General features: G+C 52.3%; 15 protein-coding genes across 15 annotated transcripts; 6 read left to right on the forward strand and 9 right to left on the reverse strand.

The window, feature by feature from the left end:
- Positions 1-5,682: 5,682 nt before the first annotated feature.
- LOC142183365 (histone H2B type 1-O-like) lies at positions 5,683-6,151 on the reverse strand. The gene has a single exon (XM_075258430.1). It carries the CDS (start codon positions 6,119-6,121, stop codon positions 5,741-5,743), a length of 381 nt encoding a protein of 126 aa, XP_075114531.1. The 5' UTR covers positions 6,122-6,151; the 3' UTR covers positions 5,683-5,740.
- A 247-nt stretch (positions 6,152-6,398) lies between these two features.
- On the forward strand, positions 6,399-6,976 carry LOC142183364 (histone H2A type 2-B). The gene has a single exon (XM_075258429.1). The coding sequence runs from the start codon at positions 6,450-6,452 to the stop codon at positions 6,840-6,842; it is 393 nt and encodes a 130-aa protein (XP_075114530.1). The 5' UTR covers positions 6,399-6,449; the 3' UTR covers positions 6,843-6,976.
- A 1,200-nt stretch (positions 6,977-8,176) lies between these two features.
- Positions 8,177-8,819, reverse strand: LOC142183512 (histone H3). Its single transcript, XM_075258620.1, has one exon. The coding sequence runs from the start codon at positions 8,807-8,809 to the stop codon at positions 8,399-8,401; it is 411 nt and encodes a 136-aa protein (XP_075114721.1). The 5' UTR covers positions 8,810-8,819; the 3' UTR covers positions 8,177-8,398.
- A 479-nt stretch (positions 8,820-9,298) lies between these two features.
- On the forward strand, positions 9,299-9,722 carry LOC142219075 (histone H2B type 1-O-like). Its single transcript, XM_075288035.1, has one exon. The coding sequence runs from the start codon at positions 9,314-9,316 to the stop codon at positions 9,692-9,694; it is 381 nt and encodes a 126-aa protein (XP_075144136.1). The 5' UTR covers positions 9,299-9,313; the 3' UTR covers positions 9,695-9,722.
- A 1,960-nt stretch (positions 9,723-11,682) lies between these two features.
- Positions 11,683-12,408, reverse strand: LOC142182987 (histone H1.03-like). The gene has a single exon (XM_075257830.1). It carries the CDS (start codon positions 12,389-12,391, stop codon positions 11,705-11,707), a length of 687 nt encoding a protein of 228 aa, XP_075113931.1. The 5' UTR covers positions 12,392-12,408; the 3' UTR covers positions 11,683-11,704.
- A 16,192-nt stretch (positions 12,409-28,600) lies between these two features.
- Positions 28,601-29,069, reverse strand: LOC142183449 (histone H2B type 1-O-like). The gene has a single exon (XM_075258538.1). The coding sequence runs from the start codon at positions 29,037-29,039 to the stop codon at positions 28,659-28,661; it is 381 nt and encodes a 126-aa protein (XP_075114639.1). The 5' UTR covers positions 29,040-29,069; the 3' UTR covers positions 28,601-28,658.
- A 247-nt stretch (positions 29,070-29,316) lies between these two features.
- On the forward strand, positions 29,317-29,894 carry LOC142183448 (histone H2A type 2-B). The gene has a single exon (XM_075258537.1). The coding sequence runs from the start codon at positions 29,368-29,370 to the stop codon at positions 29,758-29,760; it is 393 nt and encodes a 130-aa protein (XP_075114638.1). The 5' UTR covers positions 29,317-29,367; the 3' UTR covers positions 29,761-29,894.
- A 1,197-nt stretch (positions 29,895-31,091) lies between these two features.
- Positions 31,092-31,734, reverse strand: LOC142183516 (histone H3). Its single transcript, XM_075258624.1, has one exon. It carries the CDS (start codon positions 31,722-31,724, stop codon positions 31,314-31,316), a length of 411 nt encoding a protein of 136 aa, XP_075114725.1. The 5' UTR covers positions 31,725-31,734; the 3' UTR covers positions 31,092-31,313.
- A 479-nt stretch (positions 31,735-32,213) lies between these two features.
- LOC142219074 (histone H2B type 1-O-like) lies at positions 32,214-32,637 on the forward strand. The gene has a single exon (XM_075288034.1). It carries the CDS (start codon positions 32,229-32,231, stop codon positions 32,607-32,609), a length of 381 nt encoding a protein of 126 aa, XP_075144135.1. The 5' UTR covers positions 32,214-32,228; the 3' UTR covers positions 32,610-32,637.
- Positions 32,638-34,597: 1,960 nt separating this feature from the next.
- LOC142182984 (histone H1.03-like) lies at positions 34,598-35,325 on the reverse strand. The gene has a single exon (XM_075257825.1). The coding sequence runs from the start codon at positions 35,304-35,306 to the stop codon at positions 34,620-34,622; it is 687 nt and encodes a 228-aa protein (XP_075113926.1). The 5' UTR covers positions 35,307-35,325; the 3' UTR covers positions 34,598-34,619.
- Positions 35,326-59,182: 23,857 nt separating this feature from the next.
- On the reverse strand, positions 59,183-59,651 carry LOC142183453 (histone H2B type 1-O-like). The gene has a single exon (XM_075258543.1). The coding sequence runs from the start codon at positions 59,619-59,621 to the stop codon at positions 59,241-59,243; it is 381 nt and encodes a 126-aa protein (XP_075114644.1). The 5' UTR covers positions 59,622-59,651; the 3' UTR covers positions 59,183-59,240.
- A 247-nt stretch (positions 59,652-59,898) lies between these two features.
- LOC142183452 (histone H2A type 2-B) lies at positions 59,899-60,476 on the forward strand. Its single transcript, XM_075258542.1, has one exon. The coding sequence runs from the start codon at positions 59,950-59,952 to the stop codon at positions 60,340-60,342; it is 393 nt and encodes a 130-aa protein (XP_075114643.1). The 5' UTR covers positions 59,899-59,949; the 3' UTR covers positions 60,343-60,476.
- Positions 60,477-61,676: 1,200 nt separating this feature from the next.
- On the reverse strand, positions 61,677-62,319 carry LOC142183295 (histone H3). The gene has a single exon (XM_075258326.1). The coding sequence runs from the start codon at positions 62,307-62,309 to the stop codon at positions 61,899-61,901; it is 411 nt and encodes a 136-aa protein (XP_075114427.1). The 5' UTR covers positions 62,310-62,319; the 3' UTR covers positions 61,677-61,898.
- Positions 62,320-62,798: 479 nt separating this feature from the next.
- Positions 62,799-63,222, forward strand: LOC142183296 (histone H2B type 1-O-like). Its single transcript, XM_075258327.1, has one exon. The coding sequence runs from the start codon at positions 62,814-62,816 to the stop codon at positions 63,192-63,194; it is 381 nt and encodes a 126-aa protein (XP_075114428.1). The 5' UTR covers positions 62,799-62,813; the 3' UTR covers positions 63,195-63,222.
- A 1,963-nt stretch (positions 63,223-65,185) lies between these two features.
- Positions 65,186-65,897, reverse strand: LOC142183297 (histone H1.03-like). The gene has a single exon (XM_075258328.1). It carries the CDS (start codon positions 65,892-65,894, stop codon positions 65,208-65,210), a length of 687 nt encoding a protein of 228 aa, XP_075114429.1. The 5' UTR covers positions 65,895-65,897; the 3' UTR covers positions 65,186-65,207.
- Between the last annotated feature and the right edge of the window lie 1,126 nt (positions 65,898-67,023).

Here is a 67,023-nt window from a genome sequence, read left to right on the forward strand (position 1 = left end):
GACCGTCTGCTTCACCCCAAGTGTGAGAAGAAGCTATCGCAGGTCCTTCCTTCCAACCGCGACCGGGCTGTATAATTTACATCAGACCAAGCGAAGACACTCCGCACAGACAACTAAATGACTATGACGATGACCATGAAGTCTTCCTTCTTTCTCTTCCGTTCCTTAGCTGCCATGGACTCCTAGTATATCTTCTCTTCTCAGCATATGTGTGTCTGCGTCTGTATTATATTACTGTGTATTATCCTGTATTACTAGGCTGCTGTAACATGCTGGAATTTCCCCAATGTAGGACTATTAAAGGATTATCTTATCTTATCATAGGTCCTCAAGTGCAGATTAATGTGGCCTGCTACTGTTTCCAACTCCAGGGGAAGGGAGAAATGCAGATTCGGCTCACCTCCATGTCAGGATACGAGTGGGTTAAACTGAAGGGCAGCTGCAGGCGTCTCAGTGTAGTTGGTCTGTAGCTGCTGCTTCATGCAGAGAGGCAGGCTGCGCTCCAAGATGGGTAGGTCTGGAGCTGGGCGCAAATCACAGCCGGATAGCTGTCCGGCAAGTCACACCCCTTCTTCCGGATCTGGGTTCTGCGTAGAAGTCACATCAGGGGCCGGCCCTTACACTTTAGGCTAGGGATCCTAGTGAGGCCTACTCAAAATGGCTGCCGGGTCTGGGAGAAGAGATCCAGAATCTGAGGTTCCGTACCTCGAAATACCTCCTCTCCAGGCTGCTCCAGAACCAGAAGCAGCTGTGATGTCGCGGGAGATGTCTCCTGCGCTCCGCAGGCCGTGGTGACTCCAGAAGAAGGCAGGCCGCAAAAAAAACAAAATGGCGGTCGTGACTCCTATGATCAGCTGCCCGGTAAAGTAAGAGAGCTGGATGAAGGCAGTAAGTGGCTGGAACGCGCCAGAGGTCCTCTCCTGGGTCGGATGAGCGGTCCAGAGCTGCGAGGGACTACGCCGGGAGCTGGAACAAGTCGGCAGCAGGTAAGTCCAAAAACAAGATGGCGGCCGGGTCCTGTGGGACAGAAGGCCGCAACAGTTTATATCCTCAGGAGCGCTGTAAAAGTGTGAAATAACACCCCAAAATAGCAGACAGAGGCTTGGAGGAGAGCCTCGGGGTTGTTATCTGTATGGATGGCTGAGATCACCGCCGGTAAGAAACGGATGAAAGTGTCCAAGTCAGGAGCTCACAGCAGATGCGACCGCTCTGGTTGCCGGCTAGCCATGCCCCCTCCCCCTCCCACAGTATATCTATCCCTGTCTCACAGTCACATAGTTCACAGTCTCATATGAACCGAATCTGAAATCCCCCATTCATATGAAGCGGAGGTCACCTGATTCAGCCAGCCAATTACTTTTTCTGACTTTTTTTTTTTTTTTCGATGCCGCGGTTGTCGTAGTTCCTGTCCCACCTCCCCTGCACAGTTATTGGTGCAAAAAAAAAAAAAAAAAAAAAAAAAAAAGAAAGAAAAAGCGCCAGGGAAGGTGGGAGGGGATACAAATTTTTAGTGCGTTTGCCGCGTGGTATTCAATTGGAATGGAATATCTTGAGCAGCCTGAATACCAATTCGATGGAACGCTGTTGGCTCATCTCTAATCCCTACTGATCCCTTAGACTGTTAGGACCCCACAGATCAACTGTTTCTCGGAGCAGGCAAATCCCATTATTGTTTAAATGTGGGGCGCTGCTTATTCGCTGTGTTCTTACAACCGCAGTTGTGGGTACTGTAGTTGTACCCTGTTCAAGTGTATGAGATGCCGCTGCAGCACCCATAACCATTTCAAACAAGAATATGTTGTAGGGAGGGGCCCCAGTCAGTAGAACATCCCGTCAGAGGGCCCCCGCATAATATAGTGCCATTCTTAAGTGATATGCAGGTTATTTGGGAGCCACCGCCAAAGGACTGCGAGACAGCACCTGGAATTTGGGACTGTTCTGCTGTATTCAGGAGGGCCGAGAGGGCTCCCTCGCTGCCATAGGGTACAGTTCGGGTTCACTAGTTGTCCTATATTTAAAGTAGTTCTGTGCACAATCCTTTTGGGTGATGTTATTCAGCTCCTGCATATGATGTACAGCATTACCTAGAATCGAACAGGAGGGCTGGTGGAGGATGGAGCAATTGGGGAATATATCATTGCCTGTCAGCCATTGCCTGTTGGAATAATCCAATCGGTATTGGCCTAATGGTCATCAGTCTTTGGGGACGGCATTATGTGGTGCGGAACAGGTCTGTGTAAAATGTAGAGGGGTGCAGCATAAGGCGCGGGGCGCCGTACCAGGCGAGACGACGTAGCAGCATACTGCACTATTTTGCCTTTTCTTTTTTTTTTTTTTTTTTCTCCCCTTATTCTGCAGATGACACCTTCTGTACGTAAACCTGAGCTGTAAAGCCGGAGGAGATATAGGCAGTGACGGTGACGGCTCCTACAGGTTTATGTTTGTGTAAAGACAGTCACCACTATTACAATATTGTCTGACCCCTGTATAAGCAATGCCGCCCCTGCTACCTCTTGTGCCACCCCCTTTACCTCACAGATTGTAAGCTCTTGCGAGCAGGGCCCTCAGTCCCATTGTGTGACGTGACTATTTCTTTGTAATGCATTTTTCTCTCTGTATTTGAACCCTACAAGTTGTACAGCGCTGCAGAATACGTTGGCACTATAAAAATAAAATGTATTATTCTATTATTATTCATCATCTGTTTTCCCTTAGTCCTAACAACAGCACAAGCTCCTTTTAGTTCATTCTGTTCATGCCCCTCTTCATGGGGCGTGTAGCACAGCGTCGGATGAGTACGCAAGGCAGAGTGTCAGGAGATGAATATGAAGAGGGGCGTGAAGAGAATTAAGAACTAAGGGGCGGCGAGAGGTTATGACGTGGGGGTGCTCGGAGCAAGAGGGGCAATCCCCCTGAGTTCCATGAGCGGGATTTGCATACTGCAATAAACAGATTTTGACAGAAACAGCAAAGAGGAGAAGAAGAGACTGGAAGGTGGGAGTAGAATGGCCTTTTTAACCCCTTCCCGACATGCGCCGTAATAGTACGGCGCATGTCGGGTCTGTAACTATGGCGACCGCTCGGGAGCCGGGCGGCCGCCATAGCCGCCGGGTGTCTACTGCTTTAAGGCATTAACCCCTGCGGCGCCACGGTCAAAGGCGCCGGAGGCGCCATTTTTCCGGCGACGCATGGGCGCCGCCATTTTGCCGGTGGTCGCCTGCTCCTGGAGCATGCTCCAGGGCCGACGTCACGTTGGCATGACAGCCGGGAGCCTTTACAAGGCTCCCAGGCTTGTCTGCAAATGCTCTCTTTTGCAGGCTGGTCTATGCAGCCTGCAAAAGAAAGGATGATTTTTTGCTTTAGCATTGCAATGCATTAGTGATCAGACCCCCTGGGGTTCAACGCCCGTAGGGGGTCTAATAAATGGGAAAAAAAATCAAATAAATAAAGTTAAAATAAAAATAAAATAATAATAATAAAACATAAAAAGAATTACAAATTCAAATCACTCCCCTTTCCCTAGAACACATATAAAAGTAGTTAAAAACTGTGAAACACATACATGTTAGGTATCCCCGCGTCCAAAATTGCCCGCTCTAAAAATCTATAAAAATATCTTTCCTGTTCGGTAAACGCTGTAGCGGGAAAAATAGTCAAAAGTGCCAAAGTGCCGTTTTTTTTTTTTTTTTTTTTCAGTGTTTTGATTCTGATATAAATTGGAATAAAAAGTGATCAAAGCAATAACATTTCCCGAAAATGGTAGAACTAAAGAGTACACCCGACCCCGCAAAAAAAGACGCCATACACATCTCTGTACACGGACGTATAAAAAAGTTACGGCTGTCGGAATATGGCGACTTTTAGAAAAAAACAAAACAAAACAGTTTTGGAATTTTTTTTAAGGGGTCGAAATTTAAATAAAACCATAGAAATGTGGTATCCCTGGAACCGTACCGAAACACAGAATACAGGGGACATGTCATTTTGGCTGCACAGTGAACGCCGTAAAACCAAAGCCTGTAAGAATGTCGCAGAAATGCAGTTTTTTCTTCAAATCCACCCCATTCTGATGGTTTTTCCTGCTTCCCAGTACATTATATAGAATAATTAATGGTGGCATCAGGAAGAAAAATTTGTCCCGCAAAAATTAAGACCTCATATGGCTCTGGGAGCGGAGAAATAAAAAAGTTATGGGGCTTAGAAGGAGGGGAGTAAAAAACGAAACAAAAAAAAAAAATGCCATTGCCGGGAAAGGGTTAAAGACGATCGTCTAACGACAGAATTAGAGCCCCGGTAACCGTCCTATGTAGTATCTGTGCGCCACCTGCTGGCTGGGATCCGTATATACAGGGTCTTTCGAGCTGTGCCGTTTGTTCCCCGCGCCCCCATCTGGATCAGCGTGGAACTGCACAGCCCGCACCCGGGGTTCACTATAACTGCAGCCTCGCGGCGATTACACAAGGATGCCCATAGGGGGCAGAGAGGAGATCCCGCAGCCGGGAGAAGAATTAGATCCGGGGAGGAGGGGGTGCGGCTCCGGAATGCAATAGTCCTATTGACAGAGAAGAAGGTCTGGAGCAGTGAGAACAGCGCCCTGCATGTTATCTAGTAGGCCGGCTAGAAGGAGCCGCTGACCGCTGACCCTCGGCAATGGGAGAATGAGCGGGAAATTCAAAGTGATCCATTGTCTTATGTCAGCCAATCAGCGCGAGACAGAGGAGGGGCTTGTAGGAGTCACGCCGAAGAATTACGTCATCAATGCAGGGTTCTCCTTCTGGTCCGACCACTCTCTATATAAAAAGGCGGCTGTGCGGAGGGACGCTTGTTCTAGTCTGTCAGCAGCAGCAGCACAGAAGATGTCTGGTCGCGGTAAAGGAGGGAAAGGTCTCGGCAAGGGCGGTGCCAAGCGGCACAGGAAGGTGCTCCGGGATAACATCCAGGGCATCACCAAGCCTGCCATCCGCCGTCTGGCTCGCAGAGGAGGCGTCAAGCGCATCTCCGGTCTCATCTATGAGGAAACTCGCGGTGTCCTGAAAGTCTTCCTGGAGAACGTCATCCGTGACGCCGTCACCTACACCGAGCACGCCAAGAGGAAGACCGTCACCGCCATGGACGTGGTGTACGCGCTCAAGCGTCAGGGCCGCACTCTCTACGGCTTCGGAGGCTAATTCCGCCGCTCCCCGACTCTCTACTTCATAACCCAAAGGCTCTTCTCAGAGCCGCCACATCCTCCTGAGAACAGAGCTGTCCCCGCCACCCACCTCTCCTCTGCCTTGTAGGTCTGGGGCTGCAGACGCCTCCTGTAGGCTGTAATGTCATCACTGCTGGAATACTGGAGAGAGTAGAAGAAGAAAACGGTCCAAACCTTCGGAATCTAAGCTTTGTGAACAGGTCCCTAGAAGTAGTCCTACTGCGGCTCTGCAGTGTAACCCCCGTGCCGGCAGCTCGGGCCGATAAGTAGCAGCTTAGTTTAACCCTCCAATCGCAGGTGCGTGCAGAGAGCACTGCACCTCGTAGAGATGTCAATGTAGCAAGCCGGAGATTAGAGCTTCTCTTTGGGTGTATAGTAAGTCTAGCAAGTACAAGAAAATAGCTGGAAAGAAAGGTTCTGGGTAGAAACACGTGCAGCAGCAGCAGCAAGAAGCCAGAAATGGAGGGCTCAGCAGCTCTAGTGTGGAAGGTGTGGGGGGCTCTTAGAAGAGCCTTTGGGGTGATAGTACAGAGCAGGTGATGGAGCCGATTACTTGGCGCTGGTGTACTTGGTGACGGCCTTGGTGCCCTCGGACACGGCGTGCTTGGCCAACTCTCCGGGCAGCAGCAGGCGCACGGCGGTCTGGATCTCCCGGGAGGTGATGGTGGAGCGCTTGTTGTAGTGAGCCAGGCGGGAGGCTTCTCCTGCGATGCGCTCGAAGATGTCGTTGACGAAGGAATTCATGACGACCATGGCCTTGGAGGAGATACCGGTGTCGGGGTGGACCTGCTTCAGCACCTTGTACACGTAGATGGCATAGCTCTCCTTCCTGGCCCTCTTACGCTTCTTGCCGTCCTTCTTCTGGGCCTTGGTCACGGCTTTCTTGGAGCCCTTCTTGGGCGCTGGGGCAGACTTGGCGGGATCAGGCATGGTATAACACGGAGATCTCTTTCACACGAGAATGAGAGAAAGTAATGTCTGTGCTCCTCCCAGCGCAGCCCTATTTATAGGCGGGCTATGCAAATGAGCGCCGCTGTCTGTGCGCTGTTCTACTGGACCAGCAAACCATGTGACTTTTGCAAGCCCCGCCTGCTGAAGCGGATTGGTGGTTCCACAAATCTGGCCTCTATTGGCGGCTTGAGATGTGTCCAATGAGAGTTGCAGGAGGGCGGGGCAGAACTATATATATAAGGCAGGAGGAGCCGGTACAGGGCAGGATATTCTGTGTTCCATTACAGTAACTGACGATCCACGAACCATGTCTGGACGCGGCAAGCAAGGAGGCAAAGCTCGTGCTAAGGCCAAGACCCGCTCATCCCGGGCGGGACTTCAGTTCCCCGTCGGTCGTGTGCACAGGCTTCTCCGCAAGGGCAACTACGCCGAGAGGGTTGGTGCTGGTGCTCCCGTCTACCTGGCGGCCGTACTGGAGTATCTGACCGCTGAGATCCTGGAGTTGGCTGGTAATGCTGCACGGGACAACAAGAAGACCCGCATCATCCCCCGTCACCTGCAGCTGGCCGTGCGCAATGACGAGGAGCTGAACAAACTGCTGGGTGGCGTGACCATCGCCCAGGGAGGCGTCCTGCCCAACATCCAGGCCGTGCTGCTGCCCAAGAAGACCGAGAGCAGCAAGCCCAGCAAGAGCAAGTGAGCGCCGCTCCCACCCCATCCGTCTATACAAGCAAAGGCTCTTCTAAGAGCCACCACCTTGTCTACAGCAGAGCTGCCTCCTGTCTACAATACGGGCTGTCCGTCTATTCTGAAGCCAACTCCTGGCCCGACCGGCGGCCCTTACAGGGAAGCACCGTGGGGTGACTGAGCGGGAGGAGGATTCACTCTGTAGGGAGATGTGGTGCGGGCGCGGGGTTTTGTGTCAGGTCGGGCTGGTGGTAATCTGCTAATGCTCTCTTCCCAGGCAGGTAGTATAAGCGGAGCTTAGATATAACGGGCGGGCGGGCGCGCGCTGATACAAAGCCGAGGTGAGCGCCGGCTCCTCCGGGTGACGCTTTGTCTTTTCTCCCCGCTCACACGGTTGGTGGTTTTGAAATTCCCGCTCAGTCGCAGTGACCGTTACAATCCGCGCGAGAGCCGGCAGCGTCACGTGGCGCAGAGAGAAGGGGCGCGAATTTCAAAACCTCCCCAGAGCTGAGCCCTCTCCCACTGAAGAAGATTCAGCAGCGGACTGGGGCGGCCCTCAGGTTATTGTAGAAGGATGTGCGGAGTAGGCATATACTAGGTACGGAGAGGAGGGAGGGAGATGTGGTTGCGGGCGCAGGGTCTTGTCAGTTAGGGATAGTAATGGCTGTGCTCATCCTAATCCTCTCTCCCCGCCAGGGCACAGCCCACGGTGGCAGGCTTACAAGTGCCGATGAAACGGGCGTTAAAGGGCTGATCCGGGTGAACCTTTGTCTATCTCCCCGCTCACACGGTTGGTGGTTTTGCAATTCCCATTCAGTGACCGTTACAACCCGCGCGAGAGCCGGCAGCGTCACGTGGTGCAGAGAGAATGGGCGCGAATTTCAAACCCTCCCCAACTGAAGAAGATTCAGCGGCGCTCAGGTCATTGTAGAAGGCGCTAGGGAGAGATGCGCGGAGTAGGCACATACTAGCGACGGAGAGGAGGGAGGGAGGGAGATGTGGTGCGGGCGCAGGGTCAGTTAGGGATAGTAATGGCTGTGCTCATCCTAATCCTCTCTCCCCGCCAGGGCACAGCCCACGGTGGCAGGTTTAGAAGTGCCGATGAAACGGGCGTTAAAGGGCTGATCCGGGCGAACCTTTGTCTATCTTCCCGCTCAATCGTAGATTCCCATTCATTCAGTGACCGTTACAACCCGCGCGAGAACCGGCAGCGTCAGGTGGTGCAAAGGGAGAAAGGACGCGAATTTCAAGCCTCCGCCTGTCTATTACATCCTCCGCTGCTGCTGCTGCTGCGAAGTAAGATTGAGTCAGCAGTCAGTGGGGGCGGCGCTCAGGTTACTGTAGAGGGCGCTGCAGTTACATATGTGCCTGTTATACATACAAAGGAGGGAGACGAGATATCGCTAACTCAGTGACTGTAAGGGAAAGGGTAACCTCTCTATTAGCAGCCAGTGAAGGCTTCTCTTCTCCCCTCCCGAGAGGAGAAAGACAACGGCTACAGCTCGTCTGAGGGAGGATTTGGTGGCTCTGAGAAGAGCCTTTGTGTTGTCAGACGGTGCCTGGGCAGATTTAAGCCCTCTCCCCACGAATCCTGCGGGCCAGCTGGATGTCTTTGGGCATGATGGTGACCCTCTTGGCGTGGATGGCGCACAGGTTGGTGTCCTCAAAGAGCCCGACCAGGTAAGCTTCGCTAGCTTCCTGCAGGGCCATGACGGCGGAGCTCTGGAAGCGGAGATCCGTCTTGAAGTCCTGGGCGATCTCTCGAACCAGGCGCTGGAAGGGAAGCTTACGGATCAGCAGCTCGGTGGACTTCTGGTAGCGGCGGATTTCACGCAGAGCGACTGTACCAGGGCGGTAGCGGTGAGGCTTCTTCACTCCGCCGGTGGCGGGAGCGCTCTTCCTGGCGGCCTTAGTGGCCAGCTGCTTGCGGGGAGCTTTCCCTCCGGTGGATTTGCGGGCGGTCTGCTTGGTTCTTGCCATCGCTTCAGTATAGACGTTACACAGCGGTGATATGAGCTGAGGAGCGGAAAGAGCGACATATTTATACAGCCGGGGCTCGTCCTCATTGGCTCATGGAAAGCCCGCCCCCTCCATCTCATTGGTTTATTTCTACAGTCCAGCATTAGCGCTCATGCCCCTCCCCCAGACCCCGTGCAGCACGGCGCTGTACAGCCCCCGCCGGCATGCATCAGGCTACACAGGGGACAATCTGTGGCGTTCCCCCCCGCAACATAACGAGGCGATTAGAACCTGTAAACCTGAGGAGAGAAACGGAGGGAAATTCAAACCTGGTGGAAGCGCCAATCAGCTGCGGAGGGCGGGGATTATGATGCTGGCACTGGTCACATGACTTGCTGGTCCAGTAGAACAGCGCGCAGACAGCGGCGCTCATTTGCATAGCCCGCCTATAAATAGGGCTGCGCTGGGAGGAGCACAGACATTATTTTCTCTCATTCTCGTGTGGGAAAAGATCGCCGTGCTACCATGCCTGATCCCGCCAAGTCTGCCCCAGCGCCCAAGAAGGGCTCCAAGAAAGCCGTGACCAAGGCCCAGAAGAAGGACGGCAAGAAGCGTAAGAGGGCCAGGAGGGAGAGCTATGCCATCTACGTGTACAAGGTGCTGAAGCAGGTCCACCCCGACACCGGCATTTCTTCCAAGGCCATGAGCATCATGAATTCCTTCGTCAACGACGTCTTTGAGCGCATCGCAGGAGAAGCCTCCCGCCTGGCTCACTATAACAAGCGCTCCACCATCACCTCCCGGGAGATCCAGACCTCCGTGCGCCTGCTGCTGCCCGGAGAGTTGGCCAAGCACGCCGTGTCCGAGGGCACCAAGGCCGTCACCAAGTACACCAGCGCCAAGTAATCGGCTCCATCACCTGCTCTGTACTATCACCCCAAAGGCTCTTCTAAGAGCCCCCCCACCCCTTCCAAACTAGAGCTGCTGAGCCCTTCATTTCTGGTGTTTATTCCCCGGACCAGAGGCTTTATTTATCCCGATCCGTTTTGTCATTGTATTTATGGACGTTACACCGCACTGTTTGTATTATCCTCAAGGCGAAGGAACTTATCCGCCTGATAACCTCGTATCTATCGCGTGTATCTACATCTGCGCACACTGGCAAAGTAAAGGAGAAACTTTAGGCAGTGCACACTGTACAGCGACAGGAACGCTCTTAAGATTTATGCATTTGTTCACACGTTCCCTGAAGCTTAAGAGCGTTTATCTCCACGCTCTCCGGTATTCCTACAGTAGCCGCAGCGACAGCTCCAGCCCTAGAGGGCAGAGGAGAGGTGGGTGGCGGGGACAGCTCTGTTCTCTGGAGGATGTGGCGGCTCTGAGAAGAGCCTTTGGGTTATGTAGTAGAGAGTCGGGGAGCGGCGGAATTAACCTCCGAAGCCGTAGAGAGTGCGGCCCTGGCGCTTGAGCGCGTACACCACGTCCATGGCGGTGACGGTCTTCCTCTTGGCGTGCTCGGTGTAGGTGACGGCGTCACGGATGACGTTCTCCAGGAAGACTTTCAGGACACCGCGAGTCTCCTCATAGATGAGACCGGAGATGCGCTTGACGCCTCCTCTGCGAGCTAGACGGCGGATGGCAGGCTTGGTGATGCCCTGGATGTTATCCCGGAGCACCTTCCTGTGCCGCTTGGCACCGCCCTTGCCGAGACCTTTCCCTCCTTTACCGCGACCGGACATCTTCTGTGCTGCTGCTGACAGACTAGAATAAGCGTCCCTCCGCACAGCCGCCTTTTTATATAGAGAGTGGTCGGACCAGAAGGAGAACCCTGCTATGATGACGCAATTATGGGGCGTGTCCTGAAGCCACTCCCCCCCTCCCCTGCTTTCCTCCTCTGATTGGCAGAACTTTCACCCGTTAGTGATTCGGAGCTTTCCCGCTCATATCCTACAGTTCTCGCCGCCTCTCCCTGTCCCTGCTGCCGCTCTCAGCTCGGCCCCGGAGACAATGGACGTCTGCCGGCTTTCTCCACCCGCCCCAGTGTCATCACAAACCTACTGCTGGGAGCCGGAGCTCCCCCAGACAAGTCATTCAGCTGCAGCACAGACAGTGCGTTATAAATACAAGAGAACACGCTGAACAGGAGGCAGCAAAGATCCGAGTTTCTGGGTCCAGAAGTGACCCCGAAATAACGGTGTGCGCTCTCAGGGGAGAACGAGCCTGGACGCCGGGAGGTTGTACTGGGGGAGAAGGGGATGAGGCTGGGTGACAAGAGCTCTCAGGGGAGCCCCCTCCTCAGCCTGTGTAGGAACGAGTAGTGTCAGGCGGGGGCTCCCCTGAGAGCGCTTGTCACCCAGCCTCATCCCCCTTCTCCCCCAGTACAACCTCCCGGGCGTCCAGGCTCGTTCCCCGCTGATCTGATACAGACCTGGGAGTATGTATCGTTTGTCCCCCTACCACAAGCACGCACACAGCCGCCCGCCGTACACCGCAGCGACCCCCGGCATCAGGCTGCATTCGGGACTGCAGGGATTGTGTAGCTCAGACATACTGACAATTCCTCCTCCTCCTCCTCCTCCCCCTTTATCCAGACAGAGGCCCCCGCCAGTAACGAGGAGGATGCGCGGCCAATCTACTGGATTACTGCCCCTATAAACCCTCAGCGGCCTCAGCTTTTAGTCCTCATTACTACCCCGCTGGACCGGTCACCTGGAGAAACCTGCGGGGATGTTACCCTGTAGTGACCGCTCATGTGTCGGTGCGGATACGGGAATGGAGCCCTGGTCATAGGATTGCCGTTAATATGACGCCCCCGCCCCCCCGCTGGCTGGGGAGATAGCGATCATACAGCTCTGCCGGGACAAGGTGGTGGCTCTGAGAAGAGCCTTTGTGGGACAAGTACAGGGCGGCTCGGGCTTATTTCTTAGCCGCGGGCTTCTTGGCTTTAGCAGCCTTCTTAGCCGGACTCTTGGCAGCTTTGGGCTTGGCAGCCTTCTTAGCTGGGCTCTTGGCAGCTTTGGGCTTAGCCGCCTTCTTAGCCGGGCTCTTCGTCACCTTCTTGGCTTTAGGAGCCGCCTTCGGCTTCTTGGGGCTCTTGGCCGCCTTCTTGGCGGCCGCGGCAGGCTTCTTGGCTTTCTTCGGGCTCTTGGCCGCGGTCGGCGCCTTCTTAGGAGACTTAGCCGCGGGCTTCTTGGCGGCAGCTTTCTTGGGCTTGGCCGCTGCAGGCTTCTTCTTGGCCGCCTTGTCCTTACTCTCCGCCTGCTTCTTGTTCAGCTTGAAGGAGCCGGAGGCGCCGCTGCCTTTCACCTGGATCAGGGTTCCCTTGGTCACCAGAGCCTTAAGGCCCAGCTTGACACGGCTGCGGTTCTTGTCTGTATCGTAGCCGCCAGCAGCCAGCACCTTCTTCAGGGCGGCCACAGACACCCCACTGCGCTCCTTGGAGGCGGACACGGCTTTGACGATCAGCTCGGACACGGTGGGACCGGAGGATTTCTTGCTCTTCTTGGCGCCCCCTGCGGCTGCTTTCTTCGGCTGCTTCTTGGATTTGGCGGCCGGTTCGGCGGGAGGGGGAGCAGCGGCAGCGGCGGGCGCGGTTTCTGCCATGATACGAATCGAGCTCTAATTCCTTTCCTAGACGGGAAAACACTGGGGCCGAAGCAGCCGCCGCCTCTTATATGCACAGCGGTGCGCACTGATTGGCTGCTGAGCGGCCTCGGCCTCACCTCCTATTGGCTGTCACTCAGCACAGGGCCAGAGTCAAGCTCCGCTCTCCCCGTGTGCTTCCCTGCCCGGGATCAGAGCCCATTACCGGCTAGAACCGGACAGGAAAGCTTCCATTCTTCGTGTCTCCCCACTCCCCGACATCCTCCCTAACAGTCCCTGGCCGTCACTGGCGGAGGTGCGGGGGTGGTGCGGAGAGGAGGCCCCGGGATTTCCGCCATAGCACCCCCACATCTGTCCATCACTATCTATGCAGGAAGATGAAACCGCTGCGGGAGCTGCCCCCTTCTATTCCCGGCGCTTGTCACCATCCCCGGGATCTTTACCACAAGCTCTATGCTACAGGAAGCTGATTGTACGATGCGGGGACAAGCTGGAGCTGCTGAGAGCCGGGGAGGGTAACACAGGCGGCGGCTCCGCTCACTGCCGGCTCCCTGTCCTCACATCAGATAGATACATATATATATATGTATATATACTGCAGACAGGGGGGCCGCTTCTCATGGGGCTCTGCCCTGCAGCAATGTCTATACACCGGGCAGAATAGAAAAGCGGGGACATTGTGTATATACAGCTGTCTGCACAGAGGCGTGTAGGATGGGATGATGGCTGGAGGTGATTTCAGTCTCCTGCAGTTACACGTATTATATAGGATGGGATGCATACAAGGTGATAGTGATCCAAACCTGACAATCACTACCATCATGAACTATTGAAAAGTTTGTCTTTGCTTCAATGTGTCAGTTTAGACCCTGTGCGATCTGTATGGCAATTACAATCCACAACCAACAGCACAGTAAGACACATTACAGATAGACACACGGCCATACAGCAAGTCGTTGTGTGGGGATTGCAGTCAGAAGTAGCAGCTCCAGGTGTCAGTGTGAAAGCGTGACTGCCCAAAAACTGGAAATAAAATATGATGACATCAATGACATTTCCGCCATATTTATGTTTTTATGACCATCCAGACGCCAGCAGATGATCCAGAAACCCTAACTATGTAGGAACCCTAAAATATGCTGGATATTGGCCAAGTGTCCCCAAGGGTTGCATCTGGGAATGGAGTATCATTGAAGCTGCAGGTCTGGCGTACCCCGACTTCTCAAAGCATTTGGGATCTCTTGTTAGGCACATTACACCGATATGTTTTATTCCCGGGAGTTATGGCGTATTCACAAAAGATGTATGATTAGATGGATCGGAGGGGCGGCTTATTAGCCTGTAGATCGATAGAACTACATCCTGCTGACAACCTCTGCCAGGCTAGAAAAAGGTCTGATTGATTTTATTTCCATATTCAGACAGATATGATCTTTGCTCCTGTCTATCTTATTGTGCCACATGTGGTCACAGCTCCCACCTCTGCCCCTACTCAGCCAGACATGCCCTGAAACTAGTGGACATAAAACAGTGACAGCAGGTCCGCCAATAGGCCAGTACTACTGCTACTGGTGTCAGGGGCCCGGCCAGAGGACGCAGATCTGAGTTGAGCACATACGCGGCTGAAGCGAGGAGCTGACACAGGTCAGCTCCTCGCTTCGCCGCTGCCGCCTGTCTCGCTGACACATATGCGGCTGAAGAGAGGAGCTGACCTGTGTCAGCTCCTGACTTCGCCGCTGCCGCCTCTCTCGCTGACACATATGCGGCTGAGCCGGTGTCAGCTCCTCACTTCGCCGCTGCCGCCTCTCTCGGTGACACATATGCGGCTGAGCCGGAACCCGGCTCAGCCGCATATGTGTCAGCGAGAGAGACACCCAGCGGCGAAGCGTGGAGCTGACCCGTGTCAGCTCCTTCCTTCAGCCGCATGTGTCAACGAGAGAGACGCGCAGAGAGCGGCGAGGGAGCGGAGGAGAAGGTAAGTTTAATGTGGAGGTGGAACGTGAATCTGGGGGCAGATGAAGAAGAGGACGGCATGACACTGTGGGGACATGAATCTGGGGACAGATGAAAGAGAGGACGGAATGACACTGGGGCAGATGAAGGAGGGGACGGCATGACACTGTGGGGACATGAATCTGGGGGCAGAGATGGGGACATGAATCTGGGGGCAGAGATGGAGAGGGGACATGAATCTGGGGGGCAGAGATGGAGGGGACATGAATCTGGGGGCAGAGATGGAGGGGACATGAATCTGGGGGCAGAGATGGAGGGGACATGAATCTGAGGGCAGATGAAGGGTGTATATGAAGCTAGGGGAGAGACGGAGGGGGACATATAATTTACGGGTGACTGTAGGAGGATTATACAGTGTGCGGGCAAATGGGAAATTAATGAGTAGGCGGAGTCAACATAACAGTGGGTGGGGCTAAATTTCTCGCGGCGCGCAAAGCAAAAATGGCAGGGGGGGGGGGGGGGGGCAGACACTTAGGCTTTATGGGGCCCCAAAATTCCTGATGGCGGCCCTGAGTGACAGGATGTATCATTCGCAGTGGCAGGGCTGTTGGGTACCATCACATGGTGCAGGAGGATTCAATGGTATGGGCTGTATTCTGTGATACTCCTTAGGATATGTGATATTCTCTACATAGTTCATACCATCACCAATAGACAGATAAGCCAATGTGGACAGCAAGAGCCCCGGGGCCAGGCACCAATTCCAACATGGCAGCAGACTAGTGGTTATAAGCCAAGTTGCTCATCTGAAGAGTCTGACTTTCCCTATGCCTATCCCGAAACACGCCATCAGGTATATTCTGTTACCCTAGACCATCCAGACTTCAGGGCTACTGGGTGTCAGATTAGCAGAACGCACTGTACTGTCATTTATGTGAGGCTTGTACTAGAACTAGAACAGTCATAGCGACTAGAGATGAGCGAACAGTGTTCTATCGAACACATGTTCGATCGGATATCAGGCTGTTCGATGTGTTCGATTCGAATCGAACATCACGTGGCAAACTCCAAAAAAAATTGATTCCCCTCCCACCTTCCCTGGCGCATTTTTTTGCACCAATAACAGCGCAGGGGAGGTGGGACAGGAACTACGACAACGGGGGCATTGAAAAAAATCGGAAAAAGTCATTGGCTGCCGAAATCAGGTGACCTCCATTTTAGACGAATAGTGGATTTCAAATCCGGGTCATATGAGAATGTGAACTGTGTGAGTAAGAGACAGGGATAGCTGTACAGGCAGGGATAGCTAGGGATAACCTTTATTTAGGTAGGAATGTTATTAAAAATAACTTTTTGGGGCTCTATCGGGTGTGTAATTGTGATTTTTGTGAGATAAACCTTTTCCCATAGGAATGCATTGGACAGCGCTGATTGGCCAGAGTACGGAATTTGACCAATCAGCGCTGGCTCTGCTGGAGGAGGAGGAGTCTAAGATCACTCCACACCAGTCTCCATTCTGGTCCGACCTTAGACTCCGCCTCCTCCAGCAGAGCCAGCGCTGATTGGTTGAATTCCGTACTCTGGCCAATCTGCGCTGGCCAATGCATTCTATTAGCCTGATGAAGTAGAGCTGAATGTGTGTGCTTAGCTCAACTACGCTGGTGGAGTAGTTGAGCTAAGCACACACATTCAGCTCTGCTTCATCAGGCTTATAGAATGCATTGGCCAATCAGCGCTGGCCAATGCATTCTATTAGCGTGAGCTGAGTGTGCACAAGGGTTCTAGTGCACCCTCGGCTCTGTTACATCTGATGGGCTGACCAGCACACGGTGTAGTTGAGCAGAACTGGCTCAACACAGCTGAGTCTCTGCATACCCATAGGAATGCATTGGCCAGCCTTCGGCCAATCAGTGCTGGCTCTGCCGAAGGAGGCGGAGTCTAAGGTCGGACCTGAATGGAATACGGAATTCGACCAATCAGCGCTGTCCAATGCATTCCTATGGGAAAAAGTTAGCTTGCGAAAACCGCAAGCTGACAGGGATTTCCATGAAATAAAGTGACTTTTATGCCCCTAGACATGCTGTCCCAGTGTCATTTCAAGGTGTTGGTATCATTTCCTGGGGTGTCATAGTGGACTTGGTGACCCTCCAGACACGGATTTGGGTTTCCCCCTTAACGAGTATATGTTCCCCATAGCCTATAATGGGGTTTGAAACCCGTTCGAACACTCGAACAGTGAGCGGCTGTTCGAATCGGATTTCGAACCTCGAACATTTTAGTGTTCGCTCATCTCTAATAGCGACCCCTCGCTCCACCTTACTTAAGTCTATGTAAAGGAAACGGATACCTCCTGGGAGCTAAAGAGGAAATGAAGGTGGAGAAGTCAGGACTGCAAAAGTGTTATAACCTGAGCTGTGCCTACCAGGCAATAAGGCAATCTTTAGAAATCATGACAGATAAAGATTTATGACCGGAGCAGCCATTGACACAGGCAAGCCAAATACATAGTCCTCTCTCCTCGTAGGATTTTATAACTAGCCCACGAAAAATGAAGAATAGTGGTCGCCTTAGGCAAGGGTGATGTCATCAGGATTCGGCGCAATCAGTTCTTCTTCATCCGTCTCGGGTTTCTAAAAGATAGCAATTGTATGTAAGGTTATCGTACCATGACAGAGATATCCAATACATGGAAGCCCAGGCACAGGGCGGACAAGTCACATTTCCAGGCATAAGTCACGGTTGGGCGGACAAGTCACATTTCCAGGCATAAGTCACGGTTGGGCGGACAAGTCACATTTGCCGGCATAAGTCACAGTTGGGCGGACAAGTCACATTTGCCAGCATAAGTCACGGTTGGGCGGACAAGTCACATTTGCCAGCATAAGTCACAGTTGGGCGGACAAGTCACATTTGCCAGCATAAGTCACGGTTGGGCGGACAAGTCACATTTGCCAGCATAAGTCACATTTGCCAGCATAAGTCACATTTGCCAGCATAAGTCACATTTGCCAGCATAAGTCACATTTGCCAGCATAAGTCACATTTGCCAGCATAAGTCACATTTGCCAGCATAAGTCACATTTCCCGGCATAAGTCACATTTCCCGGCATAAGTCACGGTTGGGCTTAATAGTCGGGCCCAGAGAGATTACCATGAGTGCTATCTCTGGCAGTGGGCTTAATAGTCGGCCCCGGAGGGTCGGCGGTGGGGCTTAATAGTCGGGCCCGGAGAGAGTTCCAGGGATGGCTGTTTGTCAGGGGGCTTAATGGTGGGGTCCGATCCGCCTCCCGTGGAAGCCTGCCTGGGGGAGCGGTGAGGACTCTCGAGGGCCAGCGGAAGGAAGAGGTAGTGCTGTTTTTGACTCCGGCGGAAAGTGCCGGGAGATGTGGAGTTGGAGGGTTGCCCCGAGGCGAGGTCTGCAGGGAGAACCGGGTTCCGGACCGGGCGGGCCTAGGGGAGGCAAGTCGGGCCGGGGCTCACCCTCCTGGGCAGGGTCCGAGGGGAGCTTCCCCCTGAGAGAACTTCCACTTCCGCAGACACTTTGAAAAAAAATCGGAGCCCCCGAGGAGGCCTTCCTGCAGCGAGCGCCAGACCGGGCTGGGGCTCACCCTCCTGGGCAGGGCCGAGGGGAGCTTCCCCCTGAGAGAATTTCCACTTCCGTAGACACTTTGTCAAAATTTCAACTTTCAAAATACTTCCGCGGGCCAGATTTCACTCCGGCGATCGGCGGCGTCATGCCTGCGGCGGTGCACCTCGGGCGGTACAAGTCTACCTTGTCTGCTTTAATCCTCTTGATTTCCCGGCACACCAGAGACTCCTTGAGGATCAGACATTCGGATTGCAATTTACTGCAAAGCCTCATTAGCACAAGATTCAGAAAGCCACTTAAGTCTTACGTTTTGCAGCAACTGTGGTTTTCTTTGATAATAATAATAACAACAACAACAACAACAACAACAACAACAACAACAACAACAACAACAACAACAACAACAACAACAACAATAATAATAATAATAATAATAATAATAATAATAATAAATTTATTTATATATCGCCAACATATTCCGCAGCACTGTACATTTTGTAGGGTTCAAATACAGACAGATACATAACAAAGAACGTCATTTCACACAATGGGACTGAGGGCCCTGCTCACAAGAGCTTACTATCTATGAGGTAGAGGGGGGGTGACACAAGAGGTAGGAGGGGCGGCATTGCTTATACAGGGGTCAGACACTTTTGTAATAGAGGTTACTGTCATTACACAAACAAAACTTTATGAGCCATCACTAGTGGTGTCCTGTAACATGTGGATGGAGCTTGGACAAATAAAGTTATCTGGAAAAGACATCATATCATGTGGGGTAATGTGGGAGCGGGGACAGAGGAGGGTTAAATTTTGGGGATTCTAATTATAGCATGGAAGGGTTTACGTTAGAAATTGTGATAGGCCTGTCTGAAAAGATGTGTCGTTAGTTTGCATTTGGAACTGTAGAAATTGGGAGTTAATCTTATTGTCCAGGGTAGAGCATTCCAGAGAAGTGATGCAGCTCGGGAGAAGTCTTGTATACGAGCGTGGGAGGTTCTGATAATAGGGGATGTAAGTGTTAGGCCATTGAGTGAACGGAGAGCACGGGTTGGGCAGTAGACGGAGATGAGGGAGGAAATGTAGGGAGGTGCGGCATTATGGAGAGCCTTGTGGAGGAGGATGATAACGTTATATTTTATTCTATAATGAATAGGCAGCCAGTGTAGCAACTGGCACAGACCCGAGGCATCGCTGTAGTGTCTAGCCTGATAGATGAGCCTGGCCGCTGCATTCAGAATAGATTGTAGAGGGGAGAGTTTAGTGAGGGGAAGACCGATTAGTAAGGCGTTACAGTAGTCAAGGCGAGAATGAATCAGAGAGACAATAAGTGTCTTTAGTGTTTCTCTGGTGAGGAAAGGGCGTATTCTGGAGATGTTTTTGAGGAGGAGGTGACATGAACGTGCGAGTGATTCAATATGCGGGGTGAAGGAAAGGTCTGCGTCAAACATGACCCCGAGGCAGCAGGCATGCTGCCTAGGAGTTATAGTAAGGCCTGACACTGCAATGGATATATCAGGGACAGATCTGTTAGATGGTGGAAACAGTAGTAGTTCAGTCTTAGAGAGATTTAGTTTCAGATAGAGCGAGGACATGATATTAGAGACAGCAGAAAGACAGTCACTAGTGTTCTGTATGAGTGCAGGGGTGATGTCACGGGAAGATGTGTATAATTGGGTGTCATCAGCATAAAGATGGTACCTGAAGCCAAATCTGGCGATGGTTTGTCCAATGGGGGCTGTGTAGAGAGAAAAGAGCAGGGGGCCTAGGACCGAGCCCTGAGGAACCCCAACAGCAAGGGAAAGAGGGGAAGAAACAGAGCCCGCAAATGATACACTGGAAGTGCGGTCTGAGAGATAAGAGGGGAACCAGGAGAGCGCAGTGGCGTTGAGGCCGACTGAGCGGAGCATAGTGAGGAGGAGAAGATGATGATCAATAGTGTCAAAAGCTGCAGAGAGGTCCAGAAGAATAAGAAGAGAGAAGTCACCATTGGATTTAGCCATTAGGAGATCATTGGAGACTTTTGCGAGAGCCATTTCAGTAGAGTGCAGAGATTGTAAGGGGTCAAGCAGAGAGTTAGCAGAGAGATAGCGGTTTAAACGAGAATAGACCAGGCGTTCCAAAAGTTTAGAGATGAAGGGCGGGTTAGAGATGGGTCGATAGTTAGCAGCACAGGGTGGGGTTTTTCCAATAGCGGAGTTATAACAGCATGCTTGAAGGAGGATGGAGAGAGAGAGAGAGAGAGAGAGAGAGAGAGAAAGAGAAAGAGAAAGAGAAAGAGAAAGAGAAAGAGAAGAGAGAGAGAGAGAGAGAGAGAGAGAGAGAGAGAGAGAGAGAGAGAGAGAGAGAGAGAGAGAGAGAGAGAGAGAGAGAGAGAGATTAAATATTTTAGTAAGGCAAGTCGTGACAGCAGGCGACAGAGGTTGGAGAAGGTGCGAGGGGAAGGGGTCACTACTGCAGGTTGTAGGGCGAGATGAAGAAAGTAGCTGAGAGACTTCCTCTTCTGTAACAGGTTGAAAAGATGAGAAAAGACAGTCTGAAGTGCGGTTGGTGAGGGGATCAGTACTATGGTAGGTGATGGGATCAATGCCACCTGGGGCTTTGGCAGTTATTTCCTGATGGATCTTATCAATTTTATCATGGAAATACGTGGCCAGGTCATCAGCACTAAGGACTGTGAATGGCGTCTGCACCTTGGCTGTGAGTAAGGAGTGAAAAGTTTCAAAAATCCTTTTAGGGTTGCTGGAGAGAGAAGAGATGAGGGCGGTGAAGTAGAGTAAGAGAACAATCGATGTAATCTTTGTGCAGGGCCAGCTGAGACGTAGTGAGGTCATTATGAGATTTAATTGAAGGATATGCGCTTTCTAGAGTAGAGACTCGACTGTCTATATGATGAAGTTCCGCTCTAATATCCTCAAGTTGCTGAAGAACTGGGTCTAGGGCGGCTGACAGAGCTTGTTGTAGAAATGTTCTTAAGAAGGTGCTATCCTCCAGGCGGTCCTGGTCAATATTACTCTCAGCATCCGAGTCATCACCTGTGTCAGGCTCCCTATTGTGGTCAGGCGCCATTTTCAGCGATCCGGCGGGAGATTGTCGATTTTTCTTTCTAAGATACTTTTGCAAGTCACTTTGGAGTTTAGTTTGATTGGGAGTACCAGCGAGGTCTGTGCCTTTGTCTTTATTTGGTTTAACCATCTTGATGGATGCAATATAAGTGAGGGAGAGGGACGAGGTCAAGACTATAACATCTAGCAAACAGAGAGCATCAGTCTAAATGACAACATAGACAAGAGTGTTCTTGGAGATTCACTTAGGTACAGGGAGGGGAGAGGTCCCCAAATATCAATAGGTAAGGTTGACAATCTCAGCGTCTAGGCAGACAGTCGTCCTCTGCAAGCGAGGTATCAGGTATAATTGGGTTCTACGTCTCTTAGTGCAGTAGTGGGGATGATATTCCTGTAGGTAAGACAGCCTTTCCCAATCTTAACTGCTACGACTAATCCACAGGGGAGGTTCGGATGAGACCCTGTTAGAGAAGGCGGCAGGGGGCTGCAGGGGAGGGCAAGAAAGCCCAGGTGTGGGAGTGCGGAAAGAATGTAGAATAACTCTAGCCGAGGACCGTAGATATCGAGGGTCAGGGACACCACTTATGGGATATGAATGTAAAACTTTCCGGAGAGGAGATATAGGGGAGGAGGGTAGCAGAAGGGTTTATTAAAGCAGACAAGGCCGGAGGACCTGATGGTATAAGCGCAAGAGTTCTTAAAATGTGCAGTGACCAGCTGTGTGGTATTATTACACACATGTACAATACGAGTCTAAAGCTGGGAGTGGTACCTCGACTGTGGAAAACATCTTGTGTGGTGCCAGTCCCAAAGATACCCAACCCGGTGGGCTACAATGACTACCGACCCGTAGCACTGACATCTCACCTGATGAAGGTCCCAGAGAGACTGGTCCTGACACACCTACACCCCCTAGTGAGCTCCGCTCTGGACCCCCTCCAGTTTGCCTATCGGCCGGGCATTGGGGTAGATGACGCCATCATCCACCTTCTTCATAGAGTTCTCTCTCACCTAGAGAAACCCGGGAACACTGTGAGAATATTGTTCTTTGACTTCTCCAGTGCGTTCAACACCATTCAGCAAGGGCTACTGAGGGAAAAGCTGAACCTTGGTGGAGTGGACCATCACCTGTCCAACTGGACCCTAGACTACCTGACAACCCGCCCTCAGTATGTGAGAGCCCGGGACTGTGTGTCTGACACTGTGATCTGTAGTACGGGGGCACCACAAGGTCCAGTTCTTGCCCCATTTCTCTTCACACTGTACACTGCTGACTTCAGGCACAACTCATCCAGCTGTTACTTACAGAAGTCCTCCGATGACTCTGCTATAGTCGGCCTTATCACTGATGGCGACGATAGGGAATACAGAGACTTAAACCTGGACTTTGTTGAATGGTGCCAGCGGAACCAGCTCAGTATTAATGCTGGGAAGACCAAGGAGATGGTGGTGGACTTTAGTAAACGGAGAGGTGCTCCGACCCCGGTGGAGATCCAGGGAATATGTATTGAGATAGTCAGGACCTGTAAGTACCTGGGCGTGCTCCTCACTAATAAACTAGACTGGGCTGATCACCTGGAGGCGCTGCACAGAAAGGGCCACAGCAGACTCTACCTGCTCAGGTGGCTGAGGGCCTTCGGAGTCCAGGGGACACTTCTTAGGGCCTTCTTCAACTCTGTGGTTGCCTCAGCCATCTTTTTCGGTGTGGCCTGCTGGGGGTGCAGTCCATCAACCAGGGACAGAAACAGACGTGACAGGCTGATCAGGAGGGCCAGCTCTGTCCTGGGGAGCCCCCTGGACCCAGTACAGGTGGTGGGTGACAGAAGGATACTGTCTGTGGTGACCTCCATGCGGGAGAAGAAATCCCACCCCATGTATGGGACCTTGATGGGACTTGGCAGCACTGTAAGTGACCGTCTGCTTCACCCCAAGTGTGAGAAGAAGCTATCGCAGGTCCTTCCTTCCAACCGCGACCGGGCTGTATAATTTACATCAGACCAAGCGAAGACACTCCGCACAGACAACTAAATGACTATGACGATGACCATGAAGTCTTCCTTCTTTCTCTTCCGTTCCTTAGCTGCCATGGACTCCTAGTATATCTTCTCTTCTCAGCATATGTGTGTCTGCGTCTGTATTATATTACTGTGTATTATCCTGTATTACTAGGCTGCTGTAACATGCTGGAATTTCCCCAATGTAGGACTATTAAAGGATTATCTTATCTTATCATAGGTCCTCAAGTGCAGATTAATGTGGCCTGCTACTGTTTCCAACTCCAGGGGAAGGGAGAAATGCAGATTCGGCTCACCTCCATGTCAGGATACGAGTGGGTTAAACTGAAGGGCAGCTGCAGGCGTCTCAGTGTAGTTGGTCTGTAGCTGCTGCTTCATGCAGAGAGGCAGGCTGCGCTCCAAGATGGGTAGGTCTGGAGCTGGGCGCAAATCACAGCCGGATAGCTGTCCGGCAAGTCACACCCCTTCTTCCGGATCTGGGTTCTGCGTAGAAGTCACATCAGGGGCCGGCCCTTACACTTTAGGCTAGGGATCCTAGTGAGGCCTACTCAAAATGGCTGCCGGGTCTGGGAGAAGAGATCCAGAATCTGAGGTTCCGTACCTCGAAATACCTCCTCTCCAGGCTGCTCCAGAACCAGAAGCAGCTGTGATGTCGCGGGAGATGTCTCCTGCGCTCCGCAGGCCGTGGTGACTCCAGAAGAAGGCAGGCCGCAAAAAAAACAAAATGGCGGTCGTGACTCCTATGATCAGCTGCCCGGTAAAGTAAGAGAGCTGGATGAAGGCAGTAAGTGGCTGGAACGCGCCAGAGGTCCTCTCCTGGGTCGGATGAGCGGTCCAGAGCTGCGAGGGACTACGCCGGGAGCTGGAACAAGTCGGCAGCAGGTAAGTCCAAAAACAAGATGGCGGCCGGGTCCTGTGGGACAGAAGGCCGCAACAGTTTATATCCTCAGGAGCGCTGTAAAAGTGTGAAATAACACCCCAAAATAGCAGACAGAGGCTTGGAGGAGAGCCTCGGGGTTGTTATCTGTATGGATGGCTGAGATCACCGCCGGTAAGAAACGGATGAAAGTGTCCAAGTCAGGAGCTCACAGCAGACGCGACCGCTCTGGTTGCCGGCTAGCCATGCCCCCTCCCCCTCCCACAGTATATCTATCCCTGTCTCACAGTCACATAGTTCACAGTCTCATATGAACCGAATCTGAAATCCCCCATTCATATGAAGCGGAGGTCACCTGATTCAGCCAGCCAATTACTTTTTCTGACTTTTTTTTTTTTTTTCGATGCCGCGGTTGTCGTAGTTCCTGTCCCACCTCCCCTGCACAGTTATTGGTGCAAAAAAAAAAAAAAAAAAAAAAAGAAAGAAAAAGCGCCAGGGAAGGTGGGAGGGGATACAAATTTTTAGTGCGTTTGCCGCGTGGTATTCAATTGGAATGGAATATCTTGAGCAGCCTGAATACCAATTCGATGGAACGCTGTTGGCTCATCTCTAATCCCTACTGATCCCTTAGACTGTTAGGACCCCACAGATCAACTGTTTCTCGGAGCAGGCAAATCCCATTATTGTTTAAATGTGGGGCGCTGCTTATTCGCTGTGTTCTTACAACCGCAGTTGTGGGTACTGTAGTTGTACCCTGTTCAAGTGTATGAGATGCCGCTGCAGCACCCATAACCATTTCAAACAAGAATATGTTGTAGGGAGGGGCCCCAGTCAGTAGAACATCCCGTCAGAGGGCCCCCGCATAATATAGTGCCATTCTTAAGTGATATGCAGGTTATTTGGGAGCCACCGCCAAAGGACTGCGAGACAGCACCTGGAATTTGGGACTGTTCTGCTGTATTCAGGAGGGCCGAGAGGGCTCCCTCGCTGCCATAGGGTACAGTTCGGGTTCACTAGTTGTCCTATATTTAAAGTAGTTCTGTGCACAATCCTTTTGGGTGATGTTATTCAGCTCCTGCATATGATGTACAGCATTACCTAGAATCGAACAGGAGGGCTGGTGGAGGATGGAGCAATTGGGGAATATATCATTGCCTGTCAGCCATTGCCTGTTGGAATAATCCAATCGGTATTGGCCTAATGGTCATCAGTCTTTGGGGACGGCATTATGTGGTGCGGAACAGGTCTGTGTAAAATGTAGAGGGGTGCAGCATAAGGCGCGGGGCGCCGTACCAGGCGAGACGACGTAGCAGCATACTGCACTATTTTGCCTTTTCTTTTTTTTTTTTTTTTTTCTCCCCTTATTCTGCAGATGACACCTTCTGTACGTAAACCTGAGCTGTAAAGCCGGAGGAGATATAGGCAGTGACGGTGACGGCTCCTACAGGTTTATGTTTGTGTAAAGACAGTCACCACTATTACAATATTGTCTGACCCCTGTATAAGCAATGCCGCCCCTGCTACCTCTTGTGCCACCCCCTTTACCTCACAGATTGTAAGCTCTTGCGAGCAGGGCCCTCAGTCCCATTGTGTGACGTGACTATTTCTTTGTAATGCATTTTTCTCTCTGTATTTGAACCCTACAAGTTGTACAGCGCTGCAGAATACGTTGGCACTATAAAAATAAAATGTATTATTCTATTATTATTCATCATCTGTTTTCCCTTAGTCCTAACAACAGCACAAGCTCCTTTTAGTTCATTCTGTTCATGCCCCTCTTCATGGGGCGTGTAGCACAGCGTCGGATGAGTACGCAAGGCAGAGTGTCAGGAGATGAATATGAAGAGGGGCGTGAAGAGAATTAAGAACTAAGGGGCGGCGAGAGGTTATGACGTGGGGGTGCTCGGAGCAAGAGGGGCAATCCCCCTGAGTTCCATGAGCGGGATTTGCATACTGCAATAAACAGATTTTGACAGAAACAGCAAAGAGGAGAAGAAGAGACTGGAAGGTGGGAGTAGAATGGCCTTTTTAACCCCTTCCCGACATGCGCCGTAATAGTACGGCGCATGTCGGGTCTGTAACTATGGCGACCGCTCGGGAGCCGGGCGGCCGCCATAGCCGCCGGGTGTCTACTGCTTTAAGGCATTAACCCCTGCGGCGCCACGGTCAAAGGCGCCGGAGGCGCCATTTTTCCGGCGACGCATGGGCGCCGCCATTTTGCCGGTGGTCGCCTGCTCCTGGAGCATGCTCTAGGGCCGACGTCACGTTGGCATGACAGCCGGGAGCCTTTACAAGGCTCCCAGGCTTGTCTGCAAATGCTCTCTTTTGCAGGCTGGTCTATGCAGCCTGCAAAAGAAAGGATGATTTTTTGCTTTAGCATTGCAATGCATTAGTGATCAGACCCCCTGGGGTTCAACGCCCGTAGGGGGTCTAATAAATGGGAAAAAAAATCAAATAAATAAAGTTAAAATAAAAATAAAATAATAATAATAAAACATAAAAAGAATTACAAATTCAAATCACTCCCCTTTCCCTAGAACACATATAAAAGTAGTTAAAAACTGTGAAACACATACATGTTAGGTATCCCCGCGTCCAAAATTGCCCGCTCTAAAAATCTATAAAAATATCTTTCCTGTTCGGTAAACGCTGTAGCGGGAAAAATAGTCAAAAGTGCCAAAGTGCCGTTTTTTTTTTTTTTTCAGTGTTTTGATTCTGATATAAATTGGAATAAAAAGTGATCAAAGCAATAACATTTCCCGAAAATGGTAGAACTAAAGAGTACACCCGACCCCGCAAAAAAAGACGCCATACACATCTCTGTACACGGACGTATAAAAAAGTTACGGCTGTCGGAATATGGCGACTTTTAGAAAAAAACAAAATAAAACAGTTTTGGAATTTTTTTTAAGGGGTCGAAATTTAAATAAAACCATAGAAATGTGGTATCCCTGGAACCGTACCGAAACACAGAATACAGGGGACATGTCATTTTGGCTGCACAGTGAACGCCGTAAAACCAAAGCCTGTAAGAATGTCGCAGAAATGCATTTTTTTCTTCAAATCCACCCCATTCTGATGGTTTTTCCTGCTTCCCAGTACATTATATAGAATAATTAATGGTGGCATCAGGAAGAAAAATTTGTCCCGCAAAAATTAAGACCTCATATGGCTCTGGGAGCGGAGAAATAAAAAAGTTATGGGGCTTAGAAGGAGGGGAGTAAAAAACGAAACAAAAAAAAAAAAAAAAAAATGCCATTGCCGGGAAAGGGTTAAAGACGATCGTCTAACGACAGAATTAGAGCCCCGGTAACCGTCCTATGTAGTATCTGTGCGCCACCTGCTGGCTGGGATCCGTATATACAGGGTCTTTCGAGCTGTGCCGTTTGTTCCCCGCGCCCCCATCTGGATCAGCGTGGAACTGCACAGCCCGCACCCGGGGTTCACTATAACTGCAGCCTCGCGGCGATTACACAAGGATGCCCATAGGGGGCAGAGAGGAGATCCCGCAGCCGGGAGAAGAATTAGATCCGGGGAGGAGGGGGTGCGGCTCCGGAATGCAATAGTCCTATTGACAGAGAAGAAGGTCTGGAGCAGTGAGAACAGCGCCCTGCATGTTATCTAGTAGGCCGGCTAGAAGGAGCCGCTGACCGCTGACCCTCGGCAATGGGAGAATGAGCGGGAAATTCAAAGTGATCCATTGTCTTATGTCAGCCAATCAGCGCGAGACAGAGGAGGGGCTTGTAGGAGTCACGCCGAAGAATTACGTCATCAATGCAGGGTTCTCCTTCTGGTCCGACCACTCTCTATATAAAAAGGCGGCTGTGCGGAGGGACGCTTGTTCTAGTCTGTCAGCAGCAGCAGCACAGAAGATGTCTGGTCGCGGTAAAGGAGGGAAAGGTCTCGGCAAGGGCGGTGCCAAGCGGCACAGGAAGGTGCTCCGGGATAACATCCAGGGCATCACCAAGCCTGCCATCCGCCGTCTGGCTCGCAGAGGAGGCGTCAAGCGCATCTCCGGTCTCATCTATGAGGAAACTCGCGGTGTCCTGAAAGTCTTCCTGGAGAACGTCATCCGTGACGCCGTCACCTACACCGAGCACGCCAAGAGGAAGACCGTCACCGCCATGGACGTGGTGTACGCGCTCAAGCGTCAGGGCCGCACTCTCTACGGCTTCGGAGGCTAATTCCGCCGCTCCCCGACTCTCTACTTCATAACCCAAAGGCTCTTCTCAGAGCCGCCACATCCTCCTGAGAACAGAGCTGTCCCCGCCACCCACCTCTCCTCTGCCTTGTAGGTCTGGGGCTGCAGACGCCTCCTGTAGGCTGTAATGTCATCACTGCTGGAATACTGGAGAGAGTAGAAGAAGAAAACGGTCCAAACCTTCGGAATCTAAGCTTTGTGAACAGGTCCCTAGAAGTAGTCCTACTGCGGCTCTGCAGTGTAACCCCCGTGCCGGCAGCTCGGGCCGATAAGTAGCAGCTTAGTTTAACCCTCCAATCGCAGGTGCGTGCAGAGAGCACTGCACCTCGTAGAGATGTCAATGTAGCAAGCCGGAGATTAGAGCTTCTCTTTGGGTGTATAGTAAGTCTAGCAAGTACAAGAAAATAGCTGGAAAGATAGGTTCTGGGTAGAAACACGTGCTGCAGCAGCAGCAGCAGCAGCAGCAAGAAGCCAGAAATGGAGGGCTCAGCAGCTCTAGTGTGGAAGGTGTGGGGGGCTCTTAGAAGAGCCTTTGGGGTGATAGTACAGAGCAGGTGATGGAGCCGATTACTTGGCGCTGGTGTACTTGGTGACGGCCTTGGTGCCCTCGGACACGGCGTGCTTGGCCAACTCTCCGGGCAGCAGCAGGCGCACGGCGGTCTGGATCTCCCGGGAGGTGATGGTGGAGCGCTTGTTGTAGTGAGCCAGGCGGGAGGCTTCTCCTGCGATGCGCTCGAAGATGTCGTTGACGAAGGAATTCATGACGACCATGGCCTTGGAGGAGATACCGGTGTCGGGGTGGACCTGCTTCAGCACCTTGTACACGTAGATGGCATAGCTCTCCTTCCTGGCCCTCTTACGCTTCTTGCCGTCCTTCTTCTGGGCCTTGGTCACGGCTTTCTTGGAGCCCTTCTTGGGCGCTGGGGCAGACTTGGCGGGATCAGGCATGGTATAACACGGAGATCTCTTTCACACGAGAATGAGAGAAAGTAATGTCTGTGCTCCTCCCAGCGCAGCCCTATTTATAGGCGGGCTATGCAAATGAGCGCCGCTGTCTGTGCGCTGTTCTACTGGACCAGCAAACCATGTGACTTTTGCAAGCCCCGCCTGCTGAAGCGGATTGGTGGTTCCACAAATCTGGCCTCTATTGGCGGCTTGAGATGTGTCCAATGAGAGTTGCAGGAGGGCGGGGCAGAACTATATATATAAGGCAGGAGGAGCCGGTACAGGGCAGGATATTCTGTGTTCCATTACAGTAACTGACGATCCACGAACCATGTCTGGACGCGGCAAGCAAGGAGGCAAAGCTCGTGCTAAGGCCAAGACCCGCTCATCCCGGGCGGGACTTCAGTTCCCCGTCGGTCGTGTGCACAGGCTTCTCCGCAAGGGCAACTACGCCGAGAGGGTTGGTGCTGGTGCTCCCGTCTACCTGGCGGCCGTACTGGAGTATCTGACCGCTGAGATCCTGGAGTTGGCTGGTAATGCTGCACGGGACAACAAGAAGACCCGCATCATCCCCCGTCACCTGCAGCTGGCCGTGCGCAATGACGAGGAGCTGAACAAACTGCTGGGTGGCGTGACCATCGCCCAGGGAGGCGTCCTGCCCAACATCCAGGCCGTGCTGCTGCCCAAGAAGACCGAGAGCAGCAAGCCCAGCAAGAGCAAGTGAGCGCCGCTCCCACCCCATCCGTCTATACAAGCAAAGGCTCTTCTAAGAGCCACCACCTTGTCTACAGCAGAGCTGCCTCCTGTCTACAATACGGGCTGTCCGTCTATTCTGAAGCCAACTCCTGGCCCGACCGGCGGCCCTTACAGGGAAGCACCGTGGGGTGACTGAGCGGGAGGAGGATTCACTCTGTAGGGAGATGTGGTGCGGGCGCGGGGTTTTGTGTCAGGTCGGGCTGGTGGTAATCTGCTAATGCTCTCTTCCCAGGCAGGTAGTATAAGCGGAGCTTAGATATAACGGGCGGGCGGGCGCGCGCTGATACAAAGCCGAGGTGAGCGCCGGCTCCTCCGGGTGACGCTTTGTCTTTTCTCCCCGCTCACACGGTTGGTGGTTTTGAAATTCCCGCTCAGTCGCAGTGACCGTTACAATCCGCGCGAGAGCCGGCAGCGTCACGTGGCGCAGAGAGAAGGGGCGCGAATTTCAAAACCTCCCCAGAGCTGAGCCCTCTCCCACTGAAGAAGATTCAGCAGCGGACTGGGGCGGCCCTCAGGTTATTGTAGAAGGATGTGCGGAGTAGGCATATACTAGGTACGGAGAGGAGGGAGGGAGATGTGGTTGCGGGCGCAGGGTCTTGTCAGTTAGGGATAGTAATGGCTGTGCTCATCCTAATCCTCTCTCCCCGCCAGGGCACAGCCCACGGTGGCAGGCTTACAAGTGCCGATGAAACGGGCGTTAAAGGGCTGATCCGGGTGAACCTTTGTCTATCTCCCCGCTCACACGGTTGGTGGTTTTGCAATTCCCATTCAGTGACCGTTACAACCCGCGCGAGAGCCGGCAGCGTCACGTGGTGCAGAGAGAATGGGCGCGAATTTCAAACCCTCCCCAACTGAAGAAGATTCAGCGGCGCTCAGGTCATTGTAGAAGGCGCTAGGGAGAGATGCGCGGAGTAGGCACATACTAGCGACGGAGAGGAGGGAGGGAGGGAGATGTGGTGCGGGCGCAGGGTCAGTTAGGGATAGTAATGGCTGTGCTCATCCTAATCCTCTCTCCCCGCCAGGGCACAGCCCACGGTGGCAGGTTTAGAAGTGCCGATGAAACGGGCGTTAAAGGGCTGATCCGGGCGAACCTTTGTCTATCTTCCCGCTCAATCGTAGATTCCCATTCATTCAGTGACCGTTACAACCCGCGCGAGAACCGGCAGCGTCAGGTGGTGCAAAGGGAGAAAGGACGCGAATTTCAAGCCTCCGCCTGTCTATTACATCCTCCGCTGCTGCTGCTGCGAAGTAAGATTGAGTCAGCAGTCAGTGGGGGCGGCGCTCAGGTTACTGTAGAGGGCGCTGCAGTTACATATGTGCCTGTTATACATACAAAGGAGGGAGACGAGATATCGCTAACTCAGTGACTGTAAGGGAAAGGGTAACCTCTCTATTAGCAGCCAGTGAAGGCTTCTCTTCTCCCCTCCCGAGAGGAGAAAGACAACGGCTACAGCTCGTCTGAGGGAGGATTTGGTGGCTCTGAGAAGAGCCTTTGTGTTGTCAGACGGTGCCTGGGCAGATTTAAGCCCTCTCCCCACGAATCCTGCGGGCCAGCTGGATGTCTTTGGGCATGATGGTGACCCTCTTGGCGTGGATGGCGCACAGGTTGGTGTCCTCAAAGAGCCCGACCAGGTAAGCTTCGCTAGCTTCCTGCAGGGCCATGACGGCGGAGCTCTGGAAGCGGAGATCCGTCTTGAAGTCCTGGGCGATCTCTCGAACCAGGCGCTGGAAGGGAAGCTTACGGATCAGCAGCTCGGTGGACTTCTGGTAGCGGCGGATTTCACGCAGAGCGACTGTACCAGGGCGGTAGCGGTGAGGCTTCTTCACTCCGCCGGTGGCGGGAGCGCTCTTCCTGGCGGCCTTAGTGGCCAGCTGCTTGCGGGGAGCTTTCCCTCCGGTGGATTTGCGGGCGGTCTGCTTGGTTCTTGCCATCGCTTCAGTATAGACGTTACACAGCGGTGATATGAGCTGAGGAGCGGAAAGAGCGACATATTTATACAGCCGGGGCTCGTCCTCATTGGCTCATGGAAAGCCCGCCCCCTCCATCTCATTGGTTTATTTCTACAGTCCAGCATTAGCGCTCATGCCCCTCCCCCAGACCCCGTGCAGCACGGCGCTGTACAGCCCCCGCCGGCATGCATCAGGCTACACAGGGGACAATCTGTGGCGTTCCCCCCCGCAACATAACGAGGCGATTAGAACCTGTAAACCTGAGGAGAGAAACGGAGGGAAATTCAAACCTGGTGGAAGCGCCAATCAGCTGCGGAGGGCGGGGATTATGATGCTGGCACTGGTCACATGACTTGCTGGTCCAGTAGAACAGCGCGCAGACAGCGGCGCTCATTTGCATAGCCCGCCTATAAATAGGGCTGCGCTGGGAGGAGCACAGACATTATTTTCTCTCATTCTCGTGTGGGAAAAGATCGCCGTGCTACCATGCCTGATCCCGCCAAGTCTGCCCCAGCGCCCAAGAAGGGCTCCAAGAAAGCCGTGACCAAGGCCCAGAAGAAGGACGGCAAGAAGCGTAAGAGGGCCAGGAGGGAGAGCTATGCCATCTACGTGTACAAGGTGCTGAAGCAGGTCCACCCCGACACCGGCATTTCTTCCAAGGCCATGAGCATCATGAATTCCTTCGTCAACGACGTCTTTGAGCGCATCGCAGGAGAAGCCTCCCGCCTGGCTCACTATAACAAGCGCTCCACCATCACCTCCCGGGAGATCCAGACCTCCGTGCGCCTGCTGCTGCCCGGAGAGTTGGCCAAGCACGCCGTGTCCGAGGGCACCAAGGCCGTCACCAAGTACACCAGCGCCAAGTAATCGGCTCCATCACCTGCTCTGTACTATCACCCCAAAGGCTCTTCTAAGAGCCCCCCCACCCCTTCCACACTAGAGCTGCTGAGCCCTTCATTTCTGGTGTTTATTCCCCGGACCAGAGGCTTTATTTATCCCGATCCGTTTTGTCATTGTATTTATGGACGTTACACCGCACTGTTTGTATTATCCTCAAGGCGAAGGAACTTATCCGCCTGATAACCTCGTATCTATCGCGTGTATCTACATCTGCGCACACTGGCAAAGTAAAGGAGAAACTTTAGGCAGTGCACACTGTACAGCGACAGGAACGCTCTTAAGATTTATGCATTTGTTCACACGTTCCCTGAAGCTTAAGAGCGTTTATCTCCACGCTCTCCGGTATTCCTACAGTAGCCGCAGCGACAGCTCCAGCCCTAGAGGGCAGAGGAGAGGTGGGTGGCGGGGACAGCTCTGTTCTCTGGAGGATGTGGCGGCTCTGAGAAGAGCCTTTGGGTTATGTAGTAGAGAGTCGGGGAGCGGCGGAATTAACCTCCGAAGCCGTAGAGAGTGCGGCCCTGGCGCTTGAGCGCGTACACCACGTCCATGGCGGTGACGGTCTTCCTCTTGGCGTGCTCGGTGTAGGTGACGGCGTCACGGATGACGTTCTCCAGGAAGACTTTCAGGACACCGCGAGTCTCCTCATAGATGAGACCGGAGATGCGCTTGACGCCTCCTCTGCGAGCTAGACGGCGGATGGCAGGCTTGGTGATGCCCTGGATGTTATCCCGGAGCACCTTCCTGTGCCGCTTGGCACCGCCCTTGCCGAGACCTTTCCCTCCTTTACCGCGACCGGACATCTTCTGTGCTGCTGCTGACAGACTAGAATAAGCGTCCCTCCGCACAGCCGCCTTTTTATATAGAGAGTGGTCGGACCAGAAGGAGAACCCTGCTATGATGACGCAATTATGGGGCGTGTCCTGAAGCCACTCCCCCCCTCCCCTGCTTTCCTCCTCTGATTGGCAGAACTTTCACCCGTTAGTGATTCGGAGCTTTCCCGCTCATATCCTACAGTTCTCGCCGCCTCTCCCTGTCCCTGCTGCCGCTCTCAGCTCGGCCCCGGAGACAATGGACGTCTGCCGGCTTTCTCCACCCGCCCCAGTGTCATCACAAACCTACTGCTGGGAGCCGGAGCTCCCCCAGACAAGTCATTCAGCTGCAGCACAGACAGTGCGTTATAAATACAAGAGAACACGCTGAACAGGAGGCAGCAAAGATCCGAGTTTCTGGGTCCAGAAGTGACCCCGAAATAACGGTGTGCGCTCTCAGGGGAGAACGAGCCTGGACGCCGGGAGGTTGTACTGGGGGAGAAGGGGATGAGGCTGGGTGACAAGAGCTCTCAGGGGAGCCCCCTCCTCAGCCTGTGTAGGAACGAGTAGTGTCAGGCGGGGGCTCCCCTGAGAGCGCTTGTCACCCAGCCTCATCCCCCTTCTCCCCCAGTACAACCTCCCGGGCGTCCAGGCTCGTTCCCCGCTGATCTGATACAGACCTGGGAGTATGTATCGTTTGTCCCCCTACCACAAGCACGCACACAGCCGCCCGCCGTACACCGCAGCGACCCCCGGCATCAGGCTGCATTCGGGACTGCAGGGATTGTGTAGCTCAGACATACTGACAATTCCTCCTCCTCCTCCTCCTCCCCCTTTATCCAGACAGAGGCCCCCGCCAGTAACGAGGAGGATGCGCGGCCAATCTACTGGATTACTGCCCCTATAAACCCTCAGCGGCCTCAGCTTTTAGTCCTCATTACTACCCCGCTGGACCGGTCACCTGGAGAAACCTGCGGGGATGTTACCCTGTAGTGACCGCTCATGTGTCGGTGCGGATACGGGAATGGAGCCCTGGTCATAGGATTGCCGTTAATATGACGCCCCCGCCCCCCCGCTGGCTGGGGAGATAGCGATCATACAGCTCTGCCGGGACAAGGTGGTGGCTCTGAGAAGAGCCTTTGTGGGACAAGTACAGGGCGGCTCGGGCTTATTTCTTAGCCGCGGGCTTCTTGGCTTTAGCAGCCTTCTTAGCCGGACTCTTGGCAGCTTTGGGCTTGGCAGCCTTCTTAGCTGGGCTCTTGGCAGCTTTGGGCTTAGCCGCCTTCTTAGCCGGGCTCTTCGTCACCTTCTTGGCTTTAGGAGCCGCCTTCGGCTTCTTGGGGCTCTTGGCCGCCTTCTTGGCGGCCGCGGCAGGCTTCTTGGCTTTCTTCGGGCTCTTGGCCGCGGTCGGCGCCTTCTTAGGAGACTTAGCCGCGGGCTTCTTGGCGGCAGCTTTCTTGGGCTTGGCCGCTGCAGGCTTCTTCTTGGCCGCCTTGTCCTTACTCTCCGCCTGCTTCTTGTTCAGCTTGAAGGAGCCGGAGGCGCCGCTGCCTTTCACCTGGATCAGGGTTCCCTTGGTCACCAGAGCCTTAAGGCCCAGCTTGACACGGCTGCGGTTCTTGTCTGTATCGTAGCCGCCAGCAGCCAGCACCTTCTTCAGGGCGGCCACAGACACCCCACTGCGCTCCTTGGAGGCGGACACGGCTTTGACGATCAGCTCGGACACGGTGGGACCGGAGGATTTCTTGCTCTTCTTGGCGCCCCCTGCGGCTGCTTTCTTCGGCTGCTTCTTGGATTTGGCGGCCGGTTCGGCGGGAGGGGGAGCAGCGGCAGCGGCGGGCGCGGTTTCTGCCATGATACGAATCGAGCTCTAATTCCTTTCCTAGACGGGAAAACACTGGGGCCGAAGCAGCCGCCGCCTCTTATATGCACAGCGGTGCGCACTGATTGGCTGCTGAGCGGCCTCGGCCTCACCTCCTATTGGCTGTCACTCAGCACAGGGCCAGAGTCAAGCTCCGCTCTCCCCGTGTGCTTCCCTGCCCGGGATCAGAGCCCATTACCGGCTAGAACCGGACAGGAGAGCTTCCATTCTTCGTGTCTCCCCACTCCCCGACATCCTCCCTAACAGTCCCTGGCCGTCACTGGCGGAGGTGCGGGGGTGGTGCGGAGAGGAGGCCCCGGGATTTCCGCCATAGCACCCCCACATCTGTCCATCACTATCTATGCAGGAAGATGAAACCGCTGCGGGAGCTGCCCCCTTCTATTCCCGGCGCTTGTCACCATCCCCGGGATCTTTACCACAAGCTCTATGCTACAGGAAGCTGATTGTACGATGCGGGGACAAGCTGGAGCTGCTGAGAGCCGGGGAGGGTAACACAGGCGGCGGCTCCGCTCACTGCCGGCTCCCTGTCCTCACATCAGATAGATACATATATATATATATATATATATATATATATATATATATATATATATATATATATATGTATATATACTGCAGACAGGGGGGCCGCTTCTCATGGGGCTCTGCCCTGCAGCAATGTCTATACACCGGGCAGAATAGAAAAGCGGGGACATTGTGTATATACAGCTGTCTGCACAGAGGCGTGTAGGATGGGATGATGGCTGGAGGTGATTTCAGTCTCCTGCAGTTACACGTATTATATAGGATGGGATGCATACAAGGTGATAGTGATCCAAACCTGACAATCACTACCATCATGAACTATTGAAAAGTTTGTCTTTGCTTCAATGTGTCAGTTTAGACCCTGTGCGATCTGTATGGCAATTACAATCCACAACCAACAGCACAGTAAGACACATTACAGATAGACACACGGCCATACAGCAAGTCGTTGTGTGGGGATTGCAGTCAGAAGTAGCAGCTCCAGGTGTCAGTGTGAAAGCGTGACTGCCCAAAAACTGGAAATAAAATATGATGACATCAATGACATTTCCGCCATATTTATGTTTTTATGACCATCCAGACGCCAGCAGATGATCCAGAAACCCTAACTATGTAGGAACCCTAAAATATGCTGGATATTGGCCAAGTGTCCCCAAGGGTTGCATCTGGGAATGGAGTATCATTGAAGCTGCAGGTCTGGCGTACCCCGACTTCTCAAAGCATTTGGGATCTCTTGTTAGGCACATTACACCGATATGTTTTATTCCCGGGAGTTATGGCGTATTCACAAAAGATGTATGATTAGATGGATCGGAGGGGCGGCTTATTAGCCTGTAGATCGATAGAACTACATCCTGCTGACAACCTCTGCCAGGCTAGAAAAAGGTCTGATTGATTTTATTTCCATATTCAGACAGATATGATCTTTGCTCCTGTCTATCTTATTGTGCCACATGTGGTCACAGCTCCCACCTCTGCCCCTACTCAGCCAGACATGCCCTGAAACTAGTGGACATAAAACAGTGACAGCAGGTCCGCCAATAGGCCAGTACTACTGCTACTGGTGTCAGGGGCCCGGCCAGAGGACGCAGATCTGAGTTGAGCACATACGCGGCTGAAGCGAGGAGCTGACACAGGTCAGCTCCTCGCTTCGCCGCTGCCGCCTGTCTCGCTGACACATATGCGGCTGAAGAGAGGAGCTGACCTGTGTCAGCTCCTGACTTCGCCGCTGCCGCCTCTCTCGCTGACACATATGCGGCTGAGCCGGTGTCAGCTCCTCACTTCGCCGCTGCCGCCTCTCTCGGTGACACATATGCGGCTGAGCCGGAACCCGGCTCAGCCGCATATGTGTCAGCGAGAGAGACACCCAGCGGCGAAGCGTGGAGCTGACCCGTGTCAGCTCCTTCCTTCAGCCGCATGTGTCAACGAGAGAGACGCGCAGAGAGCGGCGAGGGAGCGGAGGAGAAGGTAAGTTTAATGTGGAGGTGGAACGTGAATCTGGGGGCAGATGAAGAAGAGGACGGCATGACACTGTGGGGACATGAATCTGGGGACAGATGAAAGAGAGGACGGAATGACACTGGGGCAGATGAAGGAGGGGACGGCATGACACTGTGGGGACATGAATCTGGGGGCAGAGATGGGGACATGAATCTGGGGGCAGAGATGGAGAGGGGACATGAATCTGGGGGGACATGAATCTGGGGGCAGAGATGGAGGGGACATGAAACTGGGGGCAGAGATGTGGGGACATGAATCCCTGGGCAGAGATGGAAGGGGGACATGAAACTGGGGGCAGATGAAGGGTGTATATGAAACTGGGGGAGAGATAGAGGGGGGACATATAATTTACGGGTGACTGTAGGAGGATTATACTGTGTGTGGGCACATGACAAATTAATGAGTGGGCGGAGTCAACACAAAAGTGGGTGGGGCTAAATTTGTTGCGGCGCGCTAAGCGCGCCACACATTTTGTCCCTCTTTTAGCTCTTCAAAAGTTGGGAGGTATGGAGATGGGGGGACATGAATCTGGGGGCAGAGATGGAGGGACATGAATCTGTGGGCAGAAATGTGGGGACATGAATCGGGGGGCAGAGATGGAGGGGACATGAATCTGGGGGCAGAGATGGAGGGGACATGAATCTGGGGGCAGAGATGGAGGGGACATGAATCTGAGGGCAGATGAAGGGTGTATATGAAGCTAGGGGAGAGACGGAGGGGGACATATAATTTACGGGTGACTGTAGGAGGATTATACAGTGTGCGGGCAAATGGGAAATTAATGAGTAGGCGGAGTCAACATAACAGTGGGTGGGGCTAAATTTCTCGCGGCGCGCAAAGCAAAAATGGCAGGGGGGGGGGGGCAGACACTTAGGCTTTATGGGGCCCCAAAATTCCTGATGGCGGCCCTGAGTGACAGGATGTATCATTCGCAGTGGCAGGGCTGTTGGGTACCATCACATGGTGCAGGAGGATTCAATGGTATGGGCTGTATTCTGTGATACTCCTTAGGATATGTGATATTCTCTACATAGTTCATACCATCACCAATAGACAGATAAGCCAATGTGGACAGCAAGAGCCCCGGGGCCAGGCACCAATTCCAACATGGCAGCAGACTAGTGGTTATAAGCCAAGTTGCTCATCTGAAGAGTCTGACTTTCCCTATGCCTATCCCGAAACACGCCATCAGGTATATTCTGTTACCCTAGACCATCCAGACTTCAGGGCTACTGGGTGTCAGATTAGCAGAACGCACTGTACTGTCATTTATGTGAGGCTTGTACTAGAACTAGAACAGTCATAGCGACTAGAGATGAGCGAACAGTGTTCTATCGAACACATGTTCGATCGGATATCAGGCTGTTCGATGTGTTCGATTCGAATCGAACATCACGTGGCAAACTCCAAAAAAAATTGATTCCCCTCCCACCTTCCCTGGCGCATTTTTTTGCACCAATAACAGCGCAGGGGAGGTGGGACAGGAACTACGACAACGGGGGCATTGAAAAAAATCGGAAAAAGTCATTGGCTGCCGAAATCAGGTGACCTCCATTTTAGACGAATAGTGGATTTCAAATCCGGGTCATATGAGAATGTGAACTGTGTGAGTAAGAGACAGGGATAGCTGTACAGGCAGGGATAGCTAGGGATAACCTTTATTTAGGTAGGAATGTTATTAAAAATAACTTTTTGGGGCTCTATCGGGTGTGTAATTGTGATTTTTGTGAGATAAACCTTTTCCCATAGGAATGCATTGGACAGCGCTGATTGGCCAGAGTACGGAATTTGACCAATCAGCGCTGGCTCTGCTGGAGGAGGAGGAGTCTAAGATCACTCCACACCAGTCTCCATTCTGGTCCGACCTTAGACTCCGCCTCCTCCAGCAGAGCCAGCGCTGATTGGTCGAATTCCGTACTCTGGCCAATCTGCGCTGGCCAATGCATTCTATTAGCCTGATGAAGTAGAGCTGAATGTGTGTGCTTAGCTCAACTACGCTGGTGGAGTAGTTGAGCTAAGCACACACATTCAGCTCTGCTTCATCAGGCTTATAGAATGCATTGGCCAATCAGCGCTGGCCAATGCATTCTATTAGCGTGAGCTGAGTGTGCACAAGGGTTCTAGTGCACCCTCGGCTCTGTTACATCTGATGGGCTGACCAGCACACGGTGTAGTTGAGCAGAACTGGCTCAACACAGCTGAGTCTCTGCATACCCATAGGAATGCATTGGCCAGCCTTCGGCCAATCAGTGCTGGCTCTGCCGAAGGAGGCGGAGTCTAAGGTCGGACCTGAATGGAATACGGAATTCGACCAATCAGCGCTGTCCAATGCATTCCTATGGGAAAAAGTTAGCTTGCGAAAACCGCAAGCTGACAGGGATTTCCATGAAATAAAGTGACTTTTATGCCCCTAGACATGCTGTCCCAGTGTCATTTCAAGGTGTTGGTATCATTTCCTGGGGTGTCATAGTGGACTTGGTGACCCTCCAGACACGGATTTGGGTTTCCCCCTTAACGAGTATATGTTCCCCATAGCCTATAATGGGGTTTGAAACCCGTTCGAACACTCGAACAGTGAGCGGCTGTTCGAATCGGATTTCGAACCTCGAACATTTTAGTGTTCGCTCATCTCTAATAGCGACCCCTCGCTCCACCTTACTTAAGTCTATGTAAAGGAAACGGATACCTCCTGGGAGCTAAAGAGGAAATGAAGGTGGAGAAGTCAGGACTGCAAAAGTGTTATAACCTGAGCTGTGCCTACCAGGCAATAAGGCAATCTTTAGAAATCATGACAGATAAAGATTTATGACCGGAGCAGCCATTGACACAGGCAAGCCAAATACATAGTCCTCTCTCCTCGTAGGATTTTATAACTAGCCCACGAAAAATGAAGAATAGTGGTCGCCTTAGGCAAGGGTGATGTCATCAGGATTCGGCGCAATCAGTTCTTCTTCATCCGTCTCGGGTTTCTAAAAGATAGCAATTGTATGTAAGGTTATCGTACCATGACAGAGATATCCAATACATGGAAGCCCAGGCACAGGGCGGACAAGTCACATTTCCAGGCATAAGTCACGGTTGGGCGGACAAGTCACATTTCCAGGCATAAGTCACGGTTGGGCGGACAAGTCACATTTGCCGGCATAAGTCACAGTTGGGCGGACAAGTCACATTTGCCAGCATAAGTCACGGTTGGGCGGACAAGTCACATTTGCCAGCATAAGTCACAGTTGGGCGGACAAGTCACATTTGCCAGCATAAGTCACGGTTGGGCGGACAAGTCACATTTGCCAGCATAAGTCACATTTGCCAGCATAAGTCACATTTGCCAGCATAAGTCACATTTGCCAGCATAAGTCACATTTGCCAGCATAAGTCACATTTGCCAGCATAAGTCACATTTGCCAGCATAAGTCACATTTGCCAGCATAAGTCACATTTGCCAGCATAAGTCACATTTGCCAGCATAAGTCACATTTGCCGGCATAAGTCACATTTCCCGGCATAAGTCACATTTCCCGGCATAAGTCACGGTTGGGCTTAATAGTCGGGCCCAGAGAGATTACCATGAGTGCTATCTCTGGCAGTGGGCTTAATAGTCGGCCCCGGAGGGTCGGCGGTGGGGCTTAATAGTCGGGCCCGGAGAGAGTTCCAGGGATGGCTGTTTGTCAGGGGGCTTAATGGTGGGGTCCGATCCGCCTCCCGTGGAAGCCTGCCTGGGGGAGCGGTGAGGACTCTCGAGGGCCAGCGGAAGGAAGAGGTAGTGCTGTTTTTGACTCCGGCGGAAAGTGCCGGGAGATGTGGAGTTGGAGGGTTGCCCCGAGGCGAGGTCTGCAGGGAGAACCGGGTTCCGGACCGGGCGGGCCTAGGGGAGGCAAGTCGGGCCGGGGCTCACCCTCCTGGGCAGGGTCCGAGGGGAGCTTCCCCCTGAGAGAACTTCCACTTCCGCAGACACTTTGAAAAAAAATCGGAGCCCCCGAGGAGGCCTTCCTGCAGCGAGCGCCAGACCGGGATGGGGCTCACCCTCCTGGGCAGGGCCGAGGGGAGCTTCCCCCTGAGAGAATTTCCACTTCCGTAGACACTTTGTCAAAATTTCAACTTTCAAAATACTTCCGCGGGCCAGATTTCACTCCGGCGATCGGCGGCGTCATGCCTGCGGCGGTGCACCTCGGGCGGTACAAGTCTACCTTGTCTGCTTTAATCCTCTTGATTTCCCGGCACACCAGAGACTCCTTGAGGATCAGACATTCGGATTGCAATTTACTGCAAAGCCTCATTAGCACAAGATTCAGAAAGCCACTTAAGTCTTACGTTTTGCAGCAACTGTGGTTTTCTTTGATAATAATAATAACAACAACAACAACAACAACAACAACAACAACAACAACAACAACAACAACAACAACAACAACAACAACAACAACAATAATAATAATAATAATAATAATAATAATAATAATAAATTTATTTATATATCGCCAACATATTCCGCAGCACTGTACATTTTGTAGGGTTCAAATACAGACAGATACATAACAAAGAACGTCATTTCACACAATGGGACTGAGGGCCCTGCTCACAAGAGCTTACTATCTATGAGGTAGAGGGGGGGTGACACAAGAGGTAGGAGGGGCGGCATTGCTTATACAGGGGTCAGACACTTTTGTAATAGAGGTTACTGTCATTACACAAACAAAACTTTATGAGCCATCACTAGTGGTGTCCTGTAACATGTGGATGGAGCTTGGACAAATAAAGTTATCTGGAAAAGACATCATATCATGTGGGGTAATGTGGGAGCGGGGACAGAGGAGGGTTAAATTTTGGGGATTCTAATTATAGCATGGAAGGGTTTACGTTAGAAATTGTGATAGGCCTGTCTGAAAAGATGTGTCGTTAGTTTGCATTTGGAACTGTAGAAATTGGGAGTTAATCTTATTGTCCAGGGTAGAGCATTCCAGAGAAGTGATGCAGCTCGGGAGAAGTCTTGTATACGAGCGTGGGAGGTTCTGATAATAGGGGATGTAAGTGTTAGGCCATTGAGTGAACGGAGAGCACGGGTTGGGCAGTAGACGGAGATGAGGGAGGAAATGTAGGGAGGTGCGGCATTATGGAGAGCCTTGTGGAGGAGGATGATAACTTTATATTTTATTCTATAATGAATAGGCAGCCAGTGTAGCAACTGGCACAGACCCGAGGCATCGCTGTAGTGTCTAGCCTGATAGATGAGCCTGGCCGCTGCATTCAGAATAGATTGTAGAGGGGAGAGTTTAGTGAGGGGAAGACCGATTAGTAAGGCGTTACAGTAGTCAAGGCGAGAATGAATCAGAGAGACAATAAGTGTCTTTAGTGTTTCTCTGGTGAGGAAAGGGCGTATTCTGGAGATGTTTTTGAGGAGGAGGTGACATGAACGTGCGAGTGATTCAATATGCGGGGTGAAGGAAAGGTCTGCGTCAAACATGACCCCGAGGCAGCAGGCATGCTGCCTAGGAGTTATAGTAAGGCCTGACACTGCAATGGATATATCAGGGACAGATCTGTTAGATGGTGGAAACAGTAGTAGTTCAGTCTTAGAGAGATTTAGTTTCAGATAGAGCGAGGACATGATATTAGAGACAGCAGAAAGACAGTCACTAGTGTTCTGTATGAGTGCAGGGGGTGATGTCAGAGATAAGAGGGGAACCAGGAGAGCGCAGTGGCGTTGAGGCCGACTGAGCGGAGCATAGTGAGGAGGAGAAGATGATGATCAATAGTGTCAAAAGCTGCAGAGAGGTCCAGAAGAATAAGAAGAGAGAAGTCACCATTGGATTTAGCCATTAGGAGATCATTGGAGACTTTTGCGAGAGCCATTTCAGTAGAGTGCAGAGATTGTAAGGGGTCAAGCAGAGAGTTAGCAGAGAGATAGCGGTTTAAACGAGAATAGACCAGGCGTTCCAAAAGTTTAGAGATGAAGGGCGGGTTAGAGATGGGTCGATAGTTAGCAGCACAGGGTGGGGTTTTTCCAATAGCGGAGTTATAACAGCATGCTTGAAGGAGGATGGAGAGAGAGAGAAAGAGAAAGAGAAAGAGAAAGAGAAAGAGAGAGAGAGAGAGAGAGAGAGAGAGAGAGAGAGAGAGAGAGAGAGAGAGAGAGAGAGAGAGAGAGAGAGAGAGAGAGAGAGAGAGAGAGAGAGAGAGAGAGAGAGAGAGAGAGAGAGAGAGAGAGAGAGAGAGAGAGAGAGAGAGAGAGAGATTAAATATTTTAGTAAGGCAAGTCGTGACAGCAGGCGACAGAGGTTGGAGAAGGTGCGAGGGGAAGGGGTCACTACTGCAGGTTGTAGGGCGAGATGAAGAAAGTAGCTGAGAGACTTCCTCTTCTGTAACAGGTTGAAAAGATGAGAAAAGACAGTCTGAAGTGCGGTTGGTGAGGGGATCAGGGCGGTGAAGTAGAGTAAGAGAACAATCGATGTAATCTTTGTGCAGGGCCAGCTGAGACGTAGTGAGGTCATTATGAGATTTAATTGAAGGATATGCGCTTTCTAGAGTAGAGACTCGACTGTCTATATGATGAAGTTCCGCTCTAATATCCTCAAGTTGCTGAAGAACTGGGTCTAGGGCGGCTGACAGAGCTTGTTGTAGAAATGTTCTTAAGAAGGTGCTATCCTCCAGGCGGTCCTGGTCAATATTACTCTCAGCATCCGAGTCATCACCTGTGTCAGGCTCCCTATTGTGGTCAGGCGCCATTTTCAGCGATCCGGCGGGAGATTGTCGATTTTTCTTTCTAAGATACTTTTGCAAGTCACTTTGGAGTTTAGTTTGATTGGGAGTACCAGCGAGGTCTGTGCCTTTGTCTTTATTTGGTTTAACCATCTTGATGGATGCAATATAAGTGAGGGAGAGGGACGAGGTCAAGACTATAACATCTAGCAAACAGAGAGCATCAGTCTAAATGACAACATAGACAAGAGGGTTCTTGGAGATTCACTTAGGTACAGGGAGGGGAGAGGTCCCCAAATATCAATAGGTAAGGTTGACAATCTCAGCGTCTAGGCAGACAGTCGTCCTCTGCAAGCGAGGTATCAGGTATAATTGGGTTCTACGTCTCTTAGTGCAGTAGTGGGGATGATATTCCTGTAGGTAAGACAGCCTTTCCCAATCTTAACTGCTACGACTAATCCACAGGGGAGGTTCGGATGAGACCCTGTTAGAGAAGGCGGCAGGGGGCTGCAGGGGAGGGCAAGAAAGCCCAGGTGTGGGAGTGCGGAAAGAATGTAGAATAACTCTAGCCGAGGACCGTAGATATCGAGGGTCAGGGACACCACTTATGGGATATGAATGTAAAACTTTCCGGAGAGGAGATATAGGGGAGGAGGGTAGCAGAAGGGTTTATTAAAGCAGACAAGGCCGGAGGACCTGATGGTATAAGCGCAAGAGTTCTTAAAATGTGCAGTGACCAGCTGTGTGGTATTATTACACACATGTACAATACGAGTCTAAAGCTGGGAGTGGTACCTCGACTGTGGAAAACATCTTGTGTGGTGCCAGTCCCAAAGATACCCAACCCGGTGGGCTACAATGACTACCGACCCGTAGCACTGACATCTCACCTGATGAAGGTCCCAGAGAGACTGGTCCTGACACACCTACACCCCCTAGTGAGCTCCGCTCTGGACCCCCTCCAGTTTGCCTATCGGCCGGGCATTGGGGTAGATGACGCCATCATCCACCTTCTTCATAGAGTTCTCTCTCACCTAGAGAAACCCGGGAACACTGTGAGAATATTGTTCTTTGACTTCTCCAGTGCGTTCAACACCATTCAGCAAGGGCTACTGAGGGAAAAGCTGAACCTTGGTGGAGTGGACCATCACCTGTCCAACTGGACCCTAGACTACCTGACAACCCGCCCTCAGTATGTGAGAGCCCGGGACTGTGTGTCTGACACTGTGATCTGTAGTACGGGGGCACCACAAGGTCCAGTTCTTGCCCCATTTCTCTTCACACTGTACACTGCTGACTTCAGGCACAACTCATCCAGCTGTTACTTACAGAAGTCCTCCGATGACTCTGCTATAGTCGGCCTTATCACTGATGGCGACGATAGGGAATACAGAGACTTAAACCTGGACTTTGTTGAATGGTGCCAGCGGAACCAGCTCAGTATTAATGCTGGGAAGACCAAGGAGATGGTGGTGGACTTTAGTAAACGGAGAGGTGCTCCGACCCCGGTGGAGATCCAGGGAATATGTATTGAGATAGTCAGGACCTGTAAGTACCTGGGCGTGCTCCTCACTAATAAACTAGACTGGGCTGATCACCTGGAGGCGCTGCACAGAAAGGGCCACAGCAGACTCTACCTGCTCAGGTGGCTGAGGGCCTTCGGAGTCCAGGGGACACTTCTTAGGGCCTTCTTCAACTCTGTGGTTGCCTCAGCCATCTTTTTCGGTGTGGCCTGCTGGGGGTGCAGTCCATCAACCAGGGACAGAAACAGACGTGACAGGCTGATCAGGAGGGCCAGCTCTGTCCTGGGGAGCCCCCTGGACCCAGTACAGGTGGTGGGTGACAGAAGGATACTGTCTGTGGTGACCTCCATGCGGGAGAACAAATCCCACCCCATGTATGGGACCTTGATGGGACTTGGCAGCACTGTAAGTGACCGTCTGCTTCACCCCAAGTGTGAGAAGAAGCTATCGCAGGTCCTTCCTTCCAACCGCGACCGGGCTGTATAATTTACATCAGACCAAGCGAAGACACTCCGCACAGACAACTAAATGACTATGACGATGACCATGAAGTCTTCCTTCTTTCTCTTCCGTTCCTTAGCTGCCATGGACTCCTAGTATATCTTCTCTTCTCAGCATATGTGTGTCTGCGTCTGTATTATATTACTGTGTATTATCCTGTATTACTAGGCTGCTGTAACATGCTGGAATTTCCCCAATGTAGGACTATTAAAGGATTATCTTATCTTATCATAGGTCCTCAAGTGCAGATTAATGTGGCCTGCTACTGTTTCCAACTCCAGGGGAAGGGAGAAATGCAGATTCGGCTCACCTCCATGTCAGGATACGAGTGGGTTAAACTGAAGGGCAGCTGCAGGCGTCTCAGTGTAGTTGGTCTGTAGCTGCTGCTTCATGCAGAGAGGCAGGCTGCGCTCCAAGATGGGTAGGTCTGGAGCTGGGCGCAAATCACAGCCGGATAGCTGTCCGGCAAGTCACACCCCTTCTTCCGGATCTGGGTTCTGCGTAGAAGTCACATCAGGGGCCGGCCCTTACACTTTAGGCTAGGGATCCTAGTGAGGCCTACTCAAAATGGCTGCCGGGTCTGGGAGAAGAGATCCAGAATCTGAGGTTCCGTACCTCGAAATACCTCCTCTCCAGGCTGCTCCAGAACCAGAAGCAGCTGTGATGTCGCGGGAGATGTCTCCTGCGCTCCGCAGGCCGTGGTGACTCCAGAAGAAGGCAGGCCGCAAAAAAAACAAAATGGCGGTCGTGACTCCTATGATCAGCTGCCCGGTAAAGTAAGAGAGCTGGATGAAGGCAGTAAGTGGCTGGAACGCGCCAGAGGTCCTCTCCTGGGTCGGATGAGCGGTCCAGAGCTGCGAGGGACTACGCCGGGAGCTGGAACAAGTCGGCAGCAGGTAAGTCCAAAAACAAGATGGCGGCCGGGTCCTGTGGGACAGAAGGCCGCAACAGTTTATATCCTCAGGAGCGCTGTAAAAGTGTGAAATAACACCCCAAAATAGCAGACAGAGGCTTGGAGGAGAGCCTCGGGGTTGTTATCTGTATGGATGGCTGAGATCACCGCCGGTAAGAAACGGATGAAAGTGTCCAAGTCAGGAGCTCACAGCAGACGCGACCGCTCTGGTTGCCGGCTAGCCATGCCCCCTCCCCCTCCCACAGTATATCTATCCCTGTCTCACAGTCACATAGTTCACAGTCTCATATGAACCGAATCTGAAATCCCCCATTCATATGAAGCGGAGGTCACCTGATTCAGCCAGCCAATTACTTTTTCTGACTTTTTTTTTTTCGATGCCGCCGTTGTCGTAGTTCCTGTCCCACCTCCCCTGCACAGTTATTGGTGCAAAAAAAAAAAAAGAAAGAAAGAAAGAAAAAGCGCCAGGGAAGGTGGGAGGGGATACAAATATTTAGTGCGTTTGCCGCGTGGTATTCAATTGGAATGGAATATCTTGAGCAGCCTGAATACCAATTCGATGGAACGCTGTTGGCTCATCTCTAATCCCTACTGATCCCTTAGACTGTTAGGACCCCACAGATCAACTGTTTCTCGGAGCAGGCAAATCCCATTATTGTTTAAATGTGGGGGAAAAATGAAGAATAGTGGTCGCCTTAGGCAAGGGTGATGTCATCAGGATTCGGCACAATCAGTTCTTCTTCATCCGTCTCGGGTTTCTAAAAGATAGCAATTGTATGTAAGGTTATCGTACCATGACAGAGATATCCAATACATGGAAGCCCAGGCACAGGGCGGACAAGTCACATTTCCAGGCATAAGTCACGGTTGGGCGGACAAGTCACATTTGCCGGCATAAGTCACAGTTGGGCGGACAAGTCACATTTGCCAGCATAAGTCACGGTTGGGCGGACAAGTCACATTTGCCAGCATAAGTCACATTTGCCAGCATAAGTCACATTTGCCAGCATAAGTCACATTTCCCGGCATAAGTCACATTTCCCGGCATAAGTCACGGTTGGGCTTAATAGTCGGGCCCAGAGAGATTACCATGAGTGCTATCTCTGGCAGTGGGCTTAATAGTCGGCCCCGGAGGGTCGGCGGTGGGGCTTAATAGTCGGGCCCGGAGAGAGTTCCAGGGACGGCTGTTTGTCAGGGGGCTTAATGGTGGGGTCCGATCCGCCTCCCGTGGAAGCCTGCCTGGGGGAGCGGTGAGGACTCTTGAGGGCCAGCGGAAGGAAGAGGTAGTGCTGTTTTTGACTCCGGCGGAAAGTGCCGGGAGATGTGGAGTTGGAGGGTTGCCCCGAGGCGAGGTCTGCAGGGAGAACCGGGTTCCGGACCGGGCGGGCCTAGGGGAGGCAAGTCGGGCCGGGGCTCACCCTCCTGGGCAGGGTCCGAGGGGAGCTTCCCCCTGAGAGAACTTCCACTTCCGCAGACACTTTGAAAAAAAATCGGAGCCCCCGGGGAGGCCTTCCTGCGGCGAACGCCAGGCCGGGCTGGGGCTCACCCTCCTGGGCAGGGCCGAGGGGAGCTTCCCCCTGAGAGAATTTCCACTTCCGTAGACACTTTGTCAAAATTTCAACTTTCAAAATACTTCCGCGGGCCAGATTTCACTCCGGCGATCGGCGGCGTCATGCCTGCGGCGGTGCACCTCGGGCGGTACAAGTCTACCTTGTCTGCTTTAATCCTCTTGATTTCCCGGCACACCAGAGACTCCTTGAGGATCAGACATTCGGATTGCAATTTACTGCAAAGCCTCATTAGCACAAGATTCAGAAAGCCACTTAAGTCTTACGTTTTGCAGCAACTGTGGTTTTCTTTGATAATAACAACAACAACAACAACAACAACAACAACAACAACAACAACAACAACAACAACAACAACAACAACAATAATAATAATAATAATAATAATAATAATAATAAATTTATTTATATATCGCCAACATATTCCGCAGCACTGTACATTTTGTAGGGTTCAAATACAGACAGATACATAACAAAGAATGTCATTTCACACAATGGGACTGAGGGCCCTGCTCACAAGAGCTTACTATCTATGAGGTAGAGGGGGGGTGACACAAGAGGTAGGAGGGGCGGCATTGCTTATACAGGGGTCAGACACTTTTGTAATAGAGGTTACTGTCATTACACAAACAAAACTTTATGAGCCATCACTAGTGGTGTCCTGTAACATGTGGATGGAGCTTGGACAAATAAAGTTATCTGGAAAAGACATCATATCATGTGGGGTAATGTGGGAGCGGGGACAGAGGAGGGTTAAATTTTGGGGATTCTAATTATAGCACGGAAGGGTTTACGTTAGAAATTGTGATAGGCCTGTCTGAAAAGATGTGTCGTTAGTTTGCATTTGGAACTGTAGAAATTGGGAGTTAATCTTATTGTCCAGGGTAGAGCATTCCAGAGAAGTGATGCAGCTCGGGAGAAGTCTTGTATACGAGCGTGGGAGGTTCTGATAATAGGGGATGTAAGTGTTAGGCCATTGAGTGAACGGAGAGCACGGGTTGGGCAGTAGACGGAGATGAGGGAGGAAATGTAGGGAGGTGCGGCATTATGGAGAGCCTTGTGGAGGAGGATGATAACTTTATATTTTATTCTATAATGAATAGGCAGCCAGTGTAGCAACTGGCACAGACCCGAGGCATCGCTGTAGTGTCTAGCCTGATAGATGAGCCTGGCCGCTGCATTCAGAATAGATTGTAGAGGGGAGAGTTTAGTGAGGGGAAGACCGATTAGTAAGGCGTTACAGTAGTCAAGGCGAGAATGAATCAGAGAGACAATAAGTGTCTTTAGTGTTTCTCTGGTGAGGAAAGGGCGTATTCTGGAGATGTTTTTGAGGAGGAGGTGACATGAACGTGCGAGTGATTCAATATGCGGGGTGAAGGAAAGGTCTGCGTCAAACATGACCCCGAGGCAGCAGGCATGCTGCCTAGGAGTTATAGTAAGGCCTGACACTGCAATGGATATATCAGGGACAGATCTGTTAGATGGTGGAAACAGTAGTAGTTCAGTCTTAGAGAGATTTAGTTTCAGATAGAGCGAGGACATGATATTAGAGACAGCAGAAAGACAGTCACTAGTGTTCTGTATGAGTGCAGGGGTGATGTCACGGGAAGATGTGTATAATTGGGTGTCATCAGCATAAAGATGGTACCTGAAGCCAAATCTGGCGATGGTTTGTCCAATGGGGGCTGTGTAGAGAGAAAAGAGCAGGGGGCCTAGGACCGAGCCCTGAGGAACCCCAACAGCAAGGGAAAGAGGGGAAGAAACAGAGCCCGCAAATGATACACTGGAAGTGCGGTCTGAGAGATAAGAGGGGAACCAGGAGAGCGCAGTGGCGTTGAGGCCGACTGAGCGGAGCATAGTGAGGAGGAGAAGATGATGATCAATAGTGTCAAAAGCTGCAGAGAGGTCCAGAAGAATAAGAAGAGAGAAGTCACCATTGGATTTAGCCATTAGGAGATCATTGGAGACTTTTGCGAGAGCCATTTCAGTAGAGTGCAGAGATTGTAAGGGGTCAAGCAGAGAGTTAGCAGAGAGATAGCGGTTTAAACGAGAATAGACCAGGCGTTCCAAAAGTTTAGAGATGAAGGGCGGGTTAGAGATGGGTCGATAGTTAGCAGCACAGGGTGGGGTTTTTCCAATAGCGGAGTTATAACAGCATGCTTGAAGGAGGATGGAGAGAGAGAGAGAGAGAAAGAGAAAGAGAAAGAGAAAGAGAAAGAGAAAGAGAAAGAGAAAGAGAGAGAGAGAGAGAGAGAGAGAGAGAGAGAGACCGAGAGAGAGAGAGAGAGAGAGAGAGAGAGAGAGAGAGAGAGAGAGAGAGAGAGATTAAATATTTTAGTAAGGCAAGTCGTGACAGCAGGCGACAGAGGTTGGAGAAGGTGCGAGGGGAAGGGGTCACTACTGCAGGTTGTAGGGCGAGATGAAGAAAGTAGCTGAGAGACTTCCTCTTCTGTAACAGGTTGAAAAGATGAGAAAAGACAGTCTGAAGTGCGGTTGGTGAGGGGATCAGTACTATGGTAGGTGATGGGATCAATGCCACCTGGGGCTTTGGCAGTTATTTCCTGATGGATCTTATCAATTTTATCATGGAAATACGTGGCCAGGTCATCAGCACTAAGGACTGTGAATGGCGTCTGCACCTTGGCTGTGAGTAAGGAGTGAAAAGTTTCAAAAATCCTTTTAGGGTTGCTGGAGAGAGAAGAGATGAGGGCGGTGAAGTAGAGTAAGAGAACAATCGATGTAATCTTTGTGCAGGGCCAGCTGAGACGTAGTGAGGTCATTATGAGATTTAATTGAAGGATATGCGCTTTCTAGAGTAGAGACTCGACTGTCTATATGATGAAGTTCCGCTCTAATATCCTCAAGTTGCTGAAGAACTGGGTCTAGGGCGGCTGACAGAGCTTGTTGTAGAAATGTTCTTAAGAAGGTGCTATCCTCCAGGCGGTCCTGGTCAATATTACTCTCAGCATCCGAGTCATCACCTGTGTCAGGCTCCCTATTGTGGTCAGGCGCCATTTTCAGCGATCCGGCGGGAGATTGTCGATTTTTCTTTCTAAGATACTTTTGCAAGTCACTTTGGAGTTTAGTTTGATTGGGAGTACCAGCGAGGTCTGTGCCTTTGTCTTTATTTGGTTTAACCATCTTGATGGATGCAATATAAGTGAGGGAGAGGGACGAGGTCAAGACTATAACATCTAGCAAACAGAGAGCATCAGTCTAAATGACAACATAGACAAGAGTGTTCTTGGAGATTCACTTAGGTACAGGGAGGGGAGAGGTCCCCAAATATCAATAGGTAAGGTTGACAATCTCAGCGTCTAGGCAGACAGTCGTCCTCTGCAAGCGAGGTATCAGGTATAATTGGGTTCTACGTCTCTTAGTGCAGTAGTGGGGATGATATTCCTGTAGGTAAGACAGCCTTTCCCAATCTTAACTGCTACGACTAATCCACAGGGGAGGTTCGGATGAGACCCTGTTAGAGAAGGCGGCAGGGGGCTGCAGGGGAGGGCAAGAAAGCCCAGGTGTGGGAGTGCGGAAAGAATGTAGAATAACTCTAGCCGAGGACCGTAGATATCGAGGGTCAGGGACACCACTTATGGGATATGAATGTAAAACTTTCCGGAGAGGAGATATAGGGGAGGAGGGTAGCAGAAGGGTTTATTAAAGCAGACAAGGCCGGAGGACCTGATGGTATAAGCGCAAGAGTTCTTAAAATGTGCAGTGACCAGCTGTGTGGTATTATTACACACATGTACAATACGAGTCTAAAGCTGGGAGTGGTACCTCGACTGTGGAAAACATCTTGTGTGGTGCCAGTCCCAAAGATACCCAACCCGGTGGGCTACAATGACTACCGACCCGTAGCACTGACATCTCACCTGATGAAGGTCCCAGAGAGACTGGTCCTGACACACCTACACCCCCTAGTGAGCTCCGCTCTGGACCCCCTCCAGTTTGCCTATCGGCCGGGCATTGGGGTAGATGACGCCATCATCCACCTTCTTCATAGAGTTCTCTCTCACCTAGAGAAACCCGGGAACACTGTGAGAATATTGTTCTTTGACTTCTCCAGTGCGTTCAACACCATTCAGCAAGGGCTACTGAGGGAAAAGCTGAACCTTGGTGGAGTGGACCATCACCTGTCCAACTGGACCCTAGACTACCTGACAACCCGCCCTCAGTATGTGAGAGCCCGGGACTGTGTGTCTGACACTGTGATCTGTAGTACGGGGGCACCACAAGGTCCAGTTCTTGCCCCATTTCTCTTCACACTGTACACTGCTGACTTCAGGCACAACTCATCCAGCTGTTACTTACAGAAGTCCTCCGATGACTCTGCTATAGTCGGCCTTATCACTGATGGCGACGATAGGGAATACAGAGACTTAAACCTGGACTTTGTTGAATGGTGCCAGCGGAACCAGCTCAGTATTAATGCTGGGAAGACCAAGGAGATGGTGGTGGACTTTAGTAAACGGAGAGGTGCTCCGACCCCGGTGGAGATCCAGGGAATATGTATTGAGATAGTCAGGACCTGTAAGTACCTGGGCGTGCTCCTCACTAATAAACTAGACTGGGCTGATCACCTGGAGGCGCTGCACAGAAAGGGCCACAGCAGACTCTACCTGCTCAGGTGGCTGAGGGCCTTCGGAGTCCAGGGGACACTTCTTAGGGCCTTCTTCAACTCTGTGGTTGCCTCAGCCATCTTTTTCGGTGTGGCCTGCTGGGGGTGCAGTCCATCAACCAGGGACAGAAACAGACGTGACAGGCTGATCAGGAGGGCCAGCTCTGTCCTGGGGAGCCCCCTGGACCCAGTACAGGTGGTGGGTGACAGAAGGATACTGTCTGTGGTGACCTCCATGCGGGAGAAGAAATCCCACCCCATGTATGGGACCTTGATGGGACTTGGCAGCACTGTAAGTGACCGTCTGCTTCACCCCAAGTGTGAGAAGAAGCTATCGCAGGTCCTTCCTTCCAACCGCGACCGGGCTGTATAATTTACATCAGACCAAGCGAAGACACTCCGCACAGACAACTAAATGACTATGACGATGACCATGAAGTCTTCCTTCTTTCTCTTCCGTTCCTTAGCTGCCATGGACTCCTAGTATATCTTCTCTTCTCAGCATATGTGTGTCTGCGTCTGTATTATATTACTGTGTATTATCCTGTATTACTAGGCTGCTGTAACATGCTGGAATTTCCCCAATGTAGGACTATTAAAGGATTATCTTATCTTATCATAGGTCCTCAAGTGCAGATTAATGTGGCCTGCTACTGTTTCCAACTCCAGGGGAAGGGAGAAATGCAGATTCGGCTCACCTCCATGTCAGGATACGAGTGGGTTAAACTGAAGGGCAGCTGCAGGCGTCTCAGTGTAGTTGGTCTGTAGCTGCTGCTTCATGCAGAGAGGCAGGCTGCGCTCCAAGATGGGTAGGTCTGGAGCTGGGCGCAAATCACAGCCGGATAGCTGTCCGGCAAGTCACACCCCTTCTTCCGGATCTGGGTTCTGCGTAGAAGTCACATCAGGGGCCGGCCCTTACACTTTAGGCTAGGGATCCTAGTGAGGCCTACTCAAAATGGCTGCCGGGTCTGGGAGAAGAGATCCAGAATCTGAGGTTCCGTACCTCGAAATACCTCCTCTCCAGGCTGCTCCAGAACCAGAAGCAGCTGTGATGTCGCGGGAGATGTCTCCTGCGCTCCGCAGGCCGTGGTGACTCCAGAAGAAGGCAGGCCGCAAAAAAAACAAAATGGCGGTCGTGACTCCTATGATCAGCTGCCCGGTAAAGTAAGAGAGCTGGATGAAGGCAGTAAGTGGCTGGAACGCGCCAGAGGTCCTCTCCTGGGTCGGATGAGCGGTCCAGAGCTGCGAGGGACTACGCCGGGAGCTGGAACAAGTCGGCAGCAGGTAAGTCCAAAAACAAGATGGCGGCCGGGTCCTGTGGGACAGAAGGCCGCAACAGTTTATATCCTCAGGAGCGCTGTAAAAGTGTGAAATAACACCCCAAAATAGCAGACAGAGGCTTGGAGGAGAGCCTCGGGGTTGTTATCTGTATGGATGGCTGAGATCACCGCCGGTAAGAAACGGATGAAAGTGTCCAAGTCAGGAGCTCACAGCAGATGCGACCGCTCTGGTTGCCGGCTAGCCATGCCCCCTCCCCCTCCCACAGTATATCTATCCCTGTCTCACAGTCACATAGTTCACAGTCTCATATGAACCGAATCTGAAATCCCCCATTCATATGAAGCGGAGGTCACCTGATTCAGCCAGCCAATTACTTTTTCTGACTTTTTTTTTTTTTTTTCGATGCCGCGGTTGTCGTAGTTCCTGTCCCACCTCCCCTGCACAGTTATTGGTGCAAAAAAAAAAAAAAAAAAAAAAAAAAAAAAAGAAAGAAAAAGCGCCAGGGAAGGTGGGAGGGGATACAAATTTTTAGTGCGTTTGCCGCGTGGTATTCAATTGGAATGGAATATCTTGAGCAGCCTGAATACCAATTCGATGGAACGCTGTTGGCTCATCTCTAATCCCTACTGATCCCTTAGACTGTTAGGACCCCACAGATCAACTGTTTCTCGGAGCAGGCAAATCCCATTATTGTTTAAATGTGGGGCGCTGCTTATTCGCTGTGTTCTTACAACCGCAGTTGTGGGTACTGTAGTTGTACCCTGTTCAAGTGTATGAGATGCCGCTGCAGCACCCATAACCATTTCAAACAAGAATATGTTGTAGGGAGGGGCCCCAGTCAGTAGAACATCCCGTCAGAGGGCCCCCGCATAATATAGTGCCATTCTTAAGTGATATGCAGGTTATTTGGGAGCCACCGCCAAAGGACTGCGAGACAGCACCTGGAATTTGGGACTGTTCTGCTGTATTCAGGAGGGCCGAGAGGGCTCCCTCGCTGCCATAGGGTACAGTTCGGGTTCACTAGTTGTCCTATATTTAAAGTAGTTCTGTGCACAATCCTTTTGGGTGATGTTATTCAGCTCCTGCATATGATGTACAGCATTACCTAGAATCGAACAGGAGGGCTGGTGGAGGATGGAGCAATTGGGGAATATATCATTGCCTGTCAGCCATTGCCTGTTGGAATAATCCAATCGGTATTGGCCTAATGGTCATCAGTCTTTGGGGACGGCATTATGTGGTGCGGAACAGGTCTGTGTAAAATGTAGAGGGGTGCAGCATAAGGCGCGGGGCGCCGTACCAGGCGAGACGACGTAGCAGCATACTGCACTATTTTGCCTTTTCTTTTTTTTTTTTTTTTTTCTCCCCTTATTCTGCAGATGACACCTTCTGTACGTAAACCTGAGCTGTAAAGCCGGAGGAGATATAGGCAGTGACGGTGACGGCTCCTACAGGTTTATGTTTGTGTAAAGACAGTCACCACTATTACAATATTGTCTGACCCCTGTATAAGCAATGCCGCCCCTGCTACCTCTTGTGCCACCCCCTTTACCTCACAGATTGTAAGCTCTTGCGAGCAGGGCCCTCAGTCCCATTGTGTGACGTGACTATTTCTTTGTAATGCATTTTTCTCTCTGTATTTGAACCCTACAAGTTGTACAGCGCTGCAGAATACGTTGGCACTATAAAAATAAAATGTATTATTCTATTATTATTCATCATCTGTTTTCCCTTAGTCCTAACAACAGCACAAGCTCCTTTTAGTTCATTCTGTTCATGCCCCTCTTCATGGGGCGTGTAGCACAGCGTCGGATGAGTACGCAAGGCAGAGTGTCAGGAGATGAATATGAAGAGGGGCGTGAAGAGAATTAAGAACTAAGGGGCGGCGAGAGGTTATGACGTGGGGGTGCTCGGAGCAAGAGGGGCAATCCCCCTGAGTTCCATGAGCGGGATTTGCATACTGCAATAAACAGATTTTGACAGAAACAGCAAAGAGGAGAAGAAGAGACTGGAAGGTGGGAGTAGAATGGCCTTTTTAACCCCTTCCCGACATGCGCCGTAATAGTACGGCGCATGTCGGGTCTGTAACTATGGCGACCGCTCGGGAGCCGGGCGGCCGCCATAGCCGCCGGGTGTCTACTGCTTTAAGGCATTAACCCCTGCGGCGCCACGGTCAAAGGCGCCGGAGGCGCCATTTTTCCGGCGACGCATGGGCGCCGCCATTTTGCCGGTGGTCGCCTGCTCCTGGAGCATGCTCCAGGGCCGACGTCACGTTGGCATGACAGCCGGGAGCCTTTACAAGGCTCCCAGGCTTGTCTGCAAATGCTCTCTTTTGCAGGCTGGTCTATGCAGCCTGCAAAAGAAAGGATGATTTTTTGCTTTAGCATTGCAATGCATTAGTGATCAGACCCCCTGGGGTTCAACGCCCGTAGGGGGTCTAATAAATGGGAAAAAAAATCAAATAAATAAAGTTAAAATAAAAATAAAATAATAATAATAAAACATAAAAAGAATTACAAATTCAAATCACTCCCCTTTCCCTAGAACACATATAAAAGTAGTTAAAAACTGTGAAACACATACATGTTAGGTATCCCCGCGTCCAAAATTGCCCGCTCTAAAAATCTATAAAAATATCTTTCCTGTTCGGTAAACGCTGTAGCGGGAAAAATAGTCAAAAGTGCCAAAGTGCCGTTTTTTTTTTTTTTTTCAGTGTTTTGATTCTGATATAAATTGGAATAAAAAGTGATCAAAGCAATAACATTTCCCGAAAATGGTAGAACTAAAGAGTACACCCGACCCCGCAAAAAAAGACGCCATACACATCTCTGTACACGGACGTATAAAAAAGTTACGGCTGTCGGAATATGGCGACTTTTAGAAAAAAACAAAACAAAACAGTTTTGGAATTTTTTTTAAGGGGTCGAAATTTAAATAAAACCATAGAAATGTGGTATCCCTGGAACCGTACCGAAACACAGAATACAGGGGACATGTCATTTTGGCTGCACAGTGAACGCCGTAAAACCAAAGCCTGTAAGAATGTCGCAGAAATGCATTTTTTTCTTCAAATCCACCCCATTCTGATGGTTTTTCCTGCTTCCCAGTACATTATATAGAATAATTAATGGTGGCATCAGGAAGAAAAATTTGTCCCGCAAAAATTAAGACCTCATATGGCTCTGGGAGCGGAGAAATAAAAAAGTTATGGGGCTTAGAAGGAGGGGAGTAAAAAACGAAACAAAAAAAAAAAAAAAAAAATGCCATTGCCGGGAAAGGGTTAAAGACGATCGTCTAACGACAGAATTAGAGCCCCGGTAACCGTCCTATGTAGTATCTGTGCGCCACCTGCTGGCTGGGATCCGTATATACAGGGTCTTTCGAGCTGTGCCGTTTGTTCCCCGCGCCCCCATCTGGATCAGCGTGGAACTGCACAGCCCGCACCCGGGGTTCACTATAACTGCAGCCTCGCGGCGATTACACAAGGATGCCCATAGGGGGCAGAGAGGAGATCCCGCAGCCGGGAGAAGAATTAGATCCGGGGAGGAGGGGGTGCGGCTCCGGAATGCAATAGTCCTATTGACAGAGAAGAAGGTCTGGAGCAGTGAGAACAGCGCCCTGCATGTTATCTAGTAGGCCGGCTAGAAGGAGCCGCTGACCGCTGACCCTCGGCAATGGGAGAATGAGCGGGAAATTCAAAGTGATCCATTGTCTTATGTCAGCCAATCAGCGCGAGACAGAGGAGGGGCTTGTAGGAGTCACGCCGAAGAATTACGTCATCAATGCAGGGTTCTCCTTCTGGTCCGACCACTCTCTATATAAAAAGGCGGCTGTGCGGAGGGACGCTTGTTCTAGTCTGTCAGCAGCAGCAGCACAGAAGATGTCTGGTCGCGGTAAAGGAGGGAAAGGTCTCGGCAAGGGCGGTGCCAAGCGGCACAGGAAGGTGCTCCGGGATAACATCCAGGGCATCACCAAGCCTGCCATCCGCCGTCTGGCTCGCAGAGGAGGCGTCAAGCGCATCTCCGGTCTCATCTATGAGGAAACTCGCGGTGTCCTGAAAGTCTTCCTGGAGAACGTCATCCGTGACGCCGTCACCTACACCGAGCACGCCAAGAGGAAGACCGTCACCGCCATGGACGTGGTGTACGCGCTCAAGCGTCAGGGCCGCACTCTCTACGGCTTCGGAGGCTAATTCCGCCGCTCCCCGACTCTCTACTTCATAACCCAAAGGCTCTTCTCAGAGCCGCCACATCCTCCTGAGAACAGAGCTGTCCCCGCCACCCACCTCTCCTCTGCCTTGTAGGTCTGGGGCTGCAGACGCCTCCTGTAGGCTGTAATGTCATCACTGCTGGAATACTGGAGAGAGTAGAAGAAGAAAACGGTCCAAACCTTCGGAATCTAAGCTTTGTGAACAGGTCCCTAGAAGTAGTCCTACTGCGGCTCTGCAGTGTAACCCCCGTGCCGGCAGCTCGGGCCGATAAGTAGCAGCTTAGTTTAACCCTCCAATCGCAGGTGCGTGCAGAGAGCACTGCACCTCGTAGAGATGTCAATGTAGCAAGCCGGAGATTAGAGCTTCTCTTTGGGTGTATAGTAAGTCTAGCAAGTACAAGAAAATAGCTGGAAAGATAGGTTCTGGGTAGAAACACGTGCTGCAGCAGCAGCAGCAGCAGCAGCAAGAAGCCAGAAATGGAGGGCTCAGCAGCTCTAGTGTGGAAGGTGTGGGGGGCTCTTAGAAGAGCCTTTGGGGTGATAGTACAGAGCAGGTGATGGAGCCGATTACTTGGCGCTGGTGTACTTGGTGACGGCCTTGGTGCCCTCGGACACGGCGTGCTTGGCCAACTCTCCGGGCAGCAGCAGGCGCACGGCGGTCTGGATCTCCCGGGAGGTGATGGTGGAGCGCTTGTTGTAGTGAGCCAGGCGGGAGGCTTCTCCTGCGATGCGCTCGAAGATGTCGTTGACGAAGGAATTCATGACGACCATGGCCTTGGAGGAGATACCGGTGTCGGGGTGGACCTGCTTCAGCACCTTGTACACGTAGATGGCATAGCTCTCCTTCCTGGCCCTCTTACGCTTCTTGCCGTCCTTCTTCTGGGCCTTGGTCACGGCTTTCTTGGAGCCCTTCTTGGGCGCTGGGGCAGACTTGGCGGGATCAGGCATGGTATAACACGGAGATCTCTTTCACACGAGAATGAGAGAAAGTAATGTCTGTGCTCCTCCCAGCGCAGCCCTATTTATAGGCGGGCTATGCAAATGAGCGCCGCTGTCTGTGCGCTGTTCTACTGGACCAGCAAACCATGTGACTTTTGCAAGCCCCGCCTGCTGAAGCGGATTGGTGGTTCCACAAATCTGGCCTCTATTGGCGGCTTGAGATGTGTCCAATGAGAGTTGCAGGAGGGCGGGGCAGAACTATATATATAAGGCAGGAGGAGCCGGTACAGGGCAGGATATTCTGTGTTCCATTACAGTAACTGACGATCCACGAACCATGTCTGGACGCGGCAAGCAAGGAGGCAAAGCTCGTGCTAAGGCCAAGACCCGCTCATCCCGGGCGGGACTTCAGTTCCCCGTCGGTCGTGTGCACAGGCTTCTCCGCAAGGGCAACTACGCCGAGAGGGTTGGTGCTGGTGCTCCCGTCTACCTGGCGGCCGTACTGGAGTATCTGACCGCTGAGATCCTGGAGTTGGCTGGTAATGCTGCACGGGACAACAAGAAGACCCGCATCATCCCCCGTCACCTGCAGCTGGCCGTGCGCAATGACGAGGAGCTGAACAAACTGCTGGGTGGCGTGACCATCGCCCAGGGAGGCGTCCTGCCCAACATCCAGGCCGTGCTGCTGCCCAAGAAGACCGAGAGCAGCAAGCCCAGCAAGAGCAAGTGAGCGCCGCTCCCACCCCATCCGTCTATACAAGCAAAGGCTCTTCTAAGAGCCACCACCTTGTCTACAGCAGAGCTGCCTCCTGTCTACAATACGGGCTGTCCGTCTATTCTGAAGCCAACTCCTGGCCCGACCGGCGGCCCTTACAGGGAAGCACCGTGGGGTGACTGAGCGGGAGGAGGATTCACTCTGTAGGGAGATGTGGTGCGGGCGCGGGGTTTTGTGTCAGGTCGGGCTGGTGGTAATCTGCTAATGCTCTCTTCCCAGGCAGGTAGTATAAGCGGAGCTTAGATATAACGGGCGGGCGGGCGCGCGCTGATACAAAGCCGAGGTGAGCGCCGGCTCCTCCGGGTGACGCTTTGTCTTTTCTCCCCGCTCACACGGTTGGTGGTTTTGAAATTCCCGCTCAGTCGCAGTGACCGTTACAATCCGCGCGAGAGCCGGCAGCGTCACGTGGCGCAGAGAGAAGGGGCGCGAATTTCAAAACCTCCCCAGAGCTGAGCCCTCTCCCACTGAAGAAGATTCAGCAGCGGACTGGGGCGGCCCTCAGGTTATTGTAGAAGGATGTGCGGAGTAGGCATATACTAGGTACGGAGAGGAGGGAGGGAGATGTGGTTGCGGGCGCAGGGTCTTGTCAGTTAGGGATAGTAATGGCTGTGCTCATCCTAATCCTCTCTCCCCGCCAGGGCACAGCCCACGGTGGCAGGCTTACAAGTGCCGATGAAACGGGCGTTAAAGGGCTGATCCGGGTGAACCTTTGTCTATCTCCCCGCTCACACGGTTGGTGGTTTTGCAATTCCCATTCAGTGACCGTTACAACCCGCGCGAGAGCCGGCAGCGTCACGTGGTGCAGAGAGAATGGGCGCGAATTTCAAACCCTCCCCAACTGAAGAAGATTCAGCGGCGCTCAGGTCATTGTAGAAGGCGCTAGGGAGAGATGCGCGGAGTAGGCACATACTAGCGACGGAGAGGAGGGAGGGAGGGAGATGTGGTGCGGGCGCAGGGTCAGTTAGGGATAGTAATGGCTGTGCTCATCCTAATCCTCTCTCCCCGCCAGGGCACAGCCCACGGTGGCAGGTTTAGAAGTGCCGATGAAACGGGCGTTAAAGGGCTGATCCGGGCGAACCTTTGTCTATCTTCCCGCTCAATCGTAGATTCCCATTCATTCAGTGACCGTTACAACCCGCGCGAGAACCGGCAGCGTCAGGTGGTGCAAAGGGAGAAAGGACGCGAATTTCAAGCCTCCGCCTGTCTATTACATCCTCCGCTGCTGCTGCTGCTGCGAAGTAAGATTGAGTCAGCAGTCAGTGGGGGCGGCGCTCAGGTTACTGTAGAGGGCGCTGCAGTTACATATGTGCCTGTTATACATACAAAGGAGGGAGACGAGATATCGCTAACTCAGTGACTGTAAGGGAAAGGGTAACCTCTCTATTAGCAGCCAGTGAAGGCTTCTCTTCTCCCCTCCCGAGAGGAGAAAGACAACGGCTACAGCTCGTCTGAGGGAGGATTTGGTGGCTCTGAGAAGAGCCTTTGTGTTGTCAGACGGTGCCTGGGCAGATTTAAGCCCTCTCCCCACGAATCCTGCGGGCCAGCTGGATGTCTTTGGGCATGATGGTGACCCTCTTGGCGTGGATGGCGCACAGGTTGGTGTCCTCAAAGAGCCCGACCAGGTAAGCTTCGCTAGCTTCCTGCAGGGCCATGACGGCGGAGCTCTGGAAGCGGAGATCCGTCTTGAAGTCCTGGGCGATCTCTCGAACCAGGCGCTGGAAGGGAAGCTTACGGATCAGCAGCTCGGTGGACTTCTGGTAGCGGCGGATTTCACGCAGAGCGACTGTACCAGGGCGGTAGCGGTGAGGCTTCTTCACTCCGCCGGTGGCGGGAGCGCTCTTCCTGGCGGCCTTAGTGGCCAGCTGCTTGCGGGGAGCTTTCCCTCCGGTGGATTTGCGGGCGGTCTGCTTGGTTCTTGCCATCGCTTCAGTATAGACGTTACACAGCGGTGATATGAGCTGAGGAGCGGAAAGAGCGACATATTTATACAGCCGGGGCTCGTCCTCATTGGCTCATGGAAAGCCCGCCCCCTCCATCTCATTGGTTTATTTCTACAGTCCAGCATTAGCGCTCATGCCCCTCCCCCAGACCCCGTGCAGCACGGCGCTGTACAGCCCCCGCCGGCATGCATCAGGCTACACAGGGGACAATCTGTGGCGTTCCCCCCCGCAACATAACGAGGCGATTAGAACCTGTAAACCTGAGGAGAGAAACGGAGGGAAATTCAAACCTGGTGGAAGCGCCAATCAGCTGCGGAGGGCGGGGATTATGATGCTGGCACTGGTCACATGACTTGCTGGTCCAGTAGAACAGCGCGCAGACAGCGGCGCTCATTTGCATAGCCCGCCTATAAATAGGGCTGCGCTGGGAGGAGCACAGACATTATTTTCTCTCATTCTCGTGTGGGAAAAGATCGCCGTGCTACCATGCCTGATCCCGCCAAGTCTGCCCCAGCGCCCAAGAAGGGCTCCAAGAAAGCCGTGACCAAGGCCCAGAAGAAGGACGGCAAGAAGCGTAAGAGGGCCAGGAGGGAGAGCTATGCCATCTACGTGTACAAGGTGCTGAAGCAGGTCCACCCCGACACCGGCATTTCTTCCAAGGCCATGAGCATCATGAATTCCTTCGTCAACGACGTCTTTGAGCGCATCGCAGGAGAAGCCTCCCGCCTGGCTCACTATAACAAGCGCTCCACCATCACCTCCCGGGAGATCCAGACCTCCGTGCGCCTGCTGCTGCCCGGAGAGTTGGCCAAGCACGCCGTGTCCGAGGGCACCAAGGCCGTCACCAAGTACACCAGCGCCAAGTAATCGGCTCCATCACCTGCTCTGTACTATCACCCCAAAGGCTCTTCTAAGAGCCCCCCCACCCCTTCCACACTAGAGCTGCTGAGCCCTTCATTTCTGGTGTTTATTCCCCGGACCAGAGGCTTTATTTATCCCGATCCGTTTTGTCATTGTATTTATGGACGTTACACCGCACTGTTTGTATTATCCTCAAGGCGAAGGAACTTATCCGCCTGATAACCTCGTATCTATCGCGTGTATCTACATCTGCGCACACTGGCAAAGTAAAGGAGAAACTTTAGGCAGTGCACACTGTACAGCGACAGGAACGCTCTTAAGATTTATGCATTTGTTCACACGTTCCCTGAAGCTTAAGAGCGTTTATCTCCACGCTCTCCGGTATTCCTACAGTAGCCGCAGCGACAGCTCCAGCCCTAGAGGGCAGAGGAGAGGTGGGTGGCGGGGACAGCTCTGTTCTCTGGAGGATGTGGCGGCTCTGAGAAGAGCCTTTGGGTTATGTAGTAGAGAGTCGGGGAGCGGCGGAATTAACCTCCGAAGCCGTAGAGAGTGCGGCCCTGGCGCTTGAGCGCGTACACCACGTCCATGGCGGTGACGGTCTTCCTCTTGGCGTGCTCGGTGTAGGTGACGGCGTCACGGATGACGTTCTCCAGGAAGACTTTCAGGACACCGCGAGTCTCCTCATAGATGAGACCGGAGATGCGCTTGACGCCTCCTCTGCGAGCTAGACGGCGGATGGCAGGCTTGGTGATGCCCTGGATGTTATCCCGGAGCACCTTCCTGTGCCGCTTGGCACCGCCCTTGCCGAGACCTTTCCCTCCTTTACCGCGACCGGACATCTTCTGTGCTGCTGCTGCTGACAGACTAGAATAAGCGTCCCTCCGCACAGCCGCCTTTTTATATAGAGAGTGGTCGGACCAGAAGGAGAACCCTGCTATGATGACGCAATTATGGGGCGTGTCCTGAAGCCACTCCCCCCCTCCCCTGCTTTCCTCCTCTGATTGGCAGAACTTTCACCCGTTAGTGATTCGGAGCTTTCCCGCTCATATCCTACAGTTCTCGCCGCCTCTCCCTGTCCCTGCTGCCGCTCTCAGCTCGGCCCCGGAGACAATGGACGTCTGCCGGCTTTCTCCACCCGCCCCAGTGTCATCACAAACCTACTGCTGGGAGCCGGAGCTCCCCCAGACAAGTCATTCAGCTGCAGCACAGACAGTGCGTTATAAATACAAGAGAACACGCTGAACAGGAGGCAGCAAAGATCCGAGTTTCTGGGTCCAGAAGTGACCCCGAAATAACGGTGTGCGCTCTCAGGGGAGAACGAGCCTGGACGCCGGGAGGTTGTACTGGGGGAGAAGGGGATGAGGCTGGGTGACAAGAGCTCTCAGGGGAGCCCCCTCCTCAGCCTGTGTAGGAACGAGTAGTGTCAGGCGGGGGCTCCCCTGAGAGCGCTTGTCACCCAGCCTCATCCCCCTTCTCCCCCAGTACAACCTCCCGGGCGTCCAGGCTCGTTCCCCGCTGATCTGATACAGACCTGGGAGTATGTATCGTTTGTCCCCCTACCACAAGCACGCACACAGCCGCCCGCCGTACACCGCAGCGACCCCCGGCATCAGGCTGCATTCGGGACTGCAGGGATTGTGTAGCTCAGACATACTGACAATTCCTCCTCCTCCTCCTCCTCCCCCTTTATCCAGACAGAGGCCCCCGCCAGTAACGAGGAGGATGCGCGGCCAATCTACTGGATTACTGCCCCTATAAACCCTCAGCGGCCTCAGCTTTTAGTCCTCATTACTACCCCGCTGGACCGGTCACCTGGAGAAACCTGCGGGGATGTTACCCTGTAGTGACCGCTCATGTGTCGGTGCGGATACGGGAATGGAGCCCTGGTCATAGGATTGCCGTTAATATGACGCCCCCGCCCCCCCGCTGGCTGGGGAGATAGCGATCATACAGCTCTGCCGGGACAAGGTGGTGGCTCTGAGAAGAGCCTTTGTGGGACAAGTACAGGGCGGCTCGGGCTTATTTCTTAGCCGCGGGCTTCTTGGCTTTAGCAGCCTTCTTAGCCGGACTCTTGGCAGCTTTGGGCTTGGCAGCCTTCTTAGCTGGGCTCTTGGCAGCTTTGGGCTTAGCCGCCTTCTTAGCCGGGCTCTTCGTCACCTTCTTGGCTTTAGGAGCCGCCTTCGGCTTCTTGGGGCTCTTGGCCGCCTTCTTGGCGGCCGCGGCAGGCTTCTTGGCTTTCTTCGGGCTCTTGGCCGCGGTCGGCGCCTTCTTAGGAGACTTAGCCGCGGGCTTCTTGGCGGCAGCTTTCTTGGGCTTGGCCGCTGCAGGCTTCTTCTTGGCCGCCTTGTCCTTACTCTCCGCCTGCTTCTTGTTCAGCTTGAAGGAGCCGGAGGCGCCGCTGCCTTTCACCTGGATCAGGGTTCCCTTGGTCACCAGAGCCTTAAGGCCCAGCTTGACACGGCTGCGGTTCTTGTCTGTATCGTAGCCGCCAGCAGCCAGCACCTTCTTCAGGGCGGCCACAGACACCCCACTGCGCTCCTTGGAGGCGGACACGGCTTTGACGATCAGCTCGGACACGGTGGGACCGGAGGATTTCTTGCTCTTCTTGGCGCCCCCTGCGGCTGCTTTCTTCGGCTGCTTCTTGGATTTGGCGGCCGGTTCGGCGGGAGGGGGAGCAGCGGCAGCGGCAGGCGCGGTTTCTGCCATGATACGAATCGAGCTCTAATTCCTTTCCTAGACGGGAAAACACTGGGGCCGAAGCAGCCGCCGCCTCTTATATGCACAGCGGTGCGCACTGATTGGCTGCTGAGCGGCCTCGGCCTCACCTCCTATTGGCTGTCACTCAGCACAGGGCCAGAGTCAAGCTCCGCTCTCCCCGTGTGCTTCCCTGCCCGGGATCAGAGCCCATTACCGGCTAGAACCGGACAGGAGAGCTTCCATTCTTCGTGTCTCCCCACTCCCCGACATCCTCCCTAACAGTCCCTGGCCGTCACTGGCGGAGGTGCGGGGGTGGTGCGGAGAGGAGGCCCCGGGATTTCCGCCATAGCACCCCCACATCTGTCCATCACTATCTATGCAGGAAGATGAAACCGCTGCGGGAGCTGCCCCCTTCTATTCCCGGCGCTTGTCACCATCCCCGGGATCTTTACCACAAGCTCTATGCTACAGGAAGCTGATTGTACGATGCGGGGACAAGCTGGAGCTGCTGAGAGCCGGGGAGGGTAACACAGGCGGCGGCTCCGCTCACTGCCGGCTCCCTGTCCTCACATCAGATAGATACATATATATATATATATATATATATATATATATATATATATATATATATATATATATATATATATATATATATATATATATATATATGTATATATACTGCAGACAGGGGGGCCGCTTCTCATGGGGCTCTGCCCTGCAGCAATGTCTATACACCGGGCAGAATAGAAAAGCGGGGACATTGTGTATATACAGCTGTCTGCACAGAGGCGTGTAGGATGGGATGATGGCTGGAGGTGATTTCAGTCTCCTGCAGTTACACGTATTATATAGGATGGGATGCATACAAGGTGATAGTGATCCAAACCTGACAATCACTACCATCATGAACTATTGAAAAGTTTGTCTTTGCTTCAATGTGTCAGTTTAGACCCTGTGCGATCTGTATGGCAATTACAATCCACAACCAACAGCACAGTAAGACACATTACAGATAGACACACGGCCATACAGCAAGTCGTTGTGTGGGGATTGCAGTCAGAAGTAGCAGCTCCAGGTGTCAGTGTGAAAGCGTGACTGCCCAAAAACTGGAAATAAAATATGATGACATCAATGACAT

Source organism: Leptodactylus fuscus, chromosome 10 (assembly GCF_031893055.1).
Source record: "Leptodactylus fuscus isolate aLepFus1 chromosome 10, aLepFus1.hap2, whole genome shotgun sequence".
NCBI classification, from domain to species: Eukaryota; Metazoa; Chordata; class Amphibia; order Anura; family Leptodactylidae; genus Leptodactylus; species Leptodactylus fuscus.

Coding starts and splice junctions, on each gene's coding strand:
- LOC142183364 (XM_075258429.1), top strand. CDS start 6,450: ATGTCTGGACGCGGCAAGCAAGGAGGCAAAGCTCGTGCTAAGGCCAAG.
- LOC142183453 (XM_075258543.1), bottom strand. CDS start 59,621: ATGCCTGATCCCGCCAAGTCTGCCCCAGCGCCCAAGAAGGGCTCCAAG.
- LOC142183448 (XM_075258537.1), top strand. CDS start 29,368: ATGTCTGGACGCGGCAAGCAAGGAGGCAAAGCTCGTGCTAAGGCCAAG.
- LOC142219075 (XM_075288035.1), top strand. CDS start 9,314: ATGCCTGATCCCGCCAAGTCTGCCCCAGCGCCCAAGAAGGGCTCCAAG.
- LOC142219074 (XM_075288034.1), top strand. CDS start 32,229: ATGCCTGATCCCGCCAAGTCTGCCCCAGCGCCCAAGAAGGGCTCCAAG.
- LOC142183296 (XM_075258327.1), top strand. CDS start 62,814: ATGCCTGATCCCGCCAAGTCTGCCCCAGCGCCCAAGAAGGGCTCCAAG.
- LOC142183452 (XM_075258542.1), top strand. CDS start 59,950: ATGTCTGGACGCGGCAAGCAAGGAGGCAAAGCTCGTGCTAAGGCCAAG.
- LOC142183512 (XM_075258620.1), bottom strand. CDS start 8,809: ATGGCAAGAACCAAGCAGACCGCCCGCAAATCCACCGGAGGGAAAGCT.
- LOC142182984 (XM_075257825.1), bottom strand. CDS start 35,306: ATGGCAGAAACCGCGCCCGCCGCTGCCGCTGCTCCCCCTCCCGCCGAA.
- LOC142183516 (XM_075258624.1), bottom strand. CDS start 31,724: ATGGCAAGAACCAAGCAGACCGCCCGCAAATCCACCGGAGGGAAAGCT.
- LOC142182987 (XM_075257830.1), bottom strand. CDS start 12,391: ATGGCAGAAACCGCGCCCGCCGCTGCCGCTGCTCCCCCTCCCGCCGAA.
- LOC142183297 (XM_075258328.1), bottom strand. CDS start 65,894: ATGGCAGAAACCGCGCCTGCCGCTGCCGCTGCTCCCCCTCCCGCCGAA.
- LOC142183449 (XM_075258538.1), bottom strand. CDS start 29,039: ATGCCTGATCCCGCCAAGTCTGCCCCAGCGCCCAAGAAGGGCTCCAAG.
- LOC142183295 (XM_075258326.1), bottom strand. CDS start 62,309: ATGGCAAGAACCAAGCAGACCGCCCGCAAATCCACCGGAGGGAAAGCT.
- LOC142183365 (XM_075258430.1), bottom strand. CDS start 6,121: ATGCCTGATCCCGCCAAGTCTGCCCCAGCGCCCAAGAAGGGCTCCAAG.